The 72,089-nt window shown below is 43.9% G+C and overlaps 1 protein-coding gene across 1 annotated transcript; it reads right to left on the bottom strand.

Annotated features, from left to right (window-relative positions):
• Window positions 1-5,986: 5,986 nt before the first annotated feature.
• On the bottom strand, window positions 5,987-60,252 carry LOC126153969 (alpha-1D adrenergic receptor-like). Its single transcript, XM_049916105.1, has 4 exons — window positions 60,180-60,252; window positions 28,470-28,690; window positions 11,191-11,300; window positions 5,987-11,070 (listed from the first exon to the last, which is right to left on the bottom strand). Exons 1-4 carry the CDS (start codon window positions 60,250-60,252, stop codon window positions 10,554-10,556), a joined length of 921 nt encoding a protein of 306 aa, XP_049772062.1. The 3' UTR covers window positions 5,987-10,553.
• Between the last annotated feature and the right edge of the window lie 11,837 nt (window positions 60,253-72,089).

Here is a 72,089-nt window from a genome sequence, read left to right on the forward strand (position 1 = left end):
AGTTTGTTCACAAGATGAACAAGACAAAAGATATAAACACTACGTGGACCAAGGGTTGGTGAAGCAGGTGGAACAAGAGAGAGCATAATCCCTGTCACTAAGGTGGTGATTCTCTGTGGACCTAAGGAGACTGTACCAAGGGGGCAAGGGGACTTCCGGTCTATTGAAATTGACAAACAAGATGACAAGAACACAAGTACCTTTTGCACCATTGTAAAACATCGCGCAAATAGTGACGAAAACATACGAGCAAGTCTGGAAGGAACTGGTAAACTCGGCAAGTACATTAGTGACCCATCCAAAATCATACCATCAGTTGCATCAATAAACAACTCCTGGAAAGAACTGCTCAGCGCATTAATGATGTCAGAGGTTTCACGATTCTTGCAGGTGAAATTGCTGAGGCTGCTGGAACAGAGCAACTCTCTCTTTGTGGTCGTTATAATTCTCCGGATCTCAAGATTCTTGAAGATTTTCTGCAATCTGTCAAGTATTTGATGTGACTGGCCAAGGATTAACTGGGTCTATAATCGAAAACTTGGTAAAATTTGGTCTTGATGTGTTATTTTTACGAGGACAGTGCTACGACAGCGTTGCATCCATGCCCGGAAAAGCCCATGGGGCTCGAGTATTCATACAAGAGGACTACCCTTTAGCTGTGTATTCTCGATTTGCAGCTCATAATTTCAATTTGGTAATCATCGAAACATGCAACATACCAGTTACCAGGAAAACTTACATTGGAAACGATACGTGGTTTCTTTTAGTCACCAAAGCGTAGGCAAATATTAAATGTGCCTTTGAATCATCAACCGACGTTCGAGTCAGGAGTCTGAAACGTACCACATCACTATCTGGATTGAACGTCTCCGCGGCGCACAGGACTTCAAAGAAACGTATCATTGTGCTCTTTCGGCTCTGAGGAAGATTCAAGAATTTGACAACATCCCACGATGTCATGATTCTGGTAGCAGACATCACCAAGGGAGATTTTATTGTCTGCTCGGTTAAACTTTTTGAACTGTTCGCGCTGGTGAGACCGTCTGTCGTCGGCTTCAGCCCCAAGATACAGATTCAAGTTTTCTACAACGAAAAACTAAAGACATACGTATAATTGATGAAGTTACGAAACACATTATGCTTCAGATCCATTAATCGCCGATTTAACGACAAAGGCTGAGTTGAAACTCTCTCATCAGCGTCTAGTTGACTGGAGCAGTTGTCTCAAAACCCAATGGAAGGTTTGTCTGCCACCTTCACATCTGCTCTAATGTGTTTCGCTTTCGACAGCTCTTGGCAACTCTCCTAGTGACAACGGCAACGAATGAGCGCAGCTGAGACACCCTTAAGAGAAGGAATACAACTGGCGGGATACGTCTGAATGGCCTCGCCATGATGACAATTAATTGAAAATAAAGGACTGATTTCCAAACAGTGATAAGTGATATGGCAAAACAAAGAGACCGCCGTCTTCCATTTGTAGTTTAAATTTCTAGTAAATGGTTTCATCATTTGTTCTGTTTATGTGTATTAAGGTATCAGAAAAAAGCAGATTTTATATGCGTCAAAGTAAATTAAAACGGGTCTAGATTATAAAAATACGCAGTTAACAGAACTGGAACAGAAAAGTCGCTTAGCAACTGTGTTATTAAAATTGGTATTGTAAAATGAAAGTCATACCCTCCCTCCCTCCCCCCTCCCCCAAAGAAAAACGAAATTGTAAATACGCCACTGCGTGGAACATCACTCCAGATTACTCGTTTCCAGTCATCAGCTATCAAGTAGCATCGCTCTTTGTACCATTTCAAGTGTCCCTTAGCACTGTCTACATGAATATGTGGCTTTTGAGGATTTGCTAGCCCATTGCACCTCATTCTCTTCTAATATCCCACGTAGTCATTGTGATAGCTGGACTGCTAGTAGCAGTTTGGAACTCACGAGTGTTTCCTTCCGTTCATTTCATGCTGTTTTCTTCAAACACGTTTAACAATGCATGACGGTTCCTCTGCCACAGTGTATGAGGTGTGCCTGATCTTGATTTAGCTGAGACTGTTCCTTCGCGTTTCGAACTTCACAGTCACATCAGCAACAGTCGACTTGTTGAGGTTTATAAGGATGAACTGTTCGTTATTTCTAAGGTGACATGTAATGACTACTTCTCTTTCTAAGTCACCGAGCTCTACCCACCGACCTACTCTGCTGCTACTGCCTCTCCGCTGACCATACAACACTCGCCACCTCTTCCTATACTTGCGGGTCCGCATCTCGTGCTACCTGGTGGTCAATTCTACCTTAGATAGGGGTGTGCAAATACACTACTGGCCATTAAAACTGTTGCACCACGAAGATGACATGCTACAGACGCGAAATTTAACCGACAGGAAGAAGATGCTGTGATATGCAAATGATTAGCTTTTCAGAGCATTCACACAACGTTGGCGCCGGTGGCGACACCTACAACGTGCTGACACGAGGAAAGTTTCCAACTGATTTCTCATACACAAACAGCAGTTGACCGGCGTTGCCTGGTGAAACGTTGTTGTGATGCCTGGATTAAGGAGGAGAAATGCGTACCATCACAGACAGGAGCGCCTGCGATGGTGTACTAAACGACGAACCTGGGTACACGAATGGCAAAATGTCATTTTTTCGGATGAATCCAGGTTCTGTTTACAGCATCATGATAGTCGCATCCTTGTCTGGCGACATCGAGGTGAACGCTCATTGGAAGCGTGTAATCGTCATCACCATACTGGCGTATCACCCGGCGTGATTGTATGGGGTGCCATTGGTTACACGTATCGGTCACCTCTTGTTCGCACTGACGGCACTTTGAACAGTGGACGTTACATTTCACACGTGTTACGACCCGTGGATCTACCCTTCATTCGATCACTGCGAAACCCTACATTTCAGCAGGATAATGCACGACCGCATGTTGCAGGTCCTGTACGGTCCTTCCTGGATACAGAAAATGTTCGACTGCTGCCCTGGTCAGCACATTCTGCAGATCTCTCATCAACTGAAAACGTCTGGTGATTGGTGGCTGAGCAACTGGCTCGTCACAATACGCCAGTCACTACTCTTGATGAACTGTGGTATCGTGTTGAAGCTGAATGGGCAGCTGTACCTGTACACGCCATCCAAGCTCTGACTCAATGCCCAGGTGTATCAAGGCCGTTATTACGGCCAAAGGTGGTTGTTCTGGGTACTGATTTCTCAGGATCTACGCACCCAAATTGCGTGAAAATGAAATCACATGTCAGTTCTAGTATAATATATTTGTCCAATGAGTACCCGTTTATCATCTGCATTTTTCTTGGTATAGCAATTTTAATGGCCAGCAGTGTACTTTTGATCAACATGTAGATTGCAGCCATCAGCTCGTGTTGACCGAGGCAACTACTAGGAGGAAGTTCTTCAACGTTCTATGCCCCAAGATATGAAGAAACATAGCAACTGAGTGTTCGAATTATATCGCAGTGGCGTACGCCTATACCAGCAGCAAATTCCCGTTTGACAACACTCCTATCCGCAAAGTAACGATGCACACACGATTTGAGTTCGGAATGTCGCTTGAAAGCCCGGAGACAAACTGCCAGAGCACAGAAGCCGCATTGTCCCGTTCCCGAGACGACAAGCTCCAATCAACTGCTGCGGGAAAGCAGGTTATATGGATTTATATCGTGGGATTAAAAAAGTATTAAGAAAAATTAATAATGAATCCTCCACGCAGCTCGCAAAAGTGGTACAAATCATTTTTTGAATAGTTTACCAGCGTCTGTCCCAAATTAAATCTGTATTTAAGTTACTGTTTTGCCTAGACAGAATACTGCATTTATTAAGCTCCAAGAAAATTGTAACACCCTTAGTTATAATGTTTCTCAGCTCATACATACTTCCTCTTATGTAATTTTCCATATTCTTGAAATATTCTGTTGCGTGATTGCGTGGGCGAAAATGAATTCGAATTATATGTACTTACTTACTTACTTACCTGCTTACCTTTCTGGCCCGACGAACCGCAGTCGGTTTTTGGTCTCATCAAGTAGGCTCCTCCACAGTGATCTTTCAATTAACATGAGTCTTCACGTGCGACTGTATTGTGTTTACGGCTGAATTACGTTTCCCTTTTGTGCGAGGGCTCTTTCATAAAGAATTATCGAAAGTTTTTTACGGGCTTAATAGAATTTAATCTTATAATATTCAGTTAGCTTAATGCGTAACCAACAAGTCGTAGTAGTTTCATTGTTAGCGCTCCTGGTTCCTGCCTGTAGGAAACTGGGAAAATGAGACTTTTTCAGTACCGCGTACCGCAACCATGGGGACGACGCGCGATGAATAACATGCGGCTTCGAAAATCGCAACGACTCTTCAGCTGAGGCCCGTGCAATGCTACAGGGGAGTGTGTTCTCTCCGACAGCACTGGTCGAAGATAGTTTAAATTACTTAAAGCCATGGCACTCGAATTACAGCTCTTGCAGAAGAAAATATCAACAACGTTACTGTCGTGAGAGAGGAGCATCCAGCTGTTGAAGCTGATGTTGAAGATCCGGAGTTTCTTTCAAAGGTAATCACTGCTGATGAAACTTAGCTACAGCATTTGATCCTGAGAGCAAACAGCGATGCTCAGTGTGGAAATATCCACCACCGACTCCCAAATAACCAAAAGTGCTTGTTTCTGCTGGGAAAATTATGGGCCTCTTATTTTCTTTGACAGTAATGGAATGCTTCATCACCATGTTCTAACCCGGACACACATATATAATGGGGCAATAGTGCAGGGATGTCCCGAAAACCTTGCAAGTCCATATAACGCGCGAAAGACCACGTGTCCGTGGAACAGGCTGACTGCTGCGTCAAAGTGACGCACGTCCGCATATTACAAATGTTGTTACTCAAATTCTTGCAAAATCAGTGTGAAGTGCATCCCTCACTCCCTCCCCCCCCCCCCCCACCCCCTATATTCCTGATTTAGCCAGATGTGACTTTTCTCTCATCCCTAATCTGAAGGGAGGCATTTTCCATTATGATCATTCTTTATTGAACAACCCTCGTATTTTTCTTTTACTCTCTACAAACGAAAATATTAGAAAATCAATAGGTTTTATTCATTTATTTGGAACCGTGGCTGTTGTCTCAACAACACGAAAGGCAGTGACCTCGCTATGTTAGTCCATTGAGCGTGTATATGACAGTTTAAAGTTCAATTCCTCGTTGTTTGGTTTACCAATTAACTAAGCATTATCCACAGTTACGGATTACTTAAGTGAGATAGTTTTACTTATGAACTACGGAGCAACATTCGTTGGGTGACTGATAGGTTAATAAGTTTGGAAGTTTTTTTTCACTTTGTATGTAAACCAGACCGACACTCTCTCTACTTGACAGCTTAGCTGTCCTAGAACTGGAGAGCATTTATTTTTTTTTTTTTTGGATAAACACGGTAAATTAAATACTGAAAGTACAAATTCACTTTTTGATAACACTTACTATATTCAGGAGAAAAAATATCTGAGCACCACCTACGTTGCAGACTATTCGAAATTATACCAATCTACCAGCGTACAGCGGAGACTATGTAATCATAACAAATAAATGATTGCAAGTAGATGGATGACTGATTTTTCTGCTTGTTTGCTGAATCTCACATTGTATGTAACTGAAAAAAATTTCAGGCGAACTTCGCCGTCAGTTGTATTCATGTTCCAGTTTCTTATTCACGTTTGTTTTCATGTGTTTTGTTAACATTTGTGTCACTCAGTACCTCGTCTTGCATTGACTGAACTATTCCTTTACTGAAGAAACAAAATTATTCATTGGTGGGCATCTAATTATTCTCAGATGCATTCGGAGGCTGGTCTTCGTTACATTTCATTATACCACCGAAAGGCAAAAGTCAGCTTACGCTGGAGACTGAGGTGCAGATGTTCGGTAGGATCAACCAGGATAATATGCTATACACGTTATGAAATGAAAAAGCAAGTGAGTGGAGAGATACGAATTTATTCACAAAAATACATACATTTGTAACCAATCTTCGGAAGAAAAAGCTGCTCAAGCAGACACCAACTCTTAGCAAATCTCGAATTATAGATATTACCGGGACTTACAGAGAAACAACAACATAATAAATAAATTTCTTACGTACAGCAATCAGATTGAAGGAATCGTTAAAGACACCAGATGTTTTCTAAACAGTATGGTGTAGAGTCTAAGAAGTATACGCAAACAAGAATTTTTCATATGGTAAATGCAAATAAGAATTTTTGTACATTTATAGCGAAAATTTCAGCTGCGTATTCCAAAAAGATACAAGCTATTGTGACACAGTTTAGTTTTAAGTCGTAACGTGTAGCAAATTTTTCTGCGTTGTGAAACTCTTTTTACAGGTATCTTCTCTCATACTCTTAGTGAGGCAAAGGACTTCCCCGTAAGGACTTTACAGTTGCTTTTGGAAAGGGAATTACACTTAAATTCAAGGAATTAAAAAAAGTCTTAAAATATAGATATGTAAGCCCTGTGTCGTCTTGATTCTGGTGAAAATAACAATTTAAGATTGAGAATAATTAGTTGATTCGTCGCAGTTTACGGGATATTTAAGAGAAAAAAAATAAAGTACATGAACAGCTCGGGGCATTTCTCACAGTCCTAAAAAGCAATTCATTATAAAGAACTACAGTATAATCGTTACCTACTAAATTTATATACTACGCTGTTACTGAAGTTTAATGTCAGCTGAGCAACATATGACTAGATAGTTTTGTTGTAAAAGAGAGATAAAATATTCGCAAGTTATCTGAAACTACACACTAGACGCTCCTCTCCTGATGTTATTTTTGAGTATCATGCAGCCAAATGCCATTCGTTCAACAGTGAGACAATATTCCAAACGTAAAGCAAGACCGTTTACACGTAAAAGGTGTTTTAGTTTTTCTTTCAAGAAATGAGTCCAAAATCTTCCTTCTCCGACGTGCAAAACAGTGGAGTAACACAGTCAGCCATACTTTTATTTTCTATCAAATCACGAATACACGCTCAATAAGCCTACTGATTCGCTACTAAATAAATCTGATGGTAATCATTGCTAGTGAACCGTGCGTCCAATAACGCACTGCAGAATGAAATCATGATTTCACAAATTTCCTCGTCTTTGAGATCAGATTGAGGATTACACACAGAGAGTTTTTCCTGACTGTCTCCTTTCAATCTCAGAAATATTTGAGTCTCAGTTTACTTAGATCCCCCTTCGGTGTTCCATTCCCACTGCCAATAATAGCTATTGCAGTCAGTAACTGAGTCACGCCGGCACCGTTTGTCTCTTTAACTACGTCCTTAACGTCTTTGCGTAGCCGCATTTTAGATACGCCAACTTCAATGACGTCCAGGGAAGTACTGAAAATTGAACAATACATCTCGGTTACCGTTGCAGTAACGACGGACGTGGTCAGTTTTTCAATTTTTTTTTCGTTCTACGAATTCAGGGCAGTGATCACATTCCCTACCTGTATTTATTGTTAATCATCAACAAAACACGATTATATCTCTCACTGGACAAACAAAGAAAACACCACCCTTTGTTTTCAGCTACATCAATCTCGACAGTTCGCGTTATTTTCGTTAGAATAATGATTTCACGTTAGTGACATTAATTTGGAATCTTTACTGGACTGATTTGCAGGAAGAACGTGTTCAGAACTGTCTGATTGTTTTGATTTAGGTTTTCCATGAATTTCATTGGTCACTTCGGCTCGATACCAAAACATGGCCTCTTCATATTCACGACGTGTTGACGACCAATCCTTTATCCGAGATGGTGACTCATATCGTATTATTTCTGACAAGAAGCAACATGAATCCTTTCTCTATGCCTTTTCCGTGTTAGAGCCAAGAAGTGTACTGTGTGGCAATATACATGCCCCAGTCACATTAACGTGTCCATCGCCTATGTGTAACTTCAATGCGCATTAATCACTGACAGAAGGCAAGTGCCAGCACTTGCAATGCAGGGTGTATAAAGCACGTAGTGGGGTCGCCGAAAAACAGCGCACTCGTTGTCATAATGTGGAAATGGAGCGCTTTATCTCAAGTGCAAATGGGTATGAGCACTGGCTGCCGCGCCACGGGTGGAAGCATTTCCGAAACGGCTGTAGACTGTTCACCTGCCACCGAGGTTAAAGTGTACCTTAAATGACAAAATAGCTCTATCAAAAACGGGAGCCAAGCACTGTAGTGCGCTACAAGCCTTAGATGACACGGGTGAACAACAGCTGCGGTGATTTGTACGGGCTAATAGACGTGCAACTGTTGAGCAGCTGATCGCCCAGATGAACCAAGGGGCTACCAACAGTGTCTCATCAACGACTGTTCCGCGATCGTTGCTGCGTATGGGCCTCCAAGGCAGGCGCCTGGTTTATGCACCCATGCTGACTGCTGTTCATAGACGACGAAGCTTGCAATTTGCAAGCCAATACCGCAACTGGATTTTCACGGAATGGCGAAAGGTGGCCTTTTTAGATGAAAGACGTTTTATACTCCATCCGATAGATGGTCGTTGGCTTGAATGACGGGAAACGGTTGAAAGCAAACTCCCTTCAACCAGGAGGGAAGGTTACGGTCTGGGGGATGTTTACGTGAGATTACTTGGGTGAATTCGGTATTCTGGGAGGCACAACGGATCTACACAAGTATGCATCTATCTTGGGGGCCATGTACACCTCTATATGAAGTTTGTTTCTCCTCGACACGATGACATCTACTTGCAGGACACTGCAAAGTGTCACACCACACGCTGTTACATTTGTGGTCCTAAGAGCATCAGGATGAGTTTATCGTACTCCGCTGGCCAACAAACTTCCCAGATTAAAACCCAATTAAGAATTTGTGGAACTCCCTCAATCGGGCTTTCTGCACTATGGATCCTTAAACAATAAACCTTGTGTAGCTAGTCTCAGTACTAGAGCCTGCATGGTTCCATATCCCTGTTGCTACCTTTCAGAACCTCATTGACTTTCTTCCTGCACGTCTCGCACTGCAAAAGGAGCTTATTCAGGCTTTTGACAGATGATCACATTAATGTGACTGGACAGTGTATAATGCAGCCATACAATCTACTACACAGTGTGAGAACATGATCCTCACCAAAGGAAATAAGATTAGCGTTTAATGTCTTGTCCGCATCGAGATCGTTGGAGCAATTACTCGTATGGATGAAGACTGAGAGAACCATTCGTGGTCTTGCTGAAGGAATCATCCGTTCATTCACCTGAAGTTATGTCGAGAAACGAATGAAATCTAACCCAAAACGGTAGTTTGGGCATTTGAACCTTACTTCCGAGTACGAGTCTAGTACGCAGATAAGTCATTCAGTTGATACTGATGGAGACGTCCATGATCAGCCTATGATATCATACTATCAAGTGGTAACCAGTCAGTGTAATCTTCGACAGAGTACTCCTTCTCTTGTAATATGAACAGAATAGATTTCGCAGTTTCATGTTTGTTCAGTTTATATAACGACACCTCCTGGGTTAGGCTGATTCATAAACACAGAAATACATGTTTTACCTCAGTCAAAGCAAAAAAATGGATTCTTCCGTAGTGAAATGTACTATCTCTATTAAAAATGAATCCCCAAGCTATGTACTTGAGAAAAATTCAGCTAAATTTTTGCGCATATCGAAGACTACGAGCTGAGAAAAGGCATTGGCGTGGGTGACCTGCTCGAACGAAGTATATTCTCACGATCGTCTTCACGTTAAGGTGTAACAATATTATGTTTTATCAATCCATAAATTCAGCAGATTTCTTAGCACGACACTGGTGTAACTATCCAAGCACCCCGCTTATGCAACACTACAATTTCCACGTCTATCTCACTCATTTCGTCATTCTCATCTGTTCTGGGAAATTTTCAAAGGTGCATTTGGAGCAGCTACTTGAGTTTTCTCTCCTTATTTCCCGGGATTTACAATGTCATAGTTTATTTAATTGCTGTCAACAGCCGCCCCAGAATCGCAAGCAGTCTAGCTATTCTCTTTTCAGTGTAGTTTAGAGGAGGACGATTGCATGAGACTGCATAATGACTGGAAGTATTCCTTCATACAGCTTGTAAACCACAGATGGTCGAGAAATGCAAACATGTTTGCGAGATTGGTTTAGGGTGTGCAGTTATAACACCTGTACTGAGGAAAAGCGAAGATGGAAAAAATAACGCGATCAAACAACCCACGACTATGTTTCGATTACTTCCACGTCATTTCCCGTACACGCTGGTTGGCTGATGAGACTGATGGCGTCTTCAGACGCCTTGTAACCTCAGACGCTCCGCTTGTGTGGGCTAACTCTATGTGTCAAAGTATTTTTTCCAATGTTGTGGGACATGCATTGTCTTTAAAGCGTTAAGTAGTTTAACTACGCCAAAGTACTTTTTCATAGCGAGAAAACAGTGTTCTAGCGAGACAATATACATCAGTTTTAGGTGGTTTTTGTCGTTGCTTTGAAGATGACGTCCTAGCGGTCTTCAAGAATGGACAGCCAATGTATGGCGTCTCCTACCGAGCCAGGCCCTGTTCATTAAGCTCGCCCATATAGTGGGCCAACTCGGAGCTGTCGAATTCCATCTCGTCCATATCTTGCAAGCTGGAGTTACTGATGGTGCTCTTGGCGCTGTCGATGCTCAAATGGAGCGAGTCTGCGTGCCGTAATTTGGGCGAACGGCGACCGGGCTCTGGCAATGGCCGCTGCTCGGACGCGTTGGCGGGGGTAGCAGAGGCAGTGGAGGTGGCCACATCGCGCTTGAAGATGGTGCGCGTACCGTCACGGATCTTCTTGGCGAGGCTGCTGACGGAGGAGCGCTCCTCGGCCGCCGCGGGCGCGTTGCCGTCGCTGGTGCGTTCGTTGGAGTAGTGCTCGCTGATGAGCTCCAGCTTGTGGTGGCAGCAGCCGTTGACGTCTAGGCGGCGGTCGGCGGCGGCGGCGGCGGCGGCCGCGGCGGGCAGCTCGTCTGCGCCGATGCTGATCCTGCTGAGCGATGTGGTGAGCGTGGCCTGGCTGTCATTGCTCACGGCCCTGGGTGGCGTGGCGCGTTGCAGGAGTGCCAACTGCTCGCCGCAAGCGTCCGCTCGCCGGCCGGTGGGTCGCTCTGCCGCTGCCGCCTGCTGCTGGTGGTGGTTGTGGTGTTGGTAGCACTGCTGCGGCAGCGACCGCGCCGGCGCCTTGTGGCCGGGCGACACGGCGCTGTAGGCGCGCCTCGGCCGCCGCTTGCGCCGCCTCCAGCCGCACAGCTCCGACAGCGTCTCCTGCAACAGCACAAACTTTCTTTCAGTGCGTGGAGTAGTAAAATCTATGTACAAAATATTCTGGGACTTCTTTCAGTTCAAGGCAAAACCTTCTTCAGTAGCAACAGTCATTTACTCCTGACGAAGGCAATGGAAGTAATCTTCGAAAGCTCGAGGTTTTACCCAGAACTGACACGGCAAGAAGTGCGAGAATCTTTAACTCCATCACGAAAGACTTTGTTTTCTTAGGATTATCTATGTCCTGTGGAACTGATACCAATAAAATTTCCAACTGATTGCCAGCAGGAAATAAGGAAAAATGTCGCTGCTGGCTTCCAAAGGTGCCGCATGAGCAGAAGAGGGAGTAGGACAGTGCAGTGAATGCGAGTGAAGGGGGAACGTCTGGTACTGGAAGTGAAGTGATCATTGACAACGTTTTGCTTGTGGAGCTCGTGCTTAGTTGTCCCCAATCTCGCAGATATTCAAACTTACAACGTTACATGAACAATAGGTAAGAAGTGCATTTCCCACAGTCATAAGTAAGATACTTAGGTTTGCATAAGAACTAACATTAGATTGGTGACATAGACAAAACAACAGTCGCTGTAGAATACTCTATATTCAAAATACAGTTATCCATTCACAATATATCATGATGTCCCTTAGTTAACATTAGCAATGGGACTTGAAAGGGAGATCCTCAGTGGGTTACCTATGCTCGCTACACATATAAGTAGTATGGTAACAGAATCTAGGCAACCATACATGGTGCATGTACTCGGTGTATATACCAACGCTAATAACCATCAGCAGTCACGTAGAGGCATATATCATCATATTTATATTCATTCTTGTCTCTTACTATCTTTTGTTAGATATCTTCAATTCTCTCCATAGTCCATGTATTTTAGCTTAACTGTCAAGGGCGTTTAATGAGTAGAAGAAAAAAAAAATAAACTGAATTTGTTGTGGGACATCGTAGAATATTCCCCCTCAAGCACCTATAATTTCATGATGTTCCGATGGTTCCCGGCACTGGACATAGCCTTCAAAATGGTGTGCGTAACGACGGTGTGTTCCAGTCAGAGAGCTGTCATTGAGATTCTGTTTGCAGAAAACCAGAGCATCGCAGATATTCATAGGCGCTTGAATTAGTCTATAGTGACCCGCCAGGCAACAAAAACTCGGTGAGTCGCTGGGCGAGGCGTCTGTCACCATGGCGCAAACCTGTCCGATCTCCCATGTGCTGCCCAGTCGCACACAGCCGTGACTCCTTCGATGTTACAACGTGCGGACACTCTCATTCGAGATGATATACGGATGCAAACGAACCTCTCCTTCTCCATGACAATGAAAGGCCTCACAAAAGCTTGCTCACCAGAGAGAAGCTCACTAAACTTCATTGGACTGCTCTTTCTCATCCACCCTACAGCCCGGATGTCACACCTTTCGACTGCCATCTTTTTAGCCCTATGAACGATGCACTCCGCTGGAAGCAGTACGTGGACGATGGGGAGGTTATTGATGCAGCAAGACATTGGCTCCGACCGTCGACAAGTAGTGTGGTACCACGTAGGCATAAACGCCCTTCCAGTAAGATGGCATAAGGCCGTCGCATTGACCGGAGATTATGTTGAAAAATGGGGTTTTGTAGCCAGAGAAGTGGATGATGATATGGTGTATTGGAATCCTGAATATAACTAACCTGCTGTCAGAAAAAAGTGTTGCATTGATTGTTGAAAGCCCCTAGTAGTAATAACCTACATCCCCGTTCGTCATAGTGTTTAAACCTTTGAGCCCCAGTGGTTTCTGCCTCTAACCATTCGCGTGAAACCAACTATGTTTTTGCAAGTCAGAAAATCCAAGCTATACTCTAAGGTACTTCTACTGATGTAGTGTAGTGCAGCAGCCGCTTACAGCGTTCAAAGTAACAGCCGGCGCGGAGTGTTTGCCAGGTGATTGTAGGAGATTTGTGTCTGCAAATTTTTGTTACGTTGTTTACCTGACGTACGGTTTTTGCACAGTGATCATATTCAGGAGATCACCGACAGTGACTACTGTAACTTAAATTTCTGTTTGTACTACAGCTTTTGTATTTTCGACAGGAAGCCACTGGAACTGTAGGTACGTTTATAATTAATATTTTAACTGGATGTAAATTTATTAAATTTTACACTCATTGTTTGCTTGTTATTAGGGATACAATTTGTTTTAGTCATTATGAATTCCTGGATGTTTCGAGACGTCAGTCTTGATCCAGATGTCTGTCCTTTAGAAGAAGAAATTCCGAGTGATTTGGATGCAGAGACATCAGAGTCGGAAAATGACCCTGCGGATGCCACTGTAAATGTTCTCCGTAAGGCACGTTCTTCGGTGACTCCGACTTCTTTGCCATGTTCTGTACTGCTCACTGAAAATGCAGTTCATTAAGATGTTGATGACGACAATGAAGATGAACCTGTCATGATAAACTCAGAAATAAGATACTTTACGTCGTACAGATCAACAATTGTGCATGACTTCTCTGAAGGGGTCGGACTAAATGTTAATGTAAACCGTGCATCTCCCAGAGAGGTATAATTTGCCCATGTTGCTGGGGGCGATAAGTTGCTTCGTAAATAATTTCCTCGAGGAAATAAAATAAAAGTATTAAACTCGCACTCTTGGCTGTTTGCCTTGGAAGTGTTTCTGACCTTATTTCCATATAAAATGATTGCAGGTTGAAAACTGTGTGTCCCAGTGGTCCCAACGTGAAACCACCTCCATAAAACAATCGATTGTCTATTTTTTGACAATTCCTTTTTGTGTTCATTGCTTACGATGACAATAAAGGTTAATCATTAGTTAAAACTTCCGGGCTGAGAGGCCGTGGTCGATCTGTAAAACTTCTTCCTGACGTTTCGTTGCCAACTGCGGGCAACATCTTCCGATTTAAGTCAACGACAGGCTGCCAGGCAAGCACCTTTCTTCTGATGAGGAGGATTCTTCTTTCTTCCCGGGGACGGCACAGTGTGAGCTGTAAAGGTATTCCTTTACACAAATCTTAGAACACAAGTGCTAGTTATACCTACATTTATTGATTGGCTTCTTTGACAATACTTTGTCGGTGCTTTGGTTAGTCTTATGTGCTAGTTAGAGGTTTTTTTCCACACACACATTCACTCATCCATTCAGACAGATTGTTAGGGGTGACTTTTCTTCTGAGGAGTGGTTATGTACATACTTATAGGGGTACATTATTTGCAATTAGTTGGGAGTTTCTACATAGGGATGGGATTCGGGAAATGGGCGTTGTCTTGTTTTTGACTTCATCTCCATAGTAGGTCCGGCTACCTCGTGTGCTCGCTGAGGTGCTCACGGTGGCCAAGTGTAGCAATGAGGGGGTTCTCGGCTGCTGCGGTCTTCTCGTAGAAGTTCTGCGCGGCTTGTCTGAACCTCTCTCGAAGGCGGGGGACACCGGCCAGCTCGTGCAGTTCTTCAGTTGGGAAGTTTCGTGGGAGGTGCAGGGCCCTTTTCAGCGCCCTGTTCTGCTCTCTTTGCAGGCTGCCGATGTCTTGCTCTGCTGCTTTACTCCACTCTACTGCGGCGTACTCGAGGATGGGCCGCACTAGTGGGAGGTATAGTTTGATGCCCAGCTCTTGCGGGAGTGCAGAGTTGGATGGAGAAGTGGGTAGAGGGTCCTCAGTCTGCCCATTGCTATGTTTTTGATGTTGTTTACGTGTTGCTTCCACGTAAGGCGTCTGTCTAGGTTTACTCCTAGATAGAGTGCTGTCTTGCTCCAGGTTCACTGAGAATTTTCTTCTGCAGATTGTAAAGGCTTGCGTCTTTGCTCCGTTGAATGCGAGACGCCATTTACTTGTCCAGTCGCAGAGGTCATCTGTGGCTCTCTGTAATCTGCATCTGAGGAATCCTGGCTGCCAGGTCGTGGAGGTTCCGTTTATATAGAGCGCATAGAGGGCGCCACCATACGCCACGTGGGGCCGACTATAAGTCTATATCTGACCAACGTCGTTAATCTCGATTGAAGGTAATCGATTGTCACGTCGTTGGTGCAAAGTGGTAACGGAATGTGGATGACCCTTCTGTGTCATATGGTGGTGCCCTCTATGCGCTCTATATAAAGGAGACTCTTGTGTAGGGGAGCCGGCGCGGTAGCTCGGCGTGTTCCGTCGGAGGGTTAGCTCCCCTCTGTAATAATACTGAATGAATGGATCAACGAACAACCTGAACGGGTGTCCTCGGACGTCCACCCCGCACAAATTGAACGAACAATATAGAACAAAATGAGATAAAAAAAAGGGATAGCAGCTTTGATTCATAATCTAAACATCTTCGGTCCCGGGTTCGATTCCCACCTGCCAAAGTCTTCCGCCATAAGAAGTCACCCTCATTCTGCCAACGGCTTTGTCGAAGAGGGTGGAGGAGCGGACAGAGGTTCAGGACACTCTCTTGTCCTAAGGGTGGCAAACTGCCCCTAAAGGCGGAAGAATCAGCAATGATCAACGGTGAAGAGGATGCAGAAGGCAATGGAAACCACTGCATTACAGACAGGTAACGTGTATCCACAGGATATGTGGCCTGTAATTGAAGAAGTATCATGATGATCTCTCCATTGGCAAAACATCCGGAATAGTCCCCCATTCGGATCACCGGGAGGGGACTGCCAAGGGGGAGGTTACCATGAGAAAATAATGAACAATCAACAAAAGGGTAACGTTCATTGAGTTGGGGCGTGAAATGTCAGAAGCTTGAACGTGGTAGGGAAAACATAAAGTCTGAAAAGGGAAATGCAAAGGCTCAATCTAGATAGAGTAGGGGTCAATGAAGTGAAGTGGAAAAAAAGACAAGGATTTCTGATCCGATTTGTATAGGGTAATATCAACAGCAGCAGAAAATGGTATGACGAGAGTAGGTTTAGTTATGAATAGGAAGGTAGGGCAGAGAGTGTGTTACTGTAAACAGTTCAGCGATAGGGTTGTTCTTATCAGAATAGACAGCAAACCAACACCGATAAAGATAGTTTAGGTATACATGCCGACGATGCAAGCTGAGGATGAAGAGATAGAGAAAGTGTATGAGGACGTTGAAAGGGTAATACAGTATGTAAAGGGAGATGAAAATCTAATAGTCATGGGGGACTGGAATGCAGTTCTAGGGGAAGGAGTAGAAAAATAGGCTACAAGAGAATAAGGGCTTGGGACAAGGAATAAGAGAGGAGAAAGACTAATTGAGTTCTGTAACAAGTTTCAGCTAGTAATAGCGAATACTCTGTTCAAGAATCACAAGAGGAGAAGGTATACTTGAAAAAGGCCGGGTGATACGGGAAGATTTCAATTAGATTACATCATGGTCAGACAGAGATTCCGAAATCAGATACTGGATTGTAAGGTGTACCAAGGAGCTGATATAGACTCAGATCACAATATAGTAGTGACGAAGAGTAGGCTGAAGTTTAAGACGTTAGTCAGGAAGAATCAATACGCAAAGAAGTGGGATACGGCATGACGAGATACGGTTGAAGTTCTCTAAGGCTACAGATACAGCATTAAGGAATAGCTCAATGGGGAGTACAGTTGAAGGGGAATGGACATCTCTAAGAACGGCCATCACAGAAGTTGGGAAGGAAAACATAGGTACAAAGAAGGTAACTGCAAATAAACTATGAGTAACAGAAAAAATACTTCAGTCGATCGATGAAAATAGGAAGTACAAAAACGTTGCGGGAAACTCAGGAATACAGAAATAAAAGTCGCTGAGGAATGAAATAAATAGGGAGTGCAGGGAAGCTAAGACGAAATGGCTGCAGGAAAAATGTGAAGATATTGAAAAAGAGATGATTGTCGGGGGGACAGACTCAAAACAACCTTCGGTGACATTAAAAGCAAGGTCGATAACGTTAAGAATGCAACGGGAATCCCAGTGTTAAACGCAGAGGAGGGAGCGGGTAGGTGGAAAGTATACATTGAAAGCCTCTATGAGGGGGAAGATTTGTCTGATGTGATAGAAGAAGAAAGAGGAGTCGATTTAGAAGAGATAGGGGATCCAGTATTAGAATTTAAAAGAACTATGGAGGACTTAAGATCAAATAAGACAGAAGGGATAGATAACATTCCATCAGAATTTCTAAAATCGTCGGGGGAAGTGGTAGAAACACGACTATTCACGCTGGTGTGTAGAATGTACCATCTGACTTTCGGAAAACCATCATCCACACAATTCCGAAGACGGCAAGAGCTGACAGGTGCGAGAATTATCGCACAATCGCTTTAACAGCTCGTGCATCCAAGCTGCTGACAAGAGTAACATACATAAGAATGGAAAAGAAAATTATGGATGCTCTAGATGACGATCAGTTTGGCTTTAGGAAAGGTAAAGCCAAGAGAGAGGCAATTCTGACATTGCGGTTAATAATGGAAGCAAGATTAAAGAAAAATTAAGACACGTCCATAGGACCTATGGACCTGGAAAAAGCGCTCGATAATGTAAAATGGTGCAAGGCGTTCGAAATGCTGAAAAAAGTAGGGGTAAGCTATAGGGAGAGTCGGGTCATATACAATATGTACAAGAGCCAAGAGGGAATAATAAGAGTGGACGGCCAAGAACGAAGTGCTCGTATTAAAAAGGGTGTAAGACAAGGATGTAGTATTTCACCCCTACTGTTCAATCTGTATATCGAGGAAGCAATGATGGAAATAAAAGAAAGGTTCGGGAGTGGGATTAAAATTCGAGGTGAAAGGATGTCAGTGATACGATTCGCTGATGACATTGCTATCTTGAGTGAAAGTGAAGAAGAATTACGTGATCTGCTTAACGGAATGAACAGTCTAATGAGTACAGGGTATGGATTGAGAGTAAACTGAAGAAAGACGAAGGTAATGAGAAGTAGTAGAAATGAGAACAGCGAGAAACTTAACATAAGAATTGATGGTCACGAAGTAGATGAAGTTAAGGAATTCTGCTACCTAGCCAGTAAAATAACTGATGACGAACGGACCAAGGAGGACATTAAAAGCAGGCTAGCAGAGGCAAAAAGGGCGTTCCTGGCCAAGAGAAGTCTACTACTATCAAATATCGGCCTTAATTTCAGAAAGAAATTTCTGAGAATGTACGTTGAAGTACTGCATTGTACGGTAGTGAAACATGGACAGTGGGAACACAGGAATAGAAGAGAATCGAAGCATTTGAGATGTGGTGCTACAGACGAAAGTTCAAAATTAGGTGTACTGATAAGGTAAGGAATGAGGAGGTTTTGCGCAGAATCGGAGAGGAAAGGAATATGTGGAAAACACTGAGAAGGAGAAGGGACAGGATGACAGGACATCTGTTAAGGCATGAGGGAATGACTTCCATGGTACTAGAGGTGGTAGCTGCAGAGGGCAATAACTGTAGAGGAAGACAGTGATTGGAATAGATCATCCAGCAAATAACTGAGGACGTTAAGTTGCAAGAGATTCTTGAAGAAGTTTTACAGATCGACCACGGCCTCTCAGCCCGGGGCCAGCAGGTGTGGCCGAGCGGTTCTAGGCGCTTCGGTCTGGAACCGCTACGGACGCAGGTTCGAATCCTGCCTCGGGCATGGATGTGTGTGATGTCCTTAGATTAGTTAGGTTTAAGTAGTTCTAGGTATAGAGGACTGATGACGTCAGATGTTAAGTCCCATAGTGCTCAGAGCCATTTGAACCAGTTTTTGAGCTGGGAATAAACGACAGCACCACCAATGAACGGCCCCTTTCAAGCCTAGTGTACACGATGTGACCGCCATCTGCGTACGTGAATATCGCTATCCAACGACCTCTGACATCTCAGTGTATTTTTCCTATTATGTATACAGTTGTCTAGTAGCAGAAACTGATGTACACACAGTTGCTTGTTCTTTGTGACAGATGCCACTGGCAAAGAGTTATGCACCCGAATATCGGCTAGATAAATAAACATTACAAATTATATATTTCAGAGGATGCCGTTAATACAAAGTTTGAAATTTCTGTGCAGAACACATTAAGCAAGATGACGGAACAGTCGACTATTTTGTAAACAGTGCCGTAATGCATGTTTACGAGTGGTGTTCCTCAGAGGCAGATAACATGAAAACCACACAAAGTGAGTGCGAACATATTACGTAACACCCCGACGCCAACTCAAGAATTTACAAATTCCATCACAGGTAACATGTCCTCACAAAAAATTAAAGAAAAGTCAATGTTGAAAGTAGATGCAGCATTTAAATAGTAGTAGCAATATCAGTACCTGTTAGTCAGCTGAATGTGTGCACATCAGAAAAATTTTCTTGCGTCCCCCTCTTCATACTACAGTAATCACTTGCACATAACGTCCTTAATTACGTGTTGTATATATACCAGTCTTCGCCTTACCGCCTCCGGTTTCCTCAGGTACCATGGAACTTATTGCAGAAAGTCTTAACACGTGTCCTGTCGTACTTGCCGTCTTCCTGTCAACGTTTTCCAGACGTTCCTCTCCTCACTGCTTCTACCGTGAGCTTCCTCATTCCGAAACAGTCCACTTAATTTTCAACATTATTCTATAGCACCACATCACAAACGCATGAATGCTGTTCTTTTCCTGTTTTCCCACTCGGATTCACTTCCATAGAATACTTCGCTCCAAACGTACATTCTGAGAAATACCGCCCTCAAATTGAGGTCGACGTTCGATACTAGTAGACTTATTTTAGGCAGTAATGCCCTCTTTGCCTGTGCTTGTATGCTTTTTATTTTCTACTTGTTTCGTCGCACTTCATCTGCTTCGTCGTCACGAATTTTGAAGTTAATTTTATTGTTAATCTCATTTCTGCTACTTCTGATTACTTTCATTTATCTTCAGTTAACCCACAGTCCGTAGTATGTGGTCATTGGACAGCTCATTCTATTTAACAGGTCCCGAATTCTTCCACAATTTCATAAAGGATAGCAATGTTGTCAGTGAATCTTACAATAGATACCATTCCACCCTGAATTTCAATCCCACTCATTCTTTTATTTTAGTTTCATTATTGCTTCTTGTCTTAACCTCTTTCTTCTATTCAGAGCACTTCGTTCTTGTTCTTCTAGTTTTTACCCCTCTTGGTTCTTGTATGTATTTTATATTATTCGTCTCCCCCTACATTTTACACCTATTGCCATGAGAATTTCGAAATTCTTACACAAAATTTCTCTAGCTTGACAAATCATATCAATATGTCTTGATTTTCCGTCAGCCATGCTTCCATTACTACGTGCAGCGTCAGAACTAGCTCTCTGGTACCTTTACTTTCGTAAAGTCAAACTGATCGTAATCTAACAGATTCCCAATTTTCTTTTCCATTCTTCTGTAGATTATTCCTGTCAGCAACTTGGATGCTTGAACTGTTTCCTCCGTCGGAGGTTCGAGTCCTCCCTCGGGCTAGGGTATGTGTATTGTCCTTAGCGTAATTTAGTTTAAGCTAGATTAAGTAGTGCGTAAGCCTATGGACCGATGACCTCAGCAGTTTGGTCCCATAGTCCTTCCAAAAATTTTCAAATTTTTTTGCTCGAACTGTTGTTCCAACTAAGGGATGGTTATCGCACATATCTCCTCTTGCTATCTTCGCGATTGCTTGAATGATATTTTTCCGAAAGTCTAATGGCACGTCTCCAGGTTCACAGATTCCATAAACTAACTTCAAAAGTAATCTGTTTGCTGTTTCCTCCGATGATTTTAGAAATATCAAAGGAATGTTATCTGTGCCTTCCACATTATTTGATATTAATTCTTCCAAAGTTCTGTTAAACTCTGACTCTAATATTGGTTCCCCTATGTCTTTCATTTCGATTCAAATTTCTTCTTGCATCACGTCATCAGACAGTTTCTCCCCTCACAAAGCCATTCAGTGTACTCTTTCCAGCTATCTGCCCTCTCCTTTGCGTTTAACGGAGGGATTCCTCTTGTGCTCAGAACTTTGCTTTTAACTTCACCGATGGTTGTTTTGACTTTTCTATACTCTGTAACAGTCCTTCTGACGATCTTTCCTCTTTTGCGATTTCTTCTCATTTTTCCTCGAGCTAGTTCGTCTTTGCTTCCCCGCAGTTCCTATCATTTTATTCCTAAGTCATATTTCTATTTCTTGTCTTTCCCTGATCGTTTTTGTTTCTCCTTTATTCATCAATCGGTTGATGTATTTCTTCTGACAGCTAAGTACGTATTTTTACGGTTGTCTTCCTTTCTCTCTCCAGCTTCAGTTGTTATCCTTCTTGGAGATGTCCACTCCTTTTCGACTGAAATGTTTATTGTGATATTCACTATCTCAGTATGCAGCGTGCAGGATATTTCAAACGTATTTCATCATTCATCAGCATTCCAGAATCGTACTTCTTTCCACGCTGATTCTTCGAGACAGTTGTCTTGAACTTCAGTCTACTCCTCATTGTTACTCAATTGTGGTCTGAGCCTTCATCAGTTCCCGTGTATGCCATCAATACAATATCTGAATTCGCAGCTTCTGACTAATCACGTTGTATTCCAGCTAGAATTTTTCTATGTCTCCAGACCTGTTGCGAGAATAATTCCTACTCTAGTGAAGTTTTCTGTGTAAAATTACAAAGCGGGCCTAACCCTTCCATCCAGTCACTTGTAGACCAATCTAATATGGCAGTTAAAGATAACAAAATGAAAGCCGAAGTTTCAAAGTCCGCGTTCAATAAATCGTTCACGCAGATGAATCGTAGAAGCATACCGTCATTTAACCATTGAACAGACTCCCGTATGGCTGACAAAGCAATAAGCTTCTCTGGTGTAGAGAAACAGCTGAAAGAGTGAAAGCAAATAAGTCACCAGGTACGAGTCCGCCTGCTTAGCTGGGTGGTAACGTGCTCGCCTCCCATGCAAGCGGGCCCGGGTTCGATTCCCGGCTAGGTTGGGCATTTTCTCCGCTCGTGGATTGGGTGTTGTGTTGTCCTCATCATAATTTCACCCTCATCCCCGGCGCGCAAGTCGCCCAATGTGGCGTCGATTGAAATAAGACTTGCAATTGGCGGCCGAACTTCCCCAGATGAGGCCTCTCGGCCAACGATGCCATACGCTCATTTCCATTTTTTAACCAGGTCCGAATTGTATCCCAATTTGGTTTTACGAAGAGTACTGCATTAGCCACTTACCTAGTATGCATTTATCTCGAATCTCTCGCCCAGCGCAGAATCCCAAGCGACAGAAAAAAAAGCTCACGTGACTGATGTATATAAGAAGGGTTTAAAGAACGGTTCTGCAAAATTACAGATCAATATTCCTAACATCGGTTTGCCGGAGAATCTTGAAGATATTTTCAGTTCGAATATAACAAAATTTCTTGAGACCGAGAAGCTTATGTCCGTGAACCAGCTTTGTTTTAGAACGCATCGCTCGTGCGAAACTCAGCTTGCCCTTTTCTCACATGATGTATTGCAAACTATGGAGGAAGGGCAACAAGCAGATTCCAGATTGCAGTTGTTAACAAAGGGACTGGCATATGGCATAGGTTCACAGATACTTGAGTGGCTCGAAGACTTCTTAAGTTATTAGAACCCAGTATGTTGACCTCGACGGCGAGTGTTCTTCAGATACAAGGGTGTCGTTAGGAGTGCTCCAGGAAGTGTGACAGAACCGCTGTTTTTCTCAGTATACATACTGATTTGGCGGACAGGGTGGACAGGGTGAGGCATATAGATAGTCGTTTTTATCTTTCTCTGTTTGCTAGTGGAACAGGAAAGGAAATGACTAGTAGCGGTACAGGGTACCCTTCACCACGTGTCGTACGATGGCTTGCAAAGTATTTGTGGTGTCACCGCCAAACACCACACTTGCTAGGTGGTAGCTTTTAAATCGGCCGCGGTCCGCTAGTATACGACGGACCCGCGTGTCGCCACTGTCAGTGATGGCAGACCGAGCGCCGCCACACGGCAGGTCTAGAGAGACGTACTAGCACTCGCCCCAGTTGTACAGCAGACTTTGCTAGCGATGCTACATTGACAAATACGCTCTCATTTGCCGAGACGATAGTTAGCATAGCCTTCAGCTACGTCATTTGCTACGACCTAGCAAGGCGCCATAGCATTTGATAATTAATATAGTGAAGCCTGTACAGTAACGAGAGATGTTCACCAATTGTGGATTAAAGTTAAGTATTCTACCAGTTACTCTTGTTTTGCTAGTCTTATTTCTCTGACCTGTTCCAGACCTCACGCCAGCCTGCGTGAGCTTAATCGCGTGCCTTTCGGCTTCCTCCAAACTCCGTGAATTGGCTCCTGCCAATTCACAACAGTATTTATGTAGCCGTAGATGTAGATGTAGAAGTTTGAATAGCATGTTCGCTATTACTAGCTGAATCTTATTGTGGAACTCAATTAGTCTTCCTCCTTTCTCATTCTCACCACCGATCCCATGTTCTTCTGTAAATCCGTCATTTTCTTCTTCCTTTACTATAGTGTTCCATTCACCCACTATATTAGCTTAACATATTTCTTTGCATAGTGAATTACACTTCAGTATTGTTACATTATTTCCCTATATGTTCGCCTTCCACTTGTAATGTCAGCATTTATGCATGATCTATTGTTACTGACATTGGTTTGTTGTAAATTCTGATATGAATAATCCGTCATTGAACTGTTCACAGTAACTCTATCTCTGCCGTACTTCCATATTCAGAAATAATCCTACTTCAGTTACATCATTTTCTGCTGTTGCTGATATTACCACATATTCGTGTGACCAAAAATCCGTATCATCTTTCCGTTTCGCTTCATTGACCCCACTACATCTAGACTGTTGCTTTGCATTTCCTTGTTCAGATTTTCTCGCTTCTTTACCACGTTCAATCGTCTGATATTCCACGCTCCGATTAGTTTGTTATTCAGTATTCAGTATGATCACCTTCCCCTTGCAGTCCCCTCACAGACACCGGAGAGATCATCATTACACCTTTTCAACTATAGGCCACATGTTTAGTGAATACATATGATCTGTCTTTAATACAGTGGTTTCTGTTGCCTTCCGCATTCTCAGTCTGTTGATTCTTCCACTTTTTTAGATGCTAGGTCAAGACGGTGTCCGAACACATGTCCATTCCTCCGCCCTCGTTGCAAGAGCGATACTGACTCCTATACCTCTTCGCTTGCCATGACTGATGTTTTTAATTCAAAATGAAACAGTCACTGAGATCGAACCCGGGAGCCCAGGACACTTGCTTTATTAATCAGAAACACAACGGTGACCTGCAGATACGATAAATATGACAGCCAAATTTATTTCCTTCGTATTATTAAGATTTCCAAAATATTGTGCTTATTTTAAGTAGTTACAGAGTTACTGTAGCGTGACGAATTACTGTTTCAGGTTAATGTTTTAATTTTCCTAAGGACGAACAAAGATTAAAAAGATTGACCCAAAAAGTAAAAAAAAATGAAGAATTTAGTCCCTATAAACATTTCAGAGGGTGATAAATCTGTAATTTGGTGCAAGTTGTGTCTGCCAACACGGAATTTTGCGGGACACTTTCATTTTCACGTTCCAGGAAGCCATTTCGTGAAATTACCACAGAATAATTTATTGCAGCAGAGACTCGTGAATATTATCAAGTGCAGTACAAAATCCAAAGTATGGTTATCATTTGTTTTTCATTTAAAGAAAAATAGTGCTATCTGAGCTTTGACGTCGCAAACTAGCGAAATGTTCCTGTGTTTATCTCTCTAAAGCTTCAAGACAAGTTCATTCCAGATACCGAATGCAAATTTTTAAGATACCTATGAATCCTGTGTACATAATTCATAACACTTTGTAACGGCACCTGGTTTTGCTAACGATGTAATGACATTCACAATCTGCAGAGCACATAGCGGCAAATCATAGTCACTTTGACCTTGGCGTCAATGCACTAGTATGTTGGCGACTAAAATTCTATTCTGCGCATGTGAATGCTCATTCCCTACACGCTCAGGAATGTGAGGACGGAGCTTAACATTTTGCTAACGTCAAGATCACTGCAGATGGAGCATAATCTTGAAGTGGACAAAAAAAAAAAAAATGAAGAAAGTCGACCGTTACCTTGTGTAGAGTACCACTCTGACATTTTCCACAAGAGATGTAAGGAAACTAAGCATAACCAGTACTAAGAAGTTATTACGGGGATTTGAATCAAGCTCCTTCAGGAGAAAAATTTGGTGTCTCAAACACTTTGGCAACCTTACTCGGTGGTCGTGCTCGAAGCTCATAAATAATCACGGGGAGGACATACGCAAATAATGCATTTATCAAATCGCGAAGATTCTTAAAAATACCCGTGCAAGTTCGATATCTGTTCTTTCAACACAATAAAGCTCTAGAATACACGTGACTAAAGCGCTGCAATTGCTAAGGTGAGTTTTATTACAGAATTATTGAACATCGCTGAGTCCTAATAGTACTTCAGATGAATGTCTTGCCTTCACTGGTAAAAATACAACTGCAAGGTGACCATTATCTACACGCGAGGAGATTCTATATGAGCAGAGTGTCCAGCTACAAAAGGTGTTTGAAAAAAAAAAAAAAAGATTTGTTTCTTCAGTTTCCAAAATGACAGACTTTTCCAGTGTCTTTAGTTCTATCCGTTACCTGTCTTTCTAACTACTACCATACTAGAGAAGGGAATCTTCTGTAACGTAGCAACAGCGTTGCAAATTGACGCGCCGGCCGCGGTGGTCTAGCGGTTCTGGCGCTGCAGTCCGGAACCGCGGGACTGCTACGGTCGCAGGTTCGAATCCTGCCTTGGGCATGGGTGTGTGTGATGTCCTTCGGTTAGTTAGGTTTAAGTAGTTCTAAGTTCTAGGGGACTTATGACCTAAGATGTTGGGTCCCATAGTGCTCAGAGCCATTTGAACCATTTTTTTGCAGATTGACATTTGATGTCCATTAAACGATCGGGACGTTTTTATACCAATTCTGGTATTTTCTGTATTTGTCATGTGGAGACGAGTTCGTCGGCAGGATGGAAGCCAGTAATGGCGTGGTCTGCTCGCTCGCGCCGAGTGGGAGAACAAAAGCTGTGTCAACATTACGTGACGCTGGCGTCAGCTGTTCCGGCGCTCACCAGTGCTGTCACCGACCGAGGTGGCGCACTGGCGAGCACACTGAGTTCGCATTCGGGAGGACGACGGTTCAAACCCGCGCCCAGAATGGGGACGGGAGGTGCATCAGATCACCCTATACCACCGTCATGAAAAACGGGTTAAGGCCGGGAACGAAAGAAGGTACTGATGTTGGACGCTGCGTATGGAGCGAAGTCACGTTCTAACTCATCTCAGAAGTGTTCCATTCCGTTCATGTCAGGTCTCTGGACGGGCAAGTCCATTTCAGGAATGTTCTTGTTTAGAAACTGTTGACTCACAGATGCTGCTTTATTACAGGGTGCATTGGCATGCTGATAAAAACATCGTCTCTGAACTGTTTCTCTACTGTATGTAGTACACAGTGCTGTGAAATGTGTTCGCATCCTTCCGTATTTTTATTTTTCTTAAGCAAAATAAGAGGACCACACACTAACCACGCACATGCCGTAACACGACCTCCTTTGTATTTCATTGTTGACATTACTCACGACAGCAGATAATGCTCTCGAGGTATTCTCCAATCTCAAACCATTCCACTGGATAGGTTGCAAGTACTACTCTGAGAAGGAAAGGTTACAATAGGACAGGAAAAAAATAGAATGAACAAATGTAAAACAAGGGTAACGGAATGTAACTGAAAGAAATCAGTTGCTGCTTAGGGAATTAGATTAGGAAATGAGACACTATAAATAGTACATAAGTTTTGTTATTTGGGCATCAAAACAGCTGACGACCGTCGAAGTAAAGAGGATGCAAAATGCTGACTAGAAAAAGAAAAAATAACTTTGTGTTCTACCTTACGGCAGGTCTTGTCATGGGGGGAAAAAATGGCTCTGAGCACTATGGGGCTTAACTTCTGAGGTCCCCTAGAACTTAGAACTACTTAAAACTAAGTAACCTAAGGACATCACACACATCCATGCCCGAGGCAGGATTCGAACCTGCGACCGTAGCAGTCGCGTGGTTCCGGACTAAAGCGCCTAGAACCGCTTGGCCACTCCGGCCGGAGTCATGGGGGAAGCCTCCTCAGACAGGCCCACCGCATGAGCGTCTAGGGAAGTGATTCCAGTGGTGGTTTCCCGTTGTCTTCCACCGATGATGATGAAATGATAATGAGGACAACACAACTCCCAAACCCCGAGCGGAGAAAATCTCCGACCTAGCCGAGAATCGAATCCGGGCCCCTTGGCGTGACAGACCGCTGCGCTGACCACTCAGCTATCGGGGCAGACACTAGAAAAAAACAGCAAGAAAATTATTTCTGAAAAATACAAATTTGTTAACATCGAATGTAAATTTAAATGTTAGGAAATCTTTTTTGAACTTCTTTGTCTGGAGTACAGGCTTGTGTGGAAGTGAAACGTGGACAATAAACAGTTTAGACAAGAAGAGAATATAAGCCGTTGAAAGGTGGAGCCGGCCGTTGCGGCCGAGCGGTTCTAGGCGCTACAGTCTGGAACCGCGCGACCGCTCGGTCGCAGGTTCGAATCCTGCCTCGGGCATGGATGTGTGTGATGGCCTTAGGTTAGTTAGGTTTAAGTAGTCCTAAGTTCTAGGGGACTGATGACCTCAGTAGTTAAGTCCCATAGTGCTCAGAGCCATTTGAACCATTTTTTGAAAGATGAAGCTGCGGAAAAGTGTTGGCGATTAGCTAGCTACATCGCGTGACTAATGAGGACATACTAAGTAGAATCAGGGAGATTATCTTTATGCTCCAACTTGACCAAAAGAAAGGATCGGCTGAAAGGACCACTCTGAGTCATCAAGGAATTTCCAAATTGGTATGGAGGGAAGCGTGGGGGCTAAAAGTTTTTGAGGGGACCAAGAGATGACTACAGCTAGCAGGTTCAAATGGTTATGTGTCGCAGGAGTCATGTAGAGATGAAGAGGCTTGCACAGGGTAGCCTAGCGTGAAGAGATGCATCAAACGAGTCTTCGGAGTGAAGATCACAAGAAAAACAACATGAATTTTGTACTATTTCGCAGGTGGCCTTGGAGGTACGTAATCACCTTCATTCTCTCATCCAAGTAATGGAACAATAGTACGATCCTGCCGGACTCTGTTCGCTAGTGGTGAGTGCGGCGCGTGTCTGGAGCTCACCTTGAACGCCTGCCGGAACTTGTGCGACATGATGTGGTAGAGCAACGGGTTGATTGCGGTGCCGAGGAAGTAGAAGACGCCCGAGATGTGGGTGAGGACCTGGTAGATGGTGACGAAAGTTGCCGACGACCGCAGTGACTCGGAGCTGTAGGCGTAGACGGCGAGCAGCCGCTGCGCGTGGAACGGCGCCCAGCAGATGAAGAACGCCACCACCACCGCCACTGCAACACAGGGTGCGCCGACGTCACTCGCCTGTCCCTGCCTCGTGTTATGTAAGATGTCAACGAAGTTAGCTTAGAGTTTACGATTCAGAGACACACAGTCAAGGGGTTACTGATTGCTTGCGAGAGGTAGACATAAAGTTTTTCTTTTCCACCTCGAAAAAAGTAAACTTACGTAATTAATTTTATGCTGATAATTTTCAGACAAGTACCGTGTATGTGCAACTGAATAAAATCAGTTTTATCATGCTGTAAACCCTTCGCTTTTATTTTCTGAAACACATGAAAAAAATGTTCAAATGTGTGTGAATTGCTAAGGGACCAAACTGCTCAGGCCATCGGTTCCGAGGCTTAAGCATTACTTGAACTAACTTAAACTAACTTATGCTAAGAACAACACACACACCCATGCCCGAGGGAGGACTCGAACGTCCGGCGGGAGGGGCCGCGCAATCCGTGGCATGACGCCCCTAACCGCGCGGCCAGGCCGCGCCGCGAATACGCATCATCAGTGGCCTAAAATGGATACGAATTGTTTGCCTTACAGGCTACACATTACTTTCAGGCAAGAAAGCGTTCTGGCACTTTCTGACTCTCCATAACGTAGATGCTGCTCTACATGTGTGCTTGCTTTGCTGGTTTAAGAGTTGCTCTTCTGCTTCTTTCAAGGTTTTACTGGCACAGCCCTGAGGATATGAACACACGTTTTCTTAATGTTATGTTTAGAATATTGTTGCGAACTACTAAATATTTTTGCCAATTGTGTAAATTGTGTTTGTGAGTGATATATTTTACCTCCCCCCCCCCCCCTCTCTCTCTCTCTCTCTCTGTGTGTGTGTGTGTGTTTGTATGTCTGTGCGCATGTGAATTGCTATTTTCATGTCTAGGACTATGTTAGTGGGGTGATGGCTGTGGTGTTTTAAGTGCTCTGCGAATTTGGAAGGGGTTTCTGCATACTTCCTACATCTGATGCATCCCACCAGTATCCGGATCGTCTCTGGACATAACATAACATTTTTTCTACCGTATGTCGGTGGCGTGTCTTTTAAGATGGGCATAATTTTCAAGAAATACCGGCCTCCAGCACGAGTGCAGTCAATGCTGGGCTCTGTTACACATAACCTCGGTCTGAGGCGACCAGGAATATATAAAATCCCGTGCCGATGTGGGAAGTCTTATATCGGCCAGACGTGTCGTACGGTCAAAGACAGATGCGACGAACATAAACGTCACACGAGGTTGGGTCAGCCAGAGAAATCTGCGGTTGCTGAACACTGCCTTGACACGGGACACGGCATGAATTACGAAGAAACCAAGATCCTCTCGCATGCTTCCACATACTGGGACTCTACCATCAAAGAGGCAGTCGAAATACGTATAAGCAGTGACCTAATAAACAGAGACACGGGGTTTCACCTGAGCAAAGCCTGGGAGCACTAAGGAATTGTCAGCCACAGATTAGCAACCGCACCGAGTGAACGCAGATGGGAAGCCTTAGCGCAGATGCTTAAATCGCGCGCCAACACCTCGCGCGCGCGGGCGGGGTCCGTCGCTCCCGGCCGCATTTTCCCGCGCCGCGGCGCGCTTCCGCAGACCGCGACCCGTTTCTCCAGCAGAGGGCTCTGGTATTCGACGCTGTCTACGATTGGTCTTCGATGACGTTATGCCCCGCTGTCGCCTGCGCTGTTCTAGAAAGCCAGCATATAAATTGGCGAGCTTCTTAGCGACGCGACAGTAGCACCTGAAGATGGCGGGCAGTTGTCTCGCTGAAATATTGTGCGGTTTCTACAATATTATCCGGCATAATTCCCGGGAACCTATCAAGCAGATGCAGCGCAGGGAAAGCCTCAAACAGCACATGACATATTTTCATTGTTGCCACGGTTCGGCGAGTTTTTTTGAGGCGGTGTTAGCAGCAACGAAGTCCGACAGACGTTGGCCTGAAATCTCATTGACTGCAATAGAACTGCCTTCAGTGAAGAGTCTTGCTTCGGAATGAGCCCCTATGATTAGCGAAGACGCATCTGGAGACAGTTCCTACAGCAGTGAGATACTAACGTGACTGTTGTCCGTCATACGGCCCGAAAACCAGGAGTCATGGTCTTGGGTGCCATCTGCTTTCATATCATGACTCCTTCAGCTGTCACCCGTGGCACCCTTACAGCGCAGAGGTACATCGAAGCCGGCCGGAGTGGCCGAGCGGTTCTAGGCGCTACAGTCTGGAACCGCGCGACCGCTACGCTCGCAGGTTCGAATCCTGCCTCGGGCATGGATGTGTGTGATGTCCTTAGGCTAGTTAGGTTTAAGTAGTTCTAAGTTGTAGGGGACTGATGACCACAGCAGTTAAGTCCCATAGTGCTCAGAGCCATTTGAACCATTTTGAGGTACGTCGACGAAATTCTACGCCCTGTTTTGTTGCCCTTCATGGCAAGCCGTCCTGGCCTTACATTTCAGCAAGATAATGCCCTCTCGCACACGGTGAGAGTTTCTACTGCTTGTCTTCATGCTTGACAAACCCTGCCTTGGCTATAAAGTTCGATGGACCTCCTACAATTCAGAACGTTTGGAGCATTATGGGCAGGGCCGTCCGACCACCCCGAGAGTTTGACAATCTAGCGCGCCACGTGGACAGAATTTGGCACGATATCCATCAGCAGATCACCCATCAATTCTGTTAATCAGTGCCACGCCGAATAACTGCTTGTAAGGACCGGAGGTGCACCAATGCGTTACTGACTTGCTCAATTTGTGAAGTTCTTTCTCTTGAATAAAATATCCAATTTTTCTGAAATCGTAATCATTTGTTTGCACATGTACTTCAAATCTACGATTTCGGTTCCATTCGAATAATTCCTTCCAGGTGCATCGTTTTTTTTTATCTTAGAGTATATTACACTATTGATCATGGTAATGTCTGTCGGGCTTCGTTGCTGCTAATATCCCTTCAAAAAAACTCACCGAACCGTGGCAACAATGAAAATATTGCAGCGGTATTATGTTAATGCAGATGACTCTTCAGGCATCTCGTCAACATGTGTAGTGCTGGATGTATCACTATAACCCAGCGACAAAGGTTCAAGCACTCGGTCGATACTTGTTTTCATCACCAACGAAAAAGGCGAACAACACCCACCGCAGGACAAAGCGATAGCTTTTTGTGGGACTGCCATCGCCACAGGAGCACACCTCGAAAATCTATTGACGAACTAAAGAGGTTCTGCCAAGACGAAGCATTGCAGAAACTGTCCAAGGCGGTGTTTTTGCTCCACGACATCTCCCATGCTCTGGACAAAGTTAGACATAATTTGGGTTATCGAATTTTACATCGCCCTTGTATTCTTCTACCATGGTGCCCAATGACTTCTTCCTCTTATCTTAGATGATGAAGAAACCTTAGCAATGCAGGAGTTTCCAGAATGACGACGAGCCAATTTCGAGATGGAATGTTTCATAAACTGCAAAAATGAAGAGTTCTACTACCAAGATCTTCTCAAATCATTCATCGTTGGGCTAGTATGTAGAAAAGGAGGACAGTTCCACAGTCCACCCTGGCTGGCATATGCTGTCCTGCCACATTAATGAGACCAGCTGTTAAAAGCCTGAATAACAACCTTCTGCAGCGCGGTCTGTTGCGAGATGTGCAGGAAGAGAGTCATTGACGATCTGGAATGTGCTGACGTGGATGTGGAGCCATGACGAATTCATCGCCGTGGCTAGCTGCAATATGTTTCTCAGTTGAGGATCCATGCCACGAATAGCCCGACTGAGATGGTCCCACAGATTCTTGATTGGGGTTAAATACAGAGAGTTTGCTGGCTACTTGAGTATGGTCGTGTTATTCTTCGAACCACGCACGAACACTGTGAGCTGTGTGACAAACTGCTTTGTCCTGCTGGTAGATGCCGTCGAGCCGAGGGAAAACAAACTGCATGTAGGGGTGGCTTTGGTCCCCAAGGATAGATGTACACTAGTGTTGATCCATTGTGCTTTCTAGAATGACGAGAACACCCAGGGAATGAAACGGAAACCTTGTCCAGGCACCATAGTGCTCGCTCCTCCGGTCTGGACCCTTCCGACGATTGTTACAGGCTGTTTGAATTCAGACGTTTCACGCCGTACACGCCAGCGGCCGTCTGTCCATTGGATCATAAAACATGATTCATCTGGAAAGATCATACGCGTATGTCGCCACTTAGTGGAGGTCTATTTGCCATACCGGCTTGGTTATTCCAGCCTTTCTCGCCGACAAACAATAGTAAAAAAAAAGTTCAAATGTATGTGAAATCTTATGGAACTTAACTGCTAAGGTAATCAGTCCCTAAGCTTACACACTACTTAGCTTAAATTATCCTAAGGACAAACACACACACAGCCATGCCTGAGGGAGGACTCGAACTTCCGCCGGGACCAGCCGCACAGTCCATGACTGCAGCGCCTAGACCACTCGGCTAATCTCGCTCGGCAACAGTAGTCAGCAAGGGTACATGAATCAGGCGACTGTTGCAGAGGCCCATATGCAGCAATGTTCGCTGAATGGTCGTTGAGGAGACACTGATAGTGACCCCTTGGTTCAACTGGACAGTCAATTGCTCGAGAGTAGCACGTCTGTTCGCCTGTACACGTTTCCGCAGCCATGGTTCACCCTTATCATCTATGATCCACGATGCACCAAAGTTGCTTCGGCGCCGGTTTTGGTTAGCGCCCTTTTGCCATGCACAGCGTTTTTTTACTACAGCGGCATTCGAGCAGTTTTCAGGCTTAGCTGTTTCAGAAATACGTGTACTTCCACCATTGGCCTGAAAGCTAATGTCGAAGCCCTTTTGAACGCCAGATAAATCGTTCCGTTTTCGCATAAGACAACAACTGCACTGTTTTTTGCGTGTCCCCGACATTCCTTATATACCCTCTACTGCTAGCGGTGCCACCTACCACGTTATTGCACGTTGACATCGAACATAGACGGCGGTCATGTTAATGTGACTGGACCATGTACAATAACTCTCTTTACCACAGATCATCCGATTTCGGCCGATTGCCATTTGTTTAAATGTTCAAATGTGTGTCAAATCTTATGGGACTTAACTGCTACGGTCATCAGTCCCTATGCCTACAGACTACTTAACCTAAATTATCCTAAGAACAAACACACACATCCATACCTGAGGGAGGACTCGAACCTCCACCCGGACAAGCCGCACAGGATTGCCATTTTCAGCAGTGTACCCTTTATACCGTCACCCTCCATGCAAATAGAGATCTATCATTATTTATTGTGTGCATCCACAAAAGGTGACGGAGTAATGGGTATACATTTGAAAATGGCAAACAGCTGAAATCATCTCACTGTGGTGTGTATGACAGCGATTGTATAACAGTCAGGGTGGACTATGGTATTGCCTTCCAATAAATTTGTGTCTGTGGCATTCAAAATGAGCGAAAAAGGTATGCGGAGAGCGACTAACATCATGACCAACTTTAAAGGTGGGAGTTTGACTTTTTCGAGGCGACACTTAAAAGCCTCTTGGTTACCGCTCGTACTATATTGTTGCATAGACTTAAAAATGACGCAAGTTGTACCGTATGATTTTTTGAGAGTTTCCCATGATATTTGCTTGACTTGTAGCCTGTGTCATATTGCAAAATGATGAATCAACATTTGTGCTAGTATAGCAAATGCCGTTTCTCATCAAAGAGGTATACAGGTTAAAAATCAAATGGCTCCAAGCACTATGGGACTTAACATTGGAGGCCATCAGTTCCCTAGAACTTAGAACTACTTAAACCTAACTAACCTAAGGACATCAGACACATTCATGTCCGAGGCAGGATTCTAGCCTGCGACCGTAGCAGCCGCATGGTTGCGGAATGAAGCGCCTAGAACCGCTCGGCCACCGCGGCCGGTGGTATACAGGTTAAGAGGTGGTACACTTTGGCTCGCACTCTACAGTAAGTCCAACACCATTGACAGACACCAGTACGCATTGTCTCACCATCATGCACAGGAGAAGAAATCTCTATTACAATCGCTGACAAAAAGGACTCACTGAATCGCTTACGAAGTCAATGTAATTTCGGAGCTAATAGATACAGCGAAGAAACCATCAAGAAAGTAATATCCACGAGGGGCAAGAGTAACAGAGACGAGCAGGCGGGACAACCAAACATTTCTTTTTTGCCAGTTACAAAGAAGTCGCCGACCGTGCGTGGAAATTTCTTCGCCGTTTGTCATTGGCTCGAGCTATTGGTACAACAACAGAATTCGTCACCCACTTCCATCCAACAAAACTTCCGTCGATGCGTTGTAAGCACCGGGAGTTAATGAAGTCAGATTTGAGTGCGACTTCGTGTTAATGAGGGATACTGATAAGAGAGTACGAGTGTCACAGACAGCTTGGACAAAATATTAAACTCGCGCAGCAGAAAAGCTGGATGAATATGGTAAACATCCGTACGCATTTCGAGGAAACTTCCAGTTTATCATTCTTCAAAAGGAAGATACAAGAGGCGTCAAACAACATGAAATGAGATTAAGAGAATAGGCTGCCATCGTCAGTTGATAGCGACAGCCGGCATACGGACGGAGTGTGTTCTAGAGAATGCACAGCAGGATCGCACTCCATAGGATCATTTCTGTAGTACGACATCAGCGCTCTCAGCTCACCTAATTTGCTGCTTTTGAATTTCGGTCCGGCACACAGTGTTAATCTTCCAGGAAGCTGTAAATCAGTGCACACACCACTGCAGAGTAAATATTCATTACAGTAACCTTATCAACTCTGGTTGCACGCCTTGTACAAAAACGATATAATTTCCTCAACTAATCATGTTCGGTAAAAGTTTAGCATAAACAGTTGATCACATTCAGAGTCATCCTGTACGTTTACTGTATACCTCTGTTGACGCTATTCGGTAATTGCTACAAGGCTATCAAAACTGTGTGTGCTGATATTATTTTTATTAACAACGTTCAATCCCTGGCGAACTCCATCCACCAGTAAATAGTTTACAGTCACTCTAGTTGTGTGTCTTTCTCTAAGTGTTCTGTACGTGGTCATGAGTGTCACAGGGGAAAGTAACAAATATTATCCGCGTACGGTTATAAGCTGAGCTTAATGAGTTAATAAAGAAAGACTTTGTGTATTTCTAGCAGATTATCCTCGACCCAAGCACAATGACAAGAGACATTCGAAAAAGGCATGCAAATGTGGAAGAGTAGAAAAGCAAAGCAGGTAAATAATAAAACACTGATGATGGCAACGTGCGTACCAAATCGCCAACTCTAATTTAATTAGAAATTGTGGATACAACAGGAAACCATGTTTAATTTGTGATATTTTTTTGTCTCTTGCCTGTCACACTAGGAATATTATTTCTCAGCTCTAATTGATAATTTTTGTGTAGTGTATCCATTTTTTCGTCCATTGTCAAATAATAGCCACATTTAAAACTCAATCTTTTCATTTTAAGTATGTAACATTTACTAGGGTCATAAACTATGTATTCTTTTGCCGGACAAAACTTCGGAGAGGGACTTGCCTCTTTCTGTTCAAATTAGACGTGTTTCGCTTTCTTTTCATCGAAACATCTTCAATGGTGCTCTATTATAAGAGCTAATGTTCAGATAAATTTTACTGCGTGCAAAGCAGAATGTGCAGAACAGTTTGTGGGTAAACATTTCACGAAGAATTATATACAAGCTCTTCTTAAGACTAACAGAGGATAAGTCACGAAAGGAGTTAACAGAGGGAGAAACCCGGCGCACAACAGACTAAATGTTGTGCGTAATAAAACATTGGCGACACTGTGAACAATACATATCGAGAAAACTCTGAGGCCGCTCTAAAGACACAAAGCGAACAAACTGTGTTTTTGGCTTTCTACTTGCCTAGTATCCGGCCGAGAGGCAGCGAATTTTTGTGATTTAAAGTCGTGTCCTTTTCAACAAACTCTGCGTTTCTTGGCCGCAAAAACAGTTATCTTTCTGTGCCTCTTTCAGCAGTTATCTCCGCTTCCCTTAAAGCTGCGTTATTTAGCGGCAGACTTGGACGTAACGAGACTTTCATACAATGGCAACACTGTTGGAGTCTGATAACACGTACGCCATTTTCAGATTTTTCTGGTGAGGTTCCAGCTGCCTTTCCCCGGCGAAAATTACTTCAGAGATATTCTCCTTATGACGCCGTTCAGCCAACTCCTCTCTCACGACAGACCTACATTTGAAGCAAACAATATTCATTGTCTTAATACTGCGATTTTTATTACGATATTTAATTTCGCATTTGAACTGTATCAAGTATACGTCGATTAAAGTTATGTACCATGTGTATAAACGAGATTCCAGCGTTTGGTTCTGCTTCTCTTTTCAATAACGGGACTGATCCGATGAGTTTGTTTCAACATGTTCTCCGTAATTTCTTTCCCTTTAGATTAGATTAGATTAGTTTTTCGTTCCATAGATCCGTGCTGAGGGGATCCTCGTGGATGTGGAACATGTCATTTTTTTTGGAGCTGAAATACCAATACTAATAGTATGAATATACACAATACATAATTTGTTTCTATTAAAAAATTCGTCAATGGAGTAGAAGGAGTTGGCCACTGGTAAGTCTTTCAGGCTCCTTTAAACTGATCTTTATTTGTAACTAAATTTTTTATGTTTGCTGGCAAATTATTGAAGATGAGTGTTCCTGAGTAGTGGACCCCTTTTTGAACTAAAGTAAGTGCTTTTAAGTCTTTGTGCAGATCATTTTTGTTCCTGGTATTGTATGTATGTTTGTTGGAAAAAGAGATATATTATTTATGACAAATTTCATTAATGAGTAAATATACTGAGAGGCAGTAGTTAGTATAACCAGTTCTTTGAAGAGGTTTCTACAGGACGTCCGTGAATTTACTCCACAAATAATACATATTCACGCTTTTGGACTCAGAAAACTTTTGTTTGACTTGAAGAGTTACCCCAAAATATTATACCATATGACATTATGGAACGAAAGTAGGCAAAGTATGCAAGCTTTTTCATTTTTATATCGCCTATGTCAGCTAACACTCGAATAGCAAACACAGATTTGTTAAGGCGTTTCTGCAGTTCTGTGGTGTGCTTCTCCCAACCGAATTCATTATCAAGTTGGAATCCCAGGAATTTAAGACGGTCAACCTCTTCTATCTATATTTGCCAGACTCACTTCCTCATCTGTTTCTTGAACTACTGGCGTAGACTGGAGATATGCTCTGTAAATTGTGCTCCTCCTCGTCGTCATCAGTTTTACTCCTGATAGGTGAGCGTGTGGAGCTTGAAGAACGAGATGCTGAAAGGCCAAGACCGACAATAGTCACACTATTAAATTAAATTCATCCTCATTATGACTATTCATAAATAACCCCTCGATTTCTGCGGTTGATAATCCCGTTTGCACGTGTTCAATCTGCATCGTATCATGCCTCCCCAGGGTAATTTCACGAAATATATTACTATAATTATTAGCACAAATAACAACTTAATAAAGCACTGTGGGTCAAGTACTTCGTTTATTAAATTTTTCATTTGTGTGGTCTTATTGTCTGCAGTTGCTTTACAGTGAAGCAAAGTAGGATCAGTTGTCTGTAATTAACGATAATTACAATCTGATTTGTTTTCTAGATGGAGAAACAGTCCGAAAAATTGTTGATTTTTACTTGCTGTAATTTCTGCTCGGTTTTTCGCCTACATCACGAAATGCCGTCTGCTAGGACGATTTTCGTTCCTTTGTTCGTTAAGCACTGATAATTGCTGTCTAATTTGATTCTGCTTTGGAGAACGATGCATTCTGATGTTTAACATAGCACAATTTGCTAAACTATTGTTCACTGCCTATTTGTATGCTTCTAAGTGTGTATCGCGTTTTGTAGTGTTCCAACATTGCCACTAGTTTTTGATCTATATTTTCTCTCTCTCTGTAGTTCATTATATGTGTGTTATTCTCTTTAATTATGTTACTGTGTATTTGTATACTATATAAGAGAAATGTAAGATTAGTGATGGAGTTTAAATTTTGAGTGGAGATTAGGTGGGAGGGGGGGGGGGGAGAGGGGAGAAGCAAAGATGCGTCACGATACTACTCAATTACTGTCTACTGAATTTTTACTCCCTTGGAACCAGTAGCGTATCCGACGATCCCGGCCCACATGTTCACAGCAAATCTGGCTTGAAATCTGCCCTGTCAAACGGCCTGAGGGTTCTGAGCTGCCCATTTTTGCAAATTATGCATATTCACACTATCTTCGAGAGTGAACGTGGATTCATCTGTCAACAGCATTTCCCGAAGAAACTCTGCGTTATTCCCACACTGTTCCAAGAACTAGGGTGCAGTGTAGATCTTCGTGGGTAGTCTGCTTCGTGAAGATGCTGAACTTTCTGGCGATGATAAGGATGCAGCAACTCTTGACGAAACGTGAAATGTACAGTCATATGAGATGGTCCCACCGGACGTGCCGAGCTTCTTCCATTTACGATGGTTGTTCTTCAACTAGACGTAGAATTACATCGTCACGTCTTAATGCAGCAGCATCACGTTATTACCCACGACCCTACCAATGTTGCGAACTCTGTTTATACTGTATATGTAAAGATGCACACAATTATGTACACTACTGGCCATTTAAACTGCTACACCAGGAAGAAATGCAGATGATAAACGGGTATTCATTGGAGAAATATATTATGCTAGAACTGACATTTGATTACATTTTCACGCAATTTGGGTGCATAGATCCTGAGAAATCACCACCCCGAACAACCATCTCTGGCCGTAATAACGGCCTTCATACGCCTGGGCATTGAGTCAAACAGAGCTTGGATGGCGTGTACAGGTACAGCTGCCCATGCAGATTCAACACGACGCCACAGTTCATCAAGGGTAGTGACTGGTGTATTGTGACGATTCAGTTGCTCGGCCACCATTGACCAGACGTTTTCAATTGGTGAGAGATCTGGAGAATGTGCAGGCCAGGGCAGCAGTCGAACGTTTTCTGTGTCCAGAAAGGCCCGTACGTACAGGACCTGCAACAGGCAGTCGTGCATAATCCTGCTGAAATGTAGGGTTTCGCAGGGATCGAATGAAGGATAGAGCCACGGGTCAAACACATCTGAAATGCAACGTCCACTGTTCAAAGTACTGTCAATGCGAACAAGAGGTGAGCGAGACGTGTAACCAGTGGCACCCCATACCATCACGCCAGGTGATAGGCCAGTAAGGCGATGACGAATACACGCTTCCAATGTGCGTTCACCGCGATGTCCCCAAGCCCGGATGCGACCATCATGATGCTGTAAACAGAACCTGGATTCATCCGAAAAAATGACGTTTTGCCATTCGTTCACCCAGGTTCGTCGTTTAGTACACCATCGCAGGCGCTCCTGTCTGTGATGCAGCTTCAAGGGTAACCGCAGCCATGGTCTCCGAGCTGATAGTCCATGCTGCTGCAAACGTCGTCGAACTGTTTGTGCAGATGGTTGTTGTCTTGCAAACGTCCCCATCTGTTGACTCAGGGATCGAGACGTGGCTGCACGATCTGTTACAGCCATGCGGATAAGATGCCTGTCATCTCGACTGCTAGTGATACGAGGCCGTTGGGATCCAGCACGGCGTTCCGTATTACCGTCCTGAACCCACCGATTCCATATTCTGCTAACAGTCATTGGATCTCGACCAACGCGAGCTGTAATGTCGCGATACGATAAACCGCAATCGCGATAGGCTACAATCCGACCTTTATCAAAGTCGGAAACGTGATGGTACGCATTTCTCCTTCTTACACGAGGCATCACAACAACGTTTCACCAGGCAACGCCGGTCAACTGCTGTTTGTGTATGAGAAATCGGATGGGCACCTTCCTCATGTCAGCACGTTGTAGGTGCCAACCTTGTGTGAATGCTCTGAAAAGCTAATCATTTTCATATAAGAGCATCTTCTTCCTGTCGGTTAAATTTCGCGTCTGTAGCACGTCATCTTCGTGATGTAGCAATTTTAATGGCCAGTAATGTATTTCCATTCTCTGTCACAAATTAGATCGTACAGCTTATATCGTTCCTACTGTCTATTATGTTTCTAAGAATTGGGAAACAGACACGAATTCCGGTAGCTAGTACCTGTGTAGCCATGACAACGTCTTCTAAAAGAAAAGTGTTGTACCGAGTGATTATAATTACAGTGCATCGACTCATGGAGGCCCAGTGTAGGCTGTATTATCGTAACACAGCGAAACTTGGTCGATATGCCAATGCGTTAATGCGGAACCGATTTATGCTGAAAAAAATTAGTTATTATTGTGGCCAACAGTTGCAAATCTGGCGATATATACAGTGTGTATCACAGTATGACATCCACGCCCTCATTTAATAAGCCACAACGTGAAGGAACAGTGTGATTACTGAGAATAAAGACTTTGCGGTGTTAGTGAAACTGTTTAATGTGAACGGCAGCAGTTACAAAGCTGCATTGAGAGGGCATCGCCAACTGAAATGTGTGAGGAGGGGCTTGATGTTATTAAATTGTTTAAAGAAGATAGTGAAAATTGAAAAAACAGGGCAAGCTTTGTGAGGCACCTGGAAGATGAAGATGTCCTACGCCGGTGGAAGTCACTTGCGAGGTTGCTGTTCTTGTAACTGATCATGCAGCATGTGCCCCAGATATTGCTAGTGCTCGTACAGGGTCACGAGAATTTTACATCCCCTGGTCAACAGTACGAAAAGATTTGCGGTCCATTTTACAATGGTATCCACACAAGTTCCAGACGGTGCAGCAACTGAAACCTCATCATCCGCAGCAACGTTCTGAATTTGCTATTTTGCTTCTGGTACGGAACACAGTTGGTGCCACGTAGCCGCGCTGTATTCTATGCAGTAATGAGACATACTTTGCATTGCGAGGTGCAGTAAATACACAGAACTGCGCAATTTGAGGTACTGATAAACCGCATGTTGTTCACGAAGAGCCATTGGATTCGCAGTATATGACTGTGTGGTGTGGATTCACATGCATCTTCATTATCAGTCGGTTCATCTTTGAAGAAAATACACACAGAGGGCCTGTCACGTGTACTGAAACGTCTGCACATTATCGACACCTTCTTGTACAGAATTTGATTTCTTATTTGGAAGAACGGAACCGTGTGGAAACCACTGTTTTCATGCAAGGTGGGGCAACACCTCGTGTCGTTCGCCGAGTGAAAGGTCTGTTTAATGCAAACTTCCATGAACGTGTTATCTCCTGAGGTTTTCCATATGCATGGCCTGCAAGATCAACTGATCTGAATCTGTGTGACTTTTGGCTCTGGAGATACCTAAAAGAACGCGATTACCAGGGACACGTTCGGTCTTTATCTGATCTGGAGGCAAGTATACAGGAACACGTTGCTCGGATTCTACCGGAAGTGCTTCGAGCAACTGTTGATCACGTCGTTTTACGGATGCAGCATCTCCGGTGCTCACATTGAACAAATTACATAAGATGCGGTTAATAATAAAATCAACATTATGCCTTTCTCACTTGTTTGAGTCTTCCTGACCAGGTGGTGTTCCAAATCCATTACATATGGAAACATTTCTATACACCTTTCTTGCATTCACAGTGTCAGATTTGCACCTGGTGGCCACAGTTGAAACTAATTGTTTTTTCCAACGTAAATCGGTTCCGGGCTAACGCATTAGAATGTCTACCAAGTTTCGTAGCCGTACGACAATTGTAACCTCCCCACAAAATTTTGAAAAGACAATAATTAAATGTTAATAGGAATCGTGTTAAACGTAACCTCCCAGCAAATTATTACAAGACAATACAAATGTTAATGCGAATAGAGCCAAGTGTGATTGCCCAGCAAAAATAAAAAGAAAAGTCTATGATAATGAAAACGTGCCAAAAGTTATTTCCCCACAAGATTACTGAATAATAATGACCCAAATGTTGTTGAGCTCCCACAAAACATCGTTCAATTGAAATAAAAGCGACTGTACCTTCGCTACAAAAATATTGAAAAATAATGGCCCAATGTAAACTCGACACAAAAATTGAGAAATGGACATTCAATTGTAATGATTTTCTTTTTTTTTTAATAACGATTGCTTTGAAAACAGAATTATTATTGGGGCATTTCTTCAACAAATTAATTACAATTACAATACATTATTAGCTGAGCGCAATGCTGCTTCATTACCTTATTTAACAATATACCTCGTCCTGAATCGTGACCAGAGACCCATGTCGACCCCCGCCGACTCCTCACACACTACAGTACTGAGTACAACTCGCAACAACCTACGTACCACTACTGCACTCACGCGCGGTCAAGCGCAGACTAGCAACGATAAATAACTCTCTGGTCAGAGATTCTCTCATGCCTCGCCATCGCTGTACTGAATACATACGTGTTTCACAATTACAGCACACACTAGAACTCCGTGAGTAGTTGTACTTTAATTTTAATCACCCGTTAGACGAGTGCTCTGAGGTGCTCACTAATTTGTCAATTATTGTAAGCCAAAAAAGTTTTCAAGCCCGCAATGTAGCGTACTGTAGGGTCAAGTCAGTTTTACGGCATTTATTGGAGTTATAATAACAGCTTCTGAAAACAGAAACTGTAAGGAGACACTAGATTTGCCCTGCAAGTGTAGTTATGTCACTGTACCAACTTTTGTTCAAATTTAACTTATAAGGACACACTTATCTAATGACTGAAAATTTATTGTTTCTGCTGACAGACTTCAAGTTCTTCTTCCAATCGATTTTTTAATCACCATTCCCTACGTCGTTCACCTCCGTAATTCAGTGATTAGCGTGTCTGACTGCTATGCAGAGCACTGGTTTTTGATTCCTGGTATTGATAGGGATTTTTGCTTGGTGGGAGGGCTGGAGCGGGGTGTACTCAGCTTCTCGATGGCAACTGAGGAGTGATCTCTGGTGGCTTCCAACAAGATAATAATGTATTTATGATCTATTCAGTTGTTTATTCCATTTACATTTCTGTAAAAACATCCTCACAATAGCAGAGTGGTGTAATGCGCATTCGTATATGTGTTCAACAAGGCAGCGAATTTGTTGCCACTGATGCGAGAACAGCTCAGCATAGCGTCGTAGCGGATCTCATCGACTGCGTTTAATGACGAGGTGCACGCCGGCCAGTTTTTTCTCATTGAACCTGTCCTTACTGCTGTGTAACGCAGTTATCGTATAATTAACACTTCTCGAAAAATAAACCCGAGACAGAATCGATCCTTACCGAATGTAAGGACAGGGGTAAAGAGAAAGGTGCGCATTACGGTTGTCAGCAGCGAGTACCATGACTGAATTGAGCATGTTCCTTTACAAACAAGACACACAGAGCGTACCGCCAACGAACGAAAAAAAAGGAATAAGAAATGAAATGAAATGCACTTACTTTGCAACAGACCATCGGAGACCACGGTTTCTTTACGCCACAATAGCTAGAAATAAACTCTGAAGAACCTTCGAAATTTTGTAGTTGGAGCTCGTAAAAAAATGTCACAGATGGTGTCAGCAGAGAATAAGGAGTCACTGTACTGATGCAATGTTTAATCTACTGCGAAAGGTGTGTGAGCAATGGAACACTGCAAAGGACGCACGCTCGCCGCTTGCCACTACAGGAGTATATAAAATTCGTTGGAAACGCTGTCAAGTGTATGCAGAAACTACGAAAAAAAGCATTAACACGGTCTCCACGGAACAACAGCAATTGTCGCCTGGGAAACACAAACCGTCTGTAGAATACCATGCACTGGGCCCAGGAAACCACCAAATTTGTTTCTTTGATAGTGTGGTTTTCTCAAGATGCAATCACTATCATGCTAGAATGTACAGAGCGACCACAGAAATTCAAAAGCAGAAAAATAATTTTTACAGAGAAGAAGAAGAAGGATTAAAATTAGACTAGTTGTGGTCGTTGGTGCTAAGCGAAGCAGAGAGCGCCAACTCTTCCCCACTACGAACACCGTAAGTACGTCGGTGCGACTTGAATGAATGAATGTGTGTGAAATCTTGTGGGACTTAACGGCTAAGGTCATCAGTCCCTAAGCTTACACACTACTTAACCTAAATTATCCTAAGGACAAACACACACACACACACACACACACACCCATGCCCAAGGGAGGACTCGAACCTCCGCCGGGACCAGCCGCACAGTCCATGACTGCAGCGCCTTGGACCGCTCGGCTAATTCCGCGCGGCAGGTGCGACTTCTCTATCTGACATCGAACTGATTCCGTCACGATCCAACCATTGTAAGGAGAAGTCTAAACGCTTCGAATTACTGAGACTGTTTTCGTTTGACTTGCTATATGAGCCTTTATAGCCTGCGGCGATGTCTCAGACATTTGAAGATGAAACGTTAGGCTCAGGAATGTGCCTTTAACCAAGGTAGAATGCCCACGAAACAAAGTGGGGTAGCTATTGCATCATACAGGGTAATAAACTCGGTGCCAGAATGAGAAGCAGAGAGGAAAATATGCAAAAAGAATATGGATGGAAAAAATCGCAACACAAAAAAGTAATTAACGTAGAGTAATGAAATTTCGGGAACACATTTGTCTAGGTAACATATTTAACTGATTAACATTGTACAATCATAGGTTGACGTAAGCGCGAGATAATGCATTGCAAATGTGAAATGCTGGTACACTGATAACCAGTTTACCCAGGGAAGATATAATTGTGAACTGCCACACGGGATTAGCCGAGCGGTGTGAGGTACTGCCGTTATAGACTGTGCGGCTGGTCCCGGCGAAGGTTCGAGTCCTCCCTCGGGTATGGGTGTGTGTGTTTGTCCTTGGGATAATTTAGGTTAAGTAGTATGTAACCTTAGGGACTGATGACCTTAGCAGTTAAGTCCCATAACATAAAAAAATTGCGAATTGAATTTTTATTCAGGTATTGTTTATAGTTAGACCGGTAAATAATGGATATCATTGAATGATGCCAGAATGTTGAATGAAAGCATGCAAACGTGCATGCGTTTTGTTGTACAGATAACGGATGTCACTTTGTGGAATGGAGTTCCTTGCCTGTTGCATGTGGTCGGTCAGTACAATGACAGTTAATGCTGATTGTCGATGACGCTGGATTTATCGTCAGATGACGTCAAGAATCATAAAAGAAGGTTGTATACCTGGAAGAATCCTGGAGATACTAAAAGGTATCAGATAGATTATATAATGATAAGGCAGAGATTTAGGAACCAGGTTTTAAATTGTAAGACATTTCCTGGGGCAGATGTGGATTCTGACCACAATCTATTGGTTATGAACTGCAGATTGAAACTGAAGAAACTGCAAAAAGGTGGGAATTTAAGGAGATGGGACCTGGATAAACTGAAAGAACCAGAGGTTGTACAGAGTTTCAGGGAGAGCATAAGGGAACAATTGACAGGAATGGGGGAAAGAAATACAGTAGAAGAAGAATGGGTAGCTCTGAGGGATGAAGTAGTGAAGGCAGCAGAGGATCAAGTAAGTAAAAAGACGAGGGCTAATAGAAATCCTTGGGTAACAGAAGAAATATTGAATTTAATTGATGAAAGGAGAAAATATAAAACTGCAGTAAATGAAGCAGGCAAAAAGGAATACAAACGTCTCAAAAATGAGATCGACAGGAAGTGCAAAATGGCTAAGCAGGCATGTCCAGAGCACAAATGTAAGAATGTAGAAGCTTATATCACTAGGGGTGAGATAGATGTTGCCTACAGGAAAATTAAAGAGACCTTTGGAGATAAGAGAACCACTTGTATGAACATCAAGAGCTCAGATGGAAACCCAGTTCTAAGCAAAGAAGGGAAAGCAGAAAGGTGGAAGGAGTATATAGAGGGTATGTACAGGAGCGATGTACTTGAGGACAATATTATGGAAATGGAAGAGGATGTAGATGAAGACGAAATGGGAGATAAGATACTGCGTGAAGAGTTTGACAGAGCACTGAAAGACCTGAGTCGAAACAAGGCCCCGGGAGTAGACAACATTCCATTTGAACTACTGATGGCCTCGGGAGAGCCATTCATGACAAAACTCTACCATCTGGTGAGCACGATGTATGAGACAGGCGAAATACCCTCAGACTTCAAGAAGAATATAATAATTCCAATCCCAAAGAAAGCAGGTGTTGACAGATGTGAAAATTACCGAACTATCAGTTTAATAAGTCAGAGCTGCAAAATACTAACGCGAATTCTTTACAGACGAATGGAAAAACTGGTAGAAGCCGACCTCGGGGAAGATCAGTTTGGATTCCGTAGAAATATTGGAACACGTGAGGCAATACTGACCTTACGACTTATCTTAGAAGAAAGATTAAGAAAAGGCAAACCTACGTTTCTAGCATTTGTAGACTTAGAGAAAGCTTTTGACAATGTTAACTGGAATACTCTCTTTCAAATTCTGAAGGTGGCAGGGGTAAAATACAGGGAGCGAAAGGCTATTTACAATTTGTACAGAAACCAGATGGCAGTTATAAGAGTCGAGGGGCATGAAAGGGAAGCAGTGGTTGGGAAAGGAGTAAGACAGGGTTGTAGCCTCTCCCCGATGTTATTCAGTCTGTATATTGAGCAAGCAGTAAAGGAAACAAAAGAAAAATTCGGAGTAGGTATTAAAATCCATGGAGAAGAAATAAAAACTTTGAGGTTCGCCGATGACATTGTAATTCTGTCAGAGACAGCAAAGGACTTGGAAGAGCAGTTGAACGGAATGGACAGTGTCTTGAAAGGAGGATATAAGATGAACATCAACAAAAGCAAAACGAGGATAATGGAATGTAGTCGAATTAAGTCGGGTGATGCTGAGGGAATTTGATTAGGAAATGAGACACTTAAAGTAGTAAAGGAGTTTTGCTATTTAGGGAGTAAAATAACCGATGATGGTCGAAGTAGAGAGGATATAAAATGTAGACTGGCAATGGCAAGGAAAGCGTTTCTCAAGAAGAGGAATTTGTTAACATCGAGTATAGATTTAAGTGTCAGGAAGTCGTTTCTGAAAGTATTTGTATGGAGTGTAGCCATGTATGGAAGTGAATCATGGACGATAACTAGTTTGGACAAGAAGAGAATAGAAGCTTTCGAAATGTGGTGCTACAGAAGAATGCTGAAGATAAGGTGGGTAGATCACGTAACTAATGAGGAGGTATTGAATAGGATTGGGGAGAAGAGAAGTTTGTGGCACAAGTTGACTAGAAGAAGGGATCGGTTGGTAGGACATGTTTTGAGGCATCAAGGGATCACAAATTTAGCACTGGAGGGCAGTGTGGAGGGTAAAAATCGTAGAGGGAGACCAAGAGATGACTACACTAAGCAGATTCAGAAGGATGTAGATTGCAGTAGATACTGGGAGATGAAGAAGCTTGCACAGGATAGAGTAGCATGGAGAGCTGCATCAAACCAGTCTCAGGACTGAAGACCACAACAACAACGACGTCACATTATGAGTTCGATTGAAGACAGATCTGGTGATCGAGCAGGCCAAGGTAACATGTCAACACTATGTAGAGCATATTGCCTTACAGCAGCAGTAGGTGGACGAGCGTTATCCTGTTGGAAAACACCCCCTGGAATGCTGTTCATGAAGGGCAGCACAACAGGTCGAATCACCAACTTGAAGTACAAATTGGCAGCCGTGACGCTTGGGATAAGCACGAGAGTGCTCCTGCTGTCAAACGAAATCATTCACAGGACCATAACTCCAGGTGTAAGTCCAGTATATCTAGCATGTAGACAGGTTGGTTACAGATTATCAACTGGCCTCATTCAAACCAACACACGGCCATCACTAGCACCGAGGCTGGACCATCTTTCACCAGAAAACACAACAGATAGCCATCCTGCCCTCGAATGAGCTATCGCTTGACACTCCTGAAGTCGTAAATGACTGTGCTTGGAGTCGATGGAACGCACGCTACAGAGGATCTGGCTCGGAGCTGTCGCTGAAGTAATCGATTTGTAACAGTTCATTGTGTCACCGTGATGCCGCTGCTCAAAATACTGCTGCAGATGCTGTCTGATGCGATAGAGTCATACGCCGAACTCGATACTTTCTCTCTCGATCGTGCCACGTGACAGTCTGGGACGCGGAGTTCTTGCGACTGTACATTCTCATGATCCCCGCCGTCAGCAATCGTGCACAGTGGCTACATTCGTGCAAAGTCTTTCTGGAGTACCGCACAAAGAACATCCAGCTTCTCGTATTACTATTAGACGACTCGTTCAAACTCAGTAAGGTGCTGATAATAGCGTCTTCGTCGTCTTAACAGCTTTCGTGACTAACATCGACTCACGACGACCGTTACAGCGTTTATTTAAAGCAAACACGATTTGCCTCCTCAGAATGTCGGTATTAGTGCCAGTCTTATTTGACTGGTACGAAGCTTGAATGGACATCATCTTTCAGATGTTGAAACACGCGTGCCGCCTTTCTTTTATGTCGGACAACTCCATCTTGGTGTTGTGATTTTTTCCCTTCATTATAGTAGGTGCAAATTAGTATAGGGTAGTGTGCGGTGTCAGTTGTGCTGTTTAGCACACTTCTAGATGGTATAGTCCGATCTCTGGTGACCCGGAGACGGTAAGCACCCCATATGTTAATGCAAATTAATGATTATGCCGCGCAAACGGAAACGTCTTACTTATCAAGCATGAAAATTAAGGTACCACACCACGCACATGGATATATTAATGAGAGGAGAGTTCGTTTGTATATTATGGTAACAAGTGACCATCATAGCAGTCAGGCTTATTAGCATAAGGGTTAATGCATGGGTTACTCACTGATACAGTTGAATGAATGTTTAATATCTGGCAACGGATTATAATCGGAGTATGTAACCTAGGCCCAGATGGATGGACATTATAAAATCCTAGTTACGAAAATAATTTGTGGATATGACCAACGACTGCGAGAGTGGTTAGTTGATTACGGAAAGAGAATGGTAAAATAGTTACGAACACCAGAACGCTCACCAAAGTGCATAATGAATGCAACTAACTGGCTGTGAAACGTTAAATCTGTACAACTGGCCCTTAAGGGAGTGAACTAACTTAGCGTTCACATCACATTCATATCAGCAACTATGTCCCATCTTATAAAACTGCCGTAGCGTGAATGCAGCAGGCAGCGGCGGTAAGGCTGAAGACTCTGGTTTCAGCACGCACTCTGTACTCATCAGCCAAGTGGAGACATCCTTCTACTTGACTGCAACGCTTTTATGATTAGTCATCTGGCAATAAGTCTTCCATCTACTTGCGGCAAATGCTTGCTCCACTATCTCCTACCAGCAAGTGTCTACAGTCTTACGTTCTGGAACTTGGCAGTTTCTGTCAGAGTAGGAATCTCACCAGCCAATAGAAGTAGAAATTGCGAGTTCTGTCAAGTGAAATTTTAGTAGTAGGGTTAAACAAATTCCTACTTTGAGGGTTCCATTATCATTAACCAGTAGTGTTGTGCTGTGAGGAAGGCAGGAGACTTCTCCCACTCCATAGTGCAGTTCTGCAGCTGTCAAATAAGAGAGCGCCCGCACAGACAAGCATAAAAAAGCAAGCGCTCTCCGTAAGATGACACTATGAACCAATAGCAATGCTTGTTTTAGAAATTTAAACAGAACGTTACTCCGTAGTATAGCCGTTGAGGCAAACGGCGGTTCTCACGCTCGGCTCTGGAAAGCGACACCTGGCTAGATTTTTTACCTTTCTAAAAGGATTCTTGGAACAATGCTGTGTTTTCGGAAGGGTGTTTCGTCCACTGCCAAGAGTGTGGGTGGGGGAAGTGAACGCTGTGTTGGTTACCTGGGCTGAAACTCAGCCTTGGACGCTGAACATTTATATGGTCCAGCCTGCTCCCAAAAACAAAACCATCCAGCTCGGACGCTCTCAATCTAGCAGTCCCTCAGCGTAAAATGAGAAATGAAATTAAGGCAATAAACAGGGCAATGAGTGATGTTATTGCATGTGGTCTGCAGTTCCAAAGTAGGAGAATGACTACATCGATCAAAGGGATGAACGTATAATATTCTGAAATATATTGCGTAACAGCTTAAGACAAAACTGCCACTTAACAGTAGGAGCTGAAGGATGGTCACAAGTCAGCCAAAAAATCTTTGAGTAGAAGTCCATTTTAAGTTTTACAGGTTGCTCGTTTTAGTAAGAAGTTAATTGTGAAATTAACTAGAATTAAAAATGCTCCCATCAGACCACAAAAAAGCCGAGTATATGTTACGCAGAGTTAGGGATGTAGAAGAAGGGAACTAGTTTTTCGACTAATATTTTTCGACTTATAGAGCAACTTCAAACACATTTAAATCAAAACATCTTTACATATTCGCCCTTTTTTTACTTCTTAGTATTAGTACCCATGTCATGCATATAATGCATCGTGTCAAGTAAAGTAACATGATACATGATGTCATCCCTCCAGGAACAAATCCAGCCCCAAAAATTTTATCCTCCCAGAAACACTTTTCTAGCTATTACATGTATGCTCTTCAGTCATTTGATGGTATATATTGTTTAATATCTAAGGCGCTGCAGTCATGGACTGTGCGGCTGGTCCCGGCGGAGGTTCGAGTCCTCCCTCGGACATGGATGTGTGTGTTTGTCCTTAGGATAATTTAGGTTAAGTAGTGTGTAAGCTTTGGGACTGATGACCTTAGTAGTTAAGTCCCATAGGATTTCACACACATTTTTTTATTGTTTAATATTGGTGGCGAATCTTCTGGGCCGGCCTTTGTGGCCGAGAGGTTCTAGGCGCTTCAGTCTGGAATTGGGCGGCCGCTACGGTGGCAGGTTGGAATCCTGCCTCGGGCATGGATGTGTGTGGTGTCCTTAGGTTAGTTAGGTTTACGTAGTTCTAAGTTCTAGGGGAAAGGTGACCTCAGAGGTTAAGTCCCATAGTGCTCAGAGCCATTTGAACCATTTTTGAATCTTGTGGATTTTCGGTACAGGAGCAGCCTACAAGTCACTTTAGGTCTTTTCTGCGAATTCAGTTCATATGAGAGTGGTTTTTATGTGCTATATTTACCTCTGCTTCAAACCCAGGTATCTCGACAGCGGTTTGAGATTATTGGATAAAAAAAATGTCGTTTTGACTTTATCCATTTATCTGCCTTATTGCAAACTTTGAAACAGTTTCTACAAGATCAAAGCACAGAAGTTGCACGCTTTCAAAACCTCCAAGACAAACGTCTTTTCTTACGTTTCTTTTGCACGTATTTGCGCATAAAATACGAAAGGTGCACATACAAATGATACCATTTTCTCAGCATTAATTTCAGCCCAATTAACATCTTTTGCAAAAGAAATTAATTGATATGTACAATTCGCCCCCTGCGGTTCATCATTCATACCCTGCTTAGCCGGCCGAAGTGGCCGTGCGGTGGCCGTGCGGTTAAAGGCGCTGCAGTCTGGAACCGCAAGACCGCTACGGTCGCAGGTTCGAATCCTGCCTCGGGCATGGATGTTTGTGATGTCCTTAGGTTAGTTAGGTTTAACTAGTTCTAAGTTCTAGGGGACTAATAACCTCAGAAGTTGAGTCCCATAGCGCTCAGAGCCATTTGAACCAAGCCATACCCTGCTTAATACGCTGTAACGTAGCTACAGTAGGACAGATACTGGCATAGATATACGAATGACAGCTGGTCTGGGCTAAACCAAAACATTTTTAGCCCATGTTCCTAGCTCAAATAAGAAAGAATCGGGCATCATGACCCTTCCCCCTCTCCCCCCCCAAAAAAAAGACATTTCTGCACGGGACCTTCTCAAATATATCTAATATAGCTCTTTAAAGTGGAAAGGTGACATACTGAAGAATTCGCTAACGTCATAAGACACAGAAGGTAGTGATGGACGTCTTAATGACACGGAAGAAGGCAGATGCACGTCCAACTCGTGTGCTGTGGCCCAGCGGGTACTATTTTCAATTGCGCGAGGCGACAGTCTGGCGCCACCGGTAACCGGCGCCCGCCGCGCACAGAGAGATGAGGTAATATCAAAGAAATGTAGCGAGATGCGCAGGAAATGAAGCCGCCCACGGTGGGCCCGGCCCCCGCCGCGACGCCAATAAGAAACGCCGCGGGCCGCCTCCTGATGCGTCAAACGAGTCACAACCGCTCACAATTTCACCTCGTTATGGTCCGTAAATTCTTCCCGGGGATACTAGTCAATCTGGCTGTCTCCATTTATTCAGCTTCGGCTGTGCAAAAGTAGTTTAAGATACTGTTTTGGATGGTCTGATGCAGAGTTCAGTTTTTGTAGAAATAGCTGAATGGCAGGAGGTCTGCTGCCGTGGACCATCTATCATCAAATGAAATGAGTCTGTCTAAATGATTTTAACTGTCTTGAGTATGAAAATTTTTTACGATTTTTTTATAGTTTGTATTTCAAAATATACTAGACCTTTAAGTGGTTTTTGATAACACTTCTACGTAATTTCATTTCACTTACTGATTATTGGGATGTTGCAACAGATAGACTATTACGCTGAAGAGCCAAAAAACTGATACATCTGCCTAATATCATGTAGGGCCCCCTCGAGCACTCAGAAGTGCCGCAGCATGACGTGGCGTGGACTCGACTGATGTCGAAGTAGTGCTGGAGGGAACTGACACCGTGAATCCTGCAGGGTTGTCTTTAAATCCGTAACAGTACGACAGGGTGGAGATCTCTTCTGAGCCGCACGTTGCAAAGCATCCCACATATGCTCAATAATTTTCACATCTGGGGTATTCGGTAGCCTGCGTTAGTGTTTAAACTCAGAAGAGTGTTTGTGGAGTCACTCTGTAGCAATTCTGGACGTGTGGGTGTCGTACTCTCCTGCTGGGATTTCCCAACTCCATCGGAATGCACAATGGGTATGAAAGGATGCAGGTGATTAGACAGGATGCTTACGTGTCACTTGTCAGAATCATATCTAGACTTATCAGGGGTCCCATATCACTCCTCACGTCCATCCGCTCAATTCAATTTAAAACAAACTCGCGCGACCAGGCTACAAGTTTCCGGTCATCAGCATCAAAGTCGGTATTGACGGGCCCGCGTGAGGAGTAAAATTTTGTGTCGTGCAGTCATCAAGGATACACGAGTGGACCTTCGGCTCCGAAAGCCCATATCGATGATGGATCGCTGAATGGTTCGAGCCGGCCGGTGTGGCCGAGCGGTTCTAGGCGCTATACGACCGAGTCACATAAATTTCACCACGGCCTATGTTCGACGTCAACGTGCAGTAACCATTCACAGTGGCATTAGCAGTGGAGGGTATACAAAACGTTGAGGGGGAGGGGGGCTGGGACATCACACACATCCATGCCCGAGGCAGGATTCGAACCCGCGACCGCAGCGGTCACGCGGTTCCAGACTGTAGCACCTAGAACCGCATGGCCACTCCGGCCGGCTAAACATTCAATAGGACTTGATATAACAATGCTACATATGCGCCAGGCTGCTTTTACCTTATATTACATCGCTCAGGCTCCACCATCGCTCCCACAACCGGCCCAGCCAACTCGATACACCAGACTGCTCGCTACTACTACTACAACTGCTCTACAGTTCCTACTGCGCCGGCTGAAGTGGCCGAGCGGTTCTAGGCACTTCAGTCTGGAACCGCTTGACCGCTACGGTCGCATGTTCGAATCCTGCCTCGGGCATGGATGTGTGTGATGTCCTTAGGTTAGTTAGGTTTGAGTAGTTCTAAGTTCTAGGGGACTGATGACCACAGATGTTAAGTTCCATAGTGCTCAGAGCCATTTGAACCATTTGAATGGTTCGCACGCTGACACTTGTTGATGGCCCAGCATTGAAATCTGCAGCAGTTTGCGGAAGGGTTGCACTTCTGTCACGTTTAACTATTCTCTTCAGTTGTCGTTGGTCCCGTTCTTGCAGCATCTCTTCCTGGCCGCAGCGATGTAGGAGATATGATGTTTTACCGGATTCCAGGTATTCACGGTACACTCGTGAAATGGGCGTACGAGAAAATCCTCACTTTGTCGCTATCTCGTAGATGCTGCGTCTCATCGCTCGTGCACCGACTATAACACCACGTTCAAACTCACTTCAATCTTAACAACCTGACATTGTAGCAGTGGTAACGGATCTAACAACTGCCCGAGACACTTGTTGTCTTATATAGGCGTTGCCGACTGCGCGCCGTATTCTGCCTGTTTACATATCTCTGAATATGCACGTCTATACCAGTCTCTTTGGCGCTTCACTGTAAATACAGAATAGGAAAGATTTCCTCGACTGCAACACTTTCAGATACTATGATACTATGAACCGGCAGTATACCCGTGGATTGTTCTAGCAATAGATTGTTTGTTTCTAGGTACTTGACCCTGTTGTACATTGGACGACGTTTTCATATTTGGAAAAACCTTGCTTTTCTGGAGTATTTTTTACAATTTGAGAGAGATAGACTGCAGCACACAGAAGTTAATGCTGTCATTTACAAATGGAATAAAGTGATACATAAACTTCCATTACAAACTGGCTAGAGGCGAAGGTCTAAAAAGTTTCTCAGCACTCTCGTCTAATGAAACTGCAAGTGTGACCATTTGCATATAGTTCCTTATTTATCATACACTGAGTCATGATAAACATCGATCACGATAATAGGAGATACTTGTAGTTCATATTGACGGGAAATGATATTTTTACACTAACGTCAACATGTAGGATGAATGGCGGAATAATAATACTGTCTTGCTGGCAGTAATACGTAGAAGACCATAGTGTACTTTAAATTGGATGCTAAATCTGTCATTTATTAACAACAATGTAGAAAATAATTCTCTCACAGTTCAAGTTGGAAAAAGAACGAAAGAAGTAAATGATTAAGCTCATCAGCTAGTTGGCGTTAAAGTACTATGTGAGTCACAGTGTTGTTGAATGTTCCACAGTGATAAATGAAGCTTTCGGGATGTTAAAAGCAGAGTCTGCCATCTAAAGAGTAGTATCACCGTATGCGACCTGTACAGCACCTAAAAACTACGCCTCCTTCGAGCTGTGCGCACTATGCCATATTTGCGTGCAATTAAGGTGACCGCCAATTAAACAAGCGGAGTGTAAATCTTCTAAGTAATATTCTGGATGTAGTTCGTTTACGTAAAGTTTTCGCACGGTATTGTTATTTGGTCATCTGAGACTGAACTTAACCCTTAGAAGCAAATAATTTAACATATTTATTGCTCATGAAACATTCATGCTTGCAAGAAAAAAGGGAATTCTGAACAATCTGTATGTATTGTACTGTATGTGAACCGGTGACCTAAAAACGACGGAGAGGCTCCGTCCCCGCCGCAGCCGCAGTGGTCCACAACCCCACGACGACTACCGCAGTCCACTTCACCTCTCCACCGCCCCGCACCGAACCCAAGGTTATTGTGCGGTTCGGCCCCCGGTGGACCCCCACAGGGAACGTCTCACACCAGACTAGTGTAACCCCTATGTTTGCATGGTAGAGTACGCGTACGTGGAGAACTTGTTTGGGCAGCAATCGCCGACATAGTGTAACTGAGGCGCAATAAGGGGAACCAGCCCGCATTCGCCGAGGCAGATGGAAAACCGCCTAAAAACCATCCACAGACTGGCCGGTTCACCGGACCTCGACACAAATCCGCCGGGCGGATTCGTGCAGGGGACCAGGCGCTCCTTCCCACTCCGGAAAGCCGTGCGTTAGACCGCTCGGCTAAATCTGTATGTGCTCCAATGAGTGTGACTGCTTCTCAATAGAATAAAAGGCTACTTACAAGAGGGAGAGGCTGAAATAGAGACATTTATCGGAGAAGTTATTCAGCATTTGAAAGGTTTGAATGAAGTTTTTAAACAATTTTCCAATTGAACAGCAAATGTGATATCGAAATTAATTATTAATTAGGAACTATTTTATTATCCGTCTCCGACCATGTCAACAGAAGAATGCAAAACTTTCACTGAACTGACTTCTTTAAATTAATGCTACCAGCGGAATTCACGTGCAGTTTAAAAGATGAGTATCCTCGCTTGTCTCAAAAGGACGGGTTGGAAATTTTGCATTTTCAGCTATACGACCCAGTCACATCAATTTCACCACGGCCTATGTTCGACGTCAACGTGCAGTGTCCATTCACAGTGGCATTAGCAGTGGAGGGTATACAAAACGTTGAGGGGGGGGGGGGGGCTGGGACATCACACACATCCATGCCCGAGGCAGGATTCGAACCTGCGACCGCAGTGGTCACGCGGTTCCCGACTGTAGCGCCTAGAACCGCAAGGCCACTCCGTCCGGCTCCACCTTTCAACGGCTTATATTCTCTTCTTGTCTAAACTGTTTATTGTCCACGTTTCACTTCCACACAAGCCTGTACTTGATATAACAATGCTACATATGCGCGAGGCTGCTTTTACCTTATATTACACTCCTGGAAATGGAAAAAAGAACACATTGACACCGGTGTGTCAGACCCACCATACTTGCTCCGGACACTGCGAGAGGGCTGTACAAGCAATGATCACACGCACGGCACAGCGGACACACCAGGAACCGCGGTGTTGGCCGTCGAATGGCGCTAGCTGCGCAGCATTTGTGCACCGCCGCCGTCAGTGTCAGCCAGTTTGCCGTGGCATACGGAGGGAGCTCCATCGCAGTCTTTAACACTGGTAGCATGCCGCGACAGCGTGGACGTGAACCGTATGTGCAGTTGACGGACTTTGAGCGAGGGCGTATAGTGGGCATGCGGGAGGCCGGGTGGACGTACCGCCGAATTGCTCAACACGTGGGGCGTGAGGTCTCCACAGTACATCGATGTTGTCGCCAGTGGTCGGCGGAAGGTGCACGTGCCCGTCGACCTGGGACCGGACCGCAGCGACGCACGGATGTACGCCAAGACCGTAGGATCCTACGCAGTGCCGTAGGGGACCACACCGCCACTTCCCAGCAAATTAGGGACACTGTTGCTCCTGGGGTATCGGCGAGGACCATTCGCAACCGTCTCCATGAAGCTGGGCTACGGTCCCGCACACCGTTAGGCCGTCTTCCGCTCACGCCCCAACATCGTGCAGCCCGCCTCCAGTGGTGTCGCGACAGGCGTGAATGGAGGGACGAATGGAGACGTGTCGTCTTCAGCGATGAGAGTCGCTTCTGCCTTGGTGCCAATGATGGTCGTATGCGTGTTTGGCGCCGTGCAGGTGAGCGCCACAATCAGGACTGCATACGACCGAGGCACACAGGGCCAACACCCGGCATCATGGTGTGGGGAGCGATCTCCTACACTGGCCGTACACCACTGGTGATCGTCGAGGGGACACTGAATAGTGCACGGTACATCCAAACCGTCATCGAACCCATCGTTCTACCATTCCTAGACCGGCAAGGGAACTTGCTGTTCCAACAGGACAATGCACGTCCGCATGTATCCCGTGCCACCCAACGTGCTCTAGAAAGTGTAAGTCAACTACCCTGGCCAGCAAGATCTCCGGATCTGTCCCCCATTGAGCATGTTTGGGACTGGATGAAGCGTCGTCTCACGCGGTCTGCACGTCCAGCACGAACGCTGGTCCAACTGAGGCGCCAGGTGGAAATGGCATGGCAAGCCGTTCCACAGGACTACATCCAGCATCTCTACGATCGTCTCCATGGGAGAATAGCAGCCTGCATTGCTGCGAAAGGTGGATATACACTGTACTAGTGCCGACATTGTGCATGCTCTGTTGCCTGTGTCTATGTGCGTGTGGTTCTGTCAGTGTGATCATGTGATGTATCTGACCCCAGGAATGTGTCAATAAAGTTTCCCCTTCCTGGGACAATGAATTCATGGTGTTCTTATTTCAATTTCCAGTTGTGTATATCGCTCAAGCTCCACCATCGCTCCCACAACCGGCCCAGCCAACTCGATACGCCAGACTGCTCGCTACTACTACTACAACTGCTATACAGTTCCTACTGCGCCGGCCGAAGTGGCCGAGCGGTTCTAGGCGCTTCAGTCTGGAACCGCTTGACCGCTACGGTCGCAGGTTCGAATCCTGCCTCGGGCATGGATGTGTGTGATGTCCCTGGGTTAGTTAGGTTTGAGTAGTTCTAAGTTCTAGGGGACTGATGACCACAGATGTTAAGTCCCATAGTGCTCAGAGCCATTTGAACCATTTTTTTTCCTGCTGCAGTCAACACTGCTCTCTGGTCTGAGATTCTCTTATAGCTTACATATCGCAGGCAGCGCGTGACCATCCATCGAAATTACATCTGCTCGAGTGCGCTAGCAACAAATTCCTTAATCATGGACCTCTTACAGGGTTATGTTTGTAAACCGTTCGCTTGCCGCCATGGTTAACGTATACCATGCACGGGAAAATTGTGATATCCAAAACCGGCAACGACGCAGCTGTGGTGCATCAAGAGCCATTGAAGACAAGGGAGAGCAATGGGTGCAGAGAAGTGTACGGATGAATAGACGTGTAACTGTTGAGCGACTGACCGCTCAGATCAACCACGAAGCTACCAATAGTGTCTCCTGAACGGCCGCTCAGCGAACATTGCTGTGTATGGGCGTTCGCAGCAGGGGCCTGGTTCATGCACTCATACAGACTGCTATTTATCGGCGACGAAGGCTGGAATTTGTACACCAGTACCGCAAATGGACGTCCACTGACTGGCGACCGGTGGCCGTTACAGATGAATCACGTTTTATGCCGCATCGGACAGATGACCGTTGGCGTGTATGAAGCTGAACGTCTGCAAGTAAACAAAGAAGGAGCATTATGGTCTTGGGAATATTTTTGTGGCATCCCCTGGATAGTGTCGTCATTATGGAAGGCACAAAGTCTCAACATCTATCCTTAGGGACTATGACCACTCCTACATATAGTTCTTTTTCCTCGGCGCGATGGAAACAACCAACAGGACAATGCAACGTGTCTCACAGTTCTCAGTGTACGTGAGTGGTTCGAAGAGAACCAGGATAAGTTTACTGTAAATCCCCGGCCACAAAACGCCTCAGATTTAAACCCAATCGAGAATCTGTGGTACCACTTCTATCGGGCTGTTCCTCAACCGAGAAACCCAGCGCAGGTGGCCACAGCAGTAGAGTGAACATGGCTCAAGTCCCTGTCAGTACCTACCAGTACCTCACTGACTGCCGGCCACGGTGGCCGTGCGGTTCTAGGCGCTTCAGTCTGGAACCGCGGGACTGCTACGGTCGCAAGTTCGAATCCTGCCTCGGGCAAGGATGTGGGTGAGGTCCTCAGGTTAGTTAGGTTTAAGTAGTTCTAAGTTCTAGGGGACTGATGACCTCAGATGTTGAGTCCCGTAGTGCTCAGAGCCATTTGAACCATTTTTTGACCCTCTTCCTGCAAGTCTTGCACTACAAAAGTTGGTTATTCAGGATTTTGACAGATGGTGACAATGTTACTCGACAGTGTACGCATATGCGCGAAACACTGCTTTCAACTCCTAACAGATGAACGACCCTCAAACGGTTCCACGTGCAGCATAAATCACCAACTTACGCATCCCTCTACTAAGCTGTTCTATCAGTGTGGCGGACAATAGTTCACGAAGAGCTTTGTCAGGGCGGTCCATTGCGGAGGATTCCTTGAGCATGAGTCAGGAGCAGCTGAGACCAGGATCCAGTGATAGCGCCGCCAGGCGTTATCTCCTCCGTACTTTGCTCTGTTTCCGCACTTGAGTCAGCCGGATGCTTGCTGTGTGAACTCCGAGACTGATCCGTTACGACATCCGCTGTTCAGACGATTACCCATCCCGATGTAAATGTGCTCCTGAATATGTCAGTGATGTTGGGGTTACAGTTGGGGTTACAGACGTGACAAGGTAGCTGTACGAAATGAAACTGAGTAAGGTCTGATAAAATCAACTACCTGGACATAGTTTTGAATATCTTAATTATTATTATATTAGGAACAATCTCTGGCAAAATGAGTGGTTATGTGTCCCTGGATAATTACTAACTTTTAGTTTTATAGCTGTGCTCCAATAATAATATGTATGTACACAGGAGTAGAAGAAGTTTGTATTGATTTGGAATAAAATAGCAGCATCGGTTCAACTTTTATTTTAATTTTAAGTACCGCGATCAGTTTCGGTCTCCGACGCCATTCTCCAGAGGTTATAGAAGAGCTCTTAACAATAGGGTTCAAATGGTTCAAATGGCTCTGAGCACTATGGGACTTAACATCTATGGTCATCAGTCCCCTAGAACATAGAACTACTTAAACCTAACTAACCTAAGGACAGCACACAACACCCAAACAATAGGGAAACAATGCGAGAAATGCGTGGTTGAACATAAATGCAGATAGTGCCCAAGCCTGCAGATTGCACTGCTGTATTTGCTCACGAAGAGAACTTGCAATGTCCTCAGCAAATTTCAAGTGTTTTTCGTGCTCAGAACAGTGTACTGTGTAGGAGTGAGTGCGTTAGGTGTGAGCTAAATGACTTCGAAAGTGGGCAAATTGTTGCTGCTATTATGGTGGCTGCTTCCGTAACCAAGGTGGCTGAAGCGTTCGGCGCTTCAGAAGGCTACGTATCGAAGATTTATACGGCATCCAAGAAAAGCGGAAAATGACGCGCTGAGTCACACCGTGGACGAAAATGTGTTACGTGATCGTCAAGAACTGTCACTGAAGAGGACTGCGGCGAAAAATAAGAGGACTACAGTTGCAAGAGTCAGTGCATAACTGAATGTAGCACCCGCCAACCCTCTCAGCAACTAAAACGACCAGTAGACCCAGAAGAAGTACGCAGCAACCGTGGCCGAAACGTTGGTTTTCTCGATCTGTAGTTTTTTACAATATGAAGCGGCACCATAACCAGGAAACGTTTATGTCGGTAGAAGGCAGCTCCATAGGGCGAGCTGGAACTCCAAAACTAGTCATCAGAGATGTAAACGCCCGTAACAGGAACACGTGACGCCGAAGCTATAAGGCCTCGACTGTGGAGCGATTGTAGAATATCATTTGGTCAGATGAGCCTTGTTGCACACTAGTTGCAACTTGTGGCAGAGATTACATCCCAAGAGTGAAACATGGTGGGCAGGGCTGGGTATGATTTGGGGAGCCATATCGTGGTATTCCATGGTTCCCATATGTACTTTGGAATGTCGTATTATTGCAAATGGTTCAAAAAATGGTTCAAATGGCTCTGAGCACTATGGGACTTAATATCTGTGGTCATCAGTCCCCTAGAACGTAGAACTACTTAAAACTAACTAACCTAAGGACATCACACACACCCATGCCCGAGGCAGGATTCGAAGCTGCGACCGTAGGGGTCGCGCGGTTCCGGACTGAACCTCCTAGAACCACTCCGCCACACCGGCCGCCCGTGTTATTGCCAAGGATTATATTACCATTTTGGTTCCTCACGTCCAATCCATGGTACAATCATCTTGAGACTGAAGCTCTTTTGTCCATGCTTGCTTTAACAATACATATGTTTTTGGATGCGGTTCGCCCTTGGTAAAACATAATTTTGTTTTTTATCCCAAACATGTTTCACTGCAGTTGCAGCAGCATCGGTGGGCTTTTATTTATTTTTATTTGTTTTAATGGCTGTTAACAGCCATAAAATAAAAGCCTACTGATGATGCCGCAACTGCAGTGAAACGTATTTGGGATAAAAAAACAAAATTGTGATTGCTACAGGCGGACTCTGTCCAAAAAAATGGTACAATGTTTGTTCCCCAGTGATGACACCGTTTCCAAGAAGACAGGGCCCCTGTTCACACTTAATTCTCGATATATGGTTTTATGAGCAAGAGGAAGAATTATCATATCTCCCTGGGCCGCCGTGGCCAACAAACCTGAATATTATTGAGCCATTGCGTTTACTTTCACGAGAAGGGTTCGTGATCATCGTTAACTGAAGTAGCCAATAGTCTGTAGGGAGAATGATATAAGACTACCTTAGAAAGCATACGGGACCTGTATTTTTCCTTTCCTAGACGACTGGAAGCTGTTTTGAAAGTTAACGGTTTTCCTACACTGTAATGTGTTCTGTTTTTGGTGTTTAAATATTTTTCTCCACCCTACGCTTGTTAGATGTCCTGAGGGAACACAGAACTCAATTGGTGCTGTAATTTTGTTTCAAATCCATACTGCAGCTGCAGAAACTAATCACCTTGCTCCATACGTTGAACAAACTTCTTCCTTCACAAGACGTACGCTCCCCTTTCATTGAGTGTCCGCCACTGAGATTTGATGAAGGTCTCTGTATCCCTTTCTTTATCAAACACAGAAGTCCATACACAACTGAAAGTCTCTTACTTGTAAGTTTTCATTTACTTATATATGATTTGTAGGAATGATCAAGAACACAGTGGGAATTTCTCGTAAGCTATTTCTTTCGCACGTAAGATCTGAGAGATCTATCGGTGAACTTTAGCGTGGAATTTGTCTCCTCAACAGTAAGATTTAGTCATCTTATTTCGCGGAATAGAGTCTCATCCAGACATTTGTCTAAAGTATGTGTGTCAATTAACAAGAGATAATCACTTGCTTTACGTTTACTTATGGTAAGCAGGCTAAATTTGCTTGTATTTAACAACAGATAACGCTCTCATAACTGTTATCGCTGAAAGCAGCGAAGACTTGCGGTGGTGGTGGTGGGGGGGGGGACATATATATTGAATAGAATGGACAGGCAACTTAACACAGAATATGGCTTAATCAAAGATGAAAACTATGAACACCATTTAGGAACACGAAGAACATGAACATTTTGGAAGACAAAGTAGTCGAACATGTGCAGATATTGTGTGCTTTCTGTAGGTATGATATGCAACCAGCCACTTCTTGATTCTGACATGATTTATTTTCTGTACCATTGACTAGTCGTCAAGCCATCAGAAGGAGGTGTTACAGGAACATTATCTAGACAATGTGCTGCTGGACGCTGTGGCCTTGAAAATAAAGTACTTTAACACCGCGGGCTGAGGTGGCCGAGCGGTTCTAGCGCTACAGTCTGGAACCGCGCGACCACAACGGTCGCAGGTTCGAATCCTGCCTCGGGCATGAATGTCTGTGATGTCCTTAGTTGGGTTTAAGTAGTTCTAAGTTCTAGGGGACTGATGACCTCAGAAGTTAAGTCCCATAGTGCTCAGAGCCATTTGAACCACACTTCAACACCTCCACCTGAGGATGAGCCCGCAATAGTTTGAAAACCAGTGAAAGGTACGGAAAATAAATCTTGTCAGGTTCGAAAAGCGATTCGTTGTATATCATACTTGCACTAATCGCCAATTTAAACGACAGTTACAGTTCGTCGTTCACACTGAATACAATAATAATTATTACTATAATTTTGTGTGGCTCACTGGCCTGGTGCAAGCCTTTCTATTGGACACCATTTCGGCGACTGGCATGTCTCTAACCTACCACGGTTATACAACTGCGGAAAGAGGAACTACAGTTTAACGTGTAATCCGAACTATGTGTCGTTTGTGGCGACTCCTCACGTCGTGGGGTGAAGGCTAGGTCAAAACACAGACTGAAAAGTCCACGGTACGATCGGAATTCGAACCCACGTCCTTTTTGGTTTAGAGTCAAACGCTTTCACCTCTAGACCACCAGACTCATCCCATACTGAATAAGATGAATCTGAGTACATTCTTGTAGGCAGCTAGCTAGATGACATATTGCAGTCACAACAAGGCCGCCTCTGTATCAGGTTGACACAACCAAGGAAAACTTTTTCTTAACTAAAAAAAATACTGGCATCAAATATTGCTCTAGAATTGAGACAGGCGTTCCTGAAACTTCATCCCCAAAGCACAGAGTTGTACGGAATTTTAACGAGGGGAGATTGAGAACTAAGGAGAATCGAACCTCTCTCGTCACCAATATGAATCGTCTTAACAAGGAGCAAAATAGCTCGATGTTTGCTCAGCACGACTTCATTGGCAAAGCAAAGAGGTTTATAGTGAGTTTTATTAACATGTAATGATTTACTCCTTCTTCATTTACAACTTTTAAGGATCTGAAATCTTTCTCAACGACTCTTGAGAATAGCTTTGGTGACGAGGAATCTCCTTGACTGACTATTATATATGTCCTATATTTCTCACTAAAGTGACGAATGAAAGATATTATTAATGTAATATCGACTGCCGCTGCAAAATACGAATATTTGCTTACATCCTTATCGAAATAATATGGGGCATAAAAAATTTCGGAAGTGTTCTGAGTCATAACCATGGACGTTGTTCGGTAAGGAAATTCTTTAACCTGGAGATGGATCTCATGGACGCCGAGTGCTTGGATAAGCCAATATGTATGTTACGCGAGGAACTGAACGAATGACATTATGTCAGTTTTAAAACAGTGTTCTCTTAGGCGAAGGATGCTTATTGTTGCTATTCAAACACAGCTCATATAAAATGAAGGAAGTTTATGTGAGACAGTTCGCAGCTCTGCAACCAGCGTAGCTACCGCGCAAGCGGACAGATAATTTTACACGCACCTGTCTATTATGTGTACATATCATCAAGCATCACGTAACACGAGGTCTGAAACGGCAACGCCTAATGAACAAGTGTTGTAGAGATGTACGTAAGTCTACCTGCTGGTACCTCAAGAGCTGGTCTCTCACATCGAACAGAGAACCAAAGATTTTAGTGTTGTATAGCTTGTAGAATAGTTAATCTTGATAAGTTGATACCCACGTAGTGCAAAATAAATTTTAATGTTGTGCGTAACCAGCATGTTTCACCTAATTGCAATGCGCATCTTAAGGAGTTTTTAAAAAATGAAAGAGCCACTTGTTTACTTAACGAGAAATATTTTTAATACTTCGTGTAAGCGGTCGTAGAAAGCTGAAAGATGTTTTTGTAGAATTTTTTAGCAAATGATGTCGGTCTACAATGGATCTTTTTCAGGATACCTGTTTCACAAAGGAAATAACATTACAGAAAGTGTTTACACATTATGTATCGGACAACGTGTATACACTTTTTTTTTATTGTTTTTCCATTATCATATAGGTAGCATGAAGATAATGTAATATACAGGGAAATCTTTCATTCAATAATAAAACAAAAAACGAATGCACATGGTGTATCGGGTAAGGTGGGGTAAAACCGAGCGAGGTGGCGCAGTGGTTAGACACTGGACTCGCATTCGGGAGGACGACGGTTCAATCCCGCGTCCGGCCATCCTGATTTAGGTTTTCCGTGATTTCCCTAAATCGCTCCAGGAAAATGCCGGGATGGTTCCTTTCAAAGGGCACGGCCGACTTCCTTCCCCGTCCTTCCCTAATCCGATGAGACCGATGACCTCGCTGTCTGGTCTCCTTCCCCAAAACAACCAACCACCCAAGGTGGGGTAAAGCCGACCGGGTGGGTAGACACGACCCCCTCTATTTGTGAGAAACGGCAAAGCGGAGCGATTTCGCATTAGTGTTACCATATAGAGCATTCGAAACAACGAAAATGTCACCTTGACAGCTTTGCCGCATTTTGGCATTTAGACACTCAAAAGACAACAAGTGTGTTTTCGATTGTTTCAATTTAATTTTTGTGCAAATTGCATCACTAGATTTACCTTAATAAATGAAACGTTCGCAAAACAATTGGTAAGTGATTTTGTAGTGCATTTAGTGAGCTATTTAGTGTATGTATCGTTTTTGTTGGAAATTTCGTGTAAATTGTTTCTTTGTGTGTTAAATGAAATTGCCATTGTAGGGTAAATTCGACCGCTAAATGGTGGGGTAAATCCGACCGCATATTTTTTATCGTTTATGTGTATGGAATTATTTATTTATGAAAACAAAGATAAATTTTGTTTATTTTTAGGAAAATAGTACAAAATTACAAACGAAAAACGACAAAACGCAATTAAAACGATATTCGTCGAGCAGTTGCTCCAATGCAAATGGGAATGTCTCTACGAGATGTCGTTCGTGATTTTAACATTCCGAGATCGACATTACTGTTGCACCGCCCTGCAATGAAGTCATCTCTTTTCAATTAAAATTTACGTTCATTTAACTTTCAGTACGTTTAGTACTCTAAATACTGTTATTTTTTGAATATATTTTGTTCATTTATGTAAAAAAATGATTATAACTATTTCCCAAAAACAACGTTCATTTAGAACTATTTCTGTGCTAAATCAGCCAAACAAATAGGGGGTCGGATTTACCTAACCATTTTTGCAAATGGCAAAAATGGACATTTCTTAAAATATGAATATTTTAAAAACTAATGATGGTATAACAAAAATATTTTGCAAACAATTGCTTCTTTATATTACCTATAATTTAACGTATACAGGGTGGTCCATTGATCGTCACCGGGCTAAATATCTCACAAAATAAGCATCAAACGAAAAAACTACAAAGAACGAAACTTGTCTAGCTTGAAGGGGAAACCACATGGCGTTATGGTTGGCCCGCTAGATGGCGCTGCCATTGGTCAAACGGATATCAACTGCGTTTTTTAAAAATAGGAACCCCCATTTTTATTACATATTCGTGTAGTCCGTAAAGAAATATGAATGTACGTTTGAACATTTTATTTCGGTTGTTCCAATGTGATACATGAACCTTTGTGAACTTATCATTTCTGAGAACGCATGCTGTTACAGCGTGATTACCTGTAACTACCACATTAATGCAATAAATGCTCAAAATGATGTCCGTCAACTTCAATGCATTTGACAATACGTGTAAAGACATTCCTCTCAACAGCGAGTAGTTCGCCTTCCGTAATGTTCACACATGCATTGACAATGCGCTGACGCATGTTGTCAGGCGTTGTTGGTGGATCACGATAGCAAATATCCTTCAACTTTCACCACAGAAAGAAATACGGGGACGTCAGATCCGGTGAACGTGCGGATCATGGTATGGTGCTTCGACGACCAATCCACCTTTCATGAAATATGCTACTCAATACCGCTTCAACCGCAAGCGAGCTATGTGCCGGACATCCATCATGATGGAAGTAAATCGTCATTCTGTCATGCAGTGAAACATCTTGTAGTAACATCGGTAGAGCATTACGTAGGAAAGCAGCATACATTGCACCATTTAGATTGCCATCGATAAAATGGGGGCCAATTAATCCTTCCTCCCATAATGCCGCACCATACATAAACCCGCCAAGGTCGCTGATGTTCCACTTGTCGCAGCCATCGTGGATTTTCCGTTGCCGAATAGTGTATATTATGCCGGTTTACGTTACCGCTGTAGGTGAATGACGCTTCGTCGCTAAATAGAACGCGTGAAAAAAATCTGTCATCGTCCCGTAATTTCTCTTGTGCCCAGTGGCAGAACTGTACACGACGTTCAAAGTCGTCGCCATGCAATTCCTGGTGCATAGAAATATGGTACGGGTGCAATCGATGTTGATGTAGCATTCTCAACACCGACGTTTTTGAGATTCCCGATTCTCGCGCAATTTGTCCGCTACTGATGTGCGAATTAGCCGCGACAGCAGCTAAAACACCTACTTGGCCATCATCATTTGTTGCAGGTCGTGGTTGACGTTTCACATATGGCTGAACACTTCCTGTTTCCTTAAATAACGTAACTATCCGGCGAACGGTCCGTACACTTGGATGATGTCGTCCAGGATACCGAGCAGCATACGTAGCACACGCCCGTTGAGCATTTTGATCACAATAGCCATATATCAACACGATATCGACTTTTCACGCAATTGGTAAACGGTCCATTTTAACACGGATAATGTATCACGAAGCAAATACCGTCCGCACTGGCGGAATGTTACGTGATGCCACGTACTTATACGTTTGTGACTATTACAGCGTCATCTATCACAAAGAGAAAAAAGTGGTCCAACTAAAATATTCATATTTCTTTACGTACTACACGACTACGGAATAAAAATGGGGGTTCCTATTTAAAAAAAAACGCAGTTGATATCCGTTTGACATATGGCAGCGCCATCTAGCGGGTCAACCATAGCGCCATCTGGTTTCCCTCTTCAAGCTAGACGAGTTTCGTTCTTTGAAGTTTTTTCGTTTGATGCTTATTTCGTGAGATATTTGGCCCGGTCACGTTCAATGGACCACCCTGTATAACGTTAAGATCCGACCTCGGATAAGCGTTTTATAGCCACAAGAAATTACTAGGTCGGATTTACTCCAACTTAGTCCGCAGCTCGTGGTCGTGCGGTAGCGTTCTCGCTTCCCGGGTTCCCGGGTTCGATTCCCGGCGGGGTCAGGGATTTTCTCTGCCTCGTGATGACAGGGTGTTGTGTGCTGTCCTTAGTTTAGTTAGGTTTAAGTAGTTCTCAGTTCTAGGGGGCTGATGGCCATAGATGTTAAGTCCCATAGTGCTCAGAGCCATTTGAACCATTTTTTACTCCACCTTACCCTATATGTTCAAAGTCCTTAAATAAATACTTTGTTTTGAGATAACTGGTTTTCGTGCCAACACTTTTAGTTCATTTACCTGACATTCTAACTGTAGAGAAGCGATCTTTTATTTCAATGACTTTTTTAAAAATAAAATCTGTATTAGTCACGTTCACGTACAGGAAAGGCAGTGTAGCTAATGGTTTCAATTTAACAATTATAGAACAGTACATACGAAAATATGCACAGCATTATCTTAGGTAAGAGAACATTTGGTCAGTTGGCTGTTAACAGCGGAAGGGAATGTCAGTTGTTAAATAAATACGTGGCCCACGTGAAACACGGGCCCCAGAACGAACTTATGACGTCAAACTAGTCGGCTTGTCCACCACACTTCACCACCAATCGGTTCTGTGCAGGGCCTACGGGAAATCAATGTGTGATTGAAAAGGTACCTACTAAAGGTCTTAACTTTGTCGGCTTCCTATCGAGAGCTTGCACAGCTTAAATGCTCAGACAAGAACTCTTAAACTCATCTGAAATAGTTACTCTGTCCCCACCTGGTACTCGTAAGATTTGCAATGTCATGTGCTGTGACGCACGCGCCACGGTCTGTCTTTCTCGTGGGCTTCGACTGTCAATCAAATGACGCAGAGGCGCAAGAGAAACATTACATTAGAAGCATACCTTCGAACTAAAACTTGTAAAAGGAGTAAGTCGTAAGTACAGACAAGCACTGTTGTCGGGCCTTCAAAGTTAGATGTACACTAGCCTTGTTGTCTGGTGACAGCGACAGTCAAACTTTCCATGAGGTGCTCATACACAAACTGGCCGATGCTAAGTGCCAAGGCTTATAGGCGAAAAAAGTGCCAGAAGTGGCAGCACAGTATATTACTGTTTCAAGTAGTATGATATATACTACTTGAAATTATGTTGTTATACTGTACTACAACCTCCTGACGCTTTCAAGTATTTTATTACACAGCATACTATTTGAAACTGTTTCGCCTCCTTTCAGATCTGAAAATGACCGACAATGATCGAAACTAGTTATCAAATTTTCCTGTATGCATTCTTGGCTAGTAAAGATTTTATAAAAAAAAAGATCAACATTAATGGAACTTTTCGTTTGTCTTGGAATTTACGTCATTTGAAACTGCAGAATTGTGGTTTGGCACTTACTTTTTTTCTCTACCAACCGTTTGCTATCTGTTGGCTCGTATGTAAGCATTTCAGGACTCAGACATCTTTCATAACTTCGTGACATCTCAGTTAATCTAGAAGCAAGGGTTAGTGGAGTGCACAACAAGGTGACATACACAGCTGGCACAAAGAAGTCTGAGACCAGTAATGATTACATAAGAAACTATGCATACACACAAATCATAGGAGACACTCAAGTAAGAGCTAAATCACAGCGTTGTACTTGTAAATAACTTTTAAGTACCCCATTCCTCTGTGAAGGGTGGTGGCAGCTGTCTGCATGCAAATACAGATCAGTGTGCGTAGCCTTCCGATACACCCCATGACCTAGGGTGCCGTCAGCCCTTCTCTTGACCAAGACGTCAAGGAAAGGTAATTTACCCTCCGTTTCAGTCTCCATAGTGAATTTGATGTTGGGGTGTATGGAGTTTAGATGTGTAAGGAAGTCAAGGAGTTTATCCATACCATGTGGCCAGATGACGAACGTGTCGTCCACGTAACGGAAAAAGCAAGTAGGTTTCCATACGGATTGGTCAAGAGAAGGGCTGACGGCACCCTAGGTCATGGGGTGTATCGGAAGGATACGCACACTGATCTGTATTTGCATGCAGACAGCTGCCACCACCCTTCACAGAGGAATGGGGTACTTAAAACTCTAGTACATAGGGCGGGCACTATCTCTGACGCAGAGAGTCTACCCCAGGAATTGGAACATCTGAGAACTGTATTTCGAAAAAATGGGTACTCAGAGTGGCAGATTCAACGTGCTCTCCGCCCAACCACTGCAGCACAACCTGTTGAGATGGATGAAGTCACGAGGGAGGAGGTAGGCACTGCATTTATTCCATACACAGGCGCACTCTCGGGGAAAATCGCCCGCATTCTGAAGAAACACCGGGTCGGAACTGTGTTTTGTCCTCCAAATAAAACTCGTGCACTGGTGGGGAGCGCCAAAGATGACCTCGGTTTGAGGAAGGCCGGCGTGTACCAGATTCCGTGTCAATGTGGCAAGTCGTATATTGGTCAGACGATGCGTACCGTCGAGGATCGATGCCGTGAACACCAGAGGCACACTCGACTGATGTATCCGAGCAAGTCGGCGGTCGCTGAACATTGTTTGTCGGAAAATCACGCCATGGAGTATGACCGCACGAGGATTCTGGTACAGACGTCGAGATACTGGGACAGCGTTGTTAGAGAGGCCATCGAAATTCGCACCAATGACGACCTCATAAACCGGGACTGTGGCTATAATCTTAGCAAGGCTTGGGAACCAGCGATCGGGTTAATCAAGAGTAAATCGAGCAGACGTATAGTTGTGACGACCACGGCGGACAGAGCCACCAACCGACGTCATCTCAGACGCCGTCGCAATCTGTTCCACCGCGCGACCGTGGCGCTGGGCGCGGACGGCGGAGGGAGCGCGCCGCGGGCGGAGGGTATTTAAATCGGCCGCCGCCGCGACCGAACCCAGTTCCCTCTGAGCAGCCATAGCGTACGGATCTCCGTGCCGGCACGTTCACAGGAGCTCAGTCCGTCAGTTCACCTGATGATGGCGACATGTTTGATCGCCGAAATATTGTGCCCGTTGGACACTATAGACCGGCAGCATACCCGTGGATATTTTGATTATCAAATACGCCGGGAGAAACTCAAGAATCACAAGTCCCATAGTGCTCAGAGCAATTTTTTTACCATATTCTGTACCAGTATTTTAAAGTTATCCTAACAGAATATAATGGAAGATTTAGCACTATAGCATATATTCTTTGGTACACTGCTATATATCGAATAAACAGCTGAGTAAAACATTTCTCAAAAGCTGTTCGTTTTTTAGTTTCGAAGTTTGATCCATTATTTAAAAAAATGGTTCAAATG

Source organism: Schistocerca cancellata, chromosome 2 (genome assembly GCF_023864275.1).
Source record: "Schistocerca cancellata isolate TAMUIC-IGC-003103 chromosome 2, iqSchCanc2.1, whole genome shotgun sequence".
In the NCBI taxonomy this organism is placed as follows: domain Eukaryota; kingdom Metazoa; phylum Arthropoda; class Insecta; order Orthoptera; family Acrididae; genus Schistocerca; species Schistocerca cancellata.

Bases quoted from the DNA above. Each gene is read 5' to 3' on its own strand.
- LOC126153969 (XM_049916105.1), bottom strand. From the start codon at position 60,252: ATGGACCGCCCTGACAAAGCTCTTCGTGAACTATTGTCCGCCACACTG. The intron at 28,691-60,179 runs GTAAGTTGGTGA...CCTGTGTTGCAG, and splicing joins ACAGCTTAGTAGAGGGATGC to TGGCGGTGGTGGTGGCGTTC. The intron at 11,301-28,469 runs GTGAGCTCCAGA...GTGCTGTTGCAG, and splicing joins AGTTCCGGCAGGCGTTCAAG to GAGACGCTGTCGGAGCTGTG.